The sequence below is a fragment of the Bos javanicus genome, chromosome 7 (assembly GCF_032452875.1).
Source record: "Bos javanicus breed banteng chromosome 7, ARS-OSU_banteng_1.0, whole genome shotgun sequence".
NCBI lineage: Eukaryota > Metazoa > Chordata > Mammalia > Artiodactyla > Bovidae > Bos > Bos javanicus.
Window position 1 is genome coordinate 13,735,365 of NC_083874.1, and position 60,948 is coordinate 13,796,312.

Consider the following 60,948-nt stretch of genomic DNA (forward strand, 5'->3'; position numbering starts at 1 on the left):
AATTTATACACCCTTTTTGTGTTTCCTGTCTAGAGAGTATCCTTTAGTATTTGTTGGAGAGCTGGTTTGGCGGTGCTGAATTCTCTCAGCTTTTGCTTGTCTGTAAAGCTTTTGATTTCTCCTTCATATTTGAATGAGATCCTTGCTGGGTACAATAATCTGGGCCGTAGGTCACGCCAGTCAGAATGGCTGTGATCCAAAAGTTTACAAGCAATAAATGCTGGAGAGGGTGTGGAGAAAAGGGAACCTTCTTACACTGTTGGTGGGAATGCAAACTAGTACAGCCACTATGGAGAACAGTGTGGAGATTCCTTAAAATACTGGAAATAGAACTGCCTTATGACCCAGCAATCCCACTGCTGGGCATACACACCAAGGAAACCAGAATTGAAAGAGACACGTGTACCCCAATGTTCATCGCAGCACTGTTTATAATAGCCAGGACAGGGAAGCAACCTAGATGTCCATCAGCAGATGAATGGATAAGAAAGTTGTGGTACGTATACACAATGGAGTATTACAGAGCCATTAAAAAGGATACATTTGACTCAGTTCTAATGAGATGGATGCAACTGGAGCCTATTATACAGAGTGAAGTAAGCCAGAAAGAAAAACACCAATACAGTATACCAACGCATATATATGGAATTTAGAAAGATGGTAACAATAACCCTGTATACGAGACAGCAGAAGAGACACTGATTTATAGAACAGTCTTTTGGACTCTGTGGGAGAGGGACAGGGTGGGATGATTTGGGAGAATGGCATTGAAATATGTATAATATCATATATGAAATGGTTACCAGTCCAGGTGAGTCTGAGTGAACTCCGGGAGTTGGTGATGAACAAGGAGGCCTGGCGTGCTGTGATTCATGGGGTCGCAAAGAGTCGGACACGGCTGAGCGAATGATCTGATCTGATCTGATCTGATTCTAATTTAACTAAGAAAAATTTCTAAATAGTATAATGTAAACACCTCTGGGCTATTTTCTGATCTCTAAAATTGTGATAATAATTGAATCTTCCTAATAGGATTATTGAAAGAAAGTCTTAAAAATCATTTCTACTTCTTAAACAAGTGGTTTTCAGTTCCAGTTCATCGATAATTTATGTGTTGTTTTTGTTATTGTTCAGTCACTAAGCCAGCCCCCACTCTTTGCAACCCCATGGTCTGTAGCCTGCAAGGCTCCTTAGTCCATGGGGTTTTCCAGGCAATAATACTGGAGTGGGTTAACTTTTCCTTCTCCAAATTTGTGTGCCTTTTTAAAAATACTCAGTTACCCCAGCCTCAGCCTAGAACCAATTTCAGGATCTACATGTGAGTTAACCGGTCACCCTAATGTGAAGCTGAGCTTGATAAACACTGTCAAAGATCATAGCCCAACACTTAGTAAAAGCTCCATCAGTATTATGAATTAATGCTATCATCAATAAGCCCTACCTATTTTTAAAATACAAACATTTAATAATATTTGATTCAGATTTCATATTTCATAGAGACTAGAAAATTTAACAATAAAATTTAACTTTTCTTGGAATCTCAGCTCCATCTCTTTCTTGAGCATACACGTCCCCAAAAGCAACCAGTGTCATGGAGTTGATGGGTATGTTTCCTTGTCAAAGTTTTCATATCAGTATTCATTTATGTATCCATAACTAGCTTTTGTAAAATTTTCTCTAAACAGAATATTGTCTATATTGCCCCTGAAATAGACTTGTTTACCACAATATTGTGGTCAAGTCTCTTGGCAAAGAACATTTAACTACTTCAAACGTTTTCCTGACACACTTTATTACATAAGAAAAGACAACATTTGCAGCAGTTCATAGATTTACTTTATAAAAATTACACCCTGTATACGAGACAGCAAAAGAGACACTGATGTATAGATCAGTCTTATGGACTCTGTGGGAGAGGGAGAGGGTGGGGAGATTTGGGAGAATGGCATTGAAACATGTATAATATCATGTATGAAACGAGTCACCAGTCCAGGTTCAATGCACGATACTGGATGCTTGGGGCTAGTGCACTGGGACGACCCAGAGGGAGGCTATGGGGAGGGAGGAGGGAGGAGGGTTCAGGATGGGGAACACAGGTATACCTGTGGCGGATTCATTTTGATATTTGGCAAAACTAATACAATATTGTAAAGTTTAAAAATAAAATAAAATTAAAAAAAACTGGTAGAAACATCATGAGAACAGAGGGAAGAAACTGCAATTGTTTGTGCAAATAAATCATAAAAATGGAAAAAATGTATCTTTCATATGTATTTTAAATGCAATAATATATACTTTCAGTTCAGTCCAGTTCAGTTGCTCAGTCTTGTCCGACTCTTTACCACCCCATGAATCACAGCGTGAGAGGCCTCTCTGTGCATCACCAACTCCCAGAATTCACTCAGACTCACGTCTAACGAGTCAGTGATGCTATCCAGCCATCTCATCCTCTGTCGTCCCCTTCTACTCTGGCCCCCAATCCCTCCCAGCATCAGAGTCTTTTCCAATGAGTCAACTCTTCGTATGAGGTGGCCAAAGTACTGGAGTTTCACCTTCAGCATCATTCCTTCCAAAGAACACCCAGGACTGATCTCCTTCAGAATGGACTGGTTGGATCTCCTTGCAGTCCAAGGGACTCTCAAGAGTCTTCTCCAACACCACAGTTCAGAAGCATCAGTTCTTTGGTGCTCAGCTTTCTTCACAGTCCAACTCCACATCCATACATGACCACTGGGAAAACCATAGCCTTGACTAGACAGACCTTTGTTGGCAAAGTAATGTCTCTGCTTTTCAATATGCTATGAAGTTTGGTCATAACTTTCTTTCCAAGGAGTAAGCATCTTTTAATTTCATGGTTGCAATCACCATCTGCAGTGATTTTGGAGTCCAAAAAATGAAGTCTGAAACTGTTTCCACTCTTTCCCCATCTATTTCCCATGAAGTGATGGGGCCAGATGCCATGATCTTAGTTTTCTGAATGTTGAGCTTTAAGCCAACTTTTTCACTCTCCTCTTTCACTTTCATCAAGAGGCTTTTGAGTTCCTCTTCACTTTCTGCCAACAAGGTGGTGTCATCTGCATATCTGAGGTTATTGATATTTCTCCTGGCAGTCTTGATTCCAGCTTGTGCTTCTTCCAGCCCAGAATTTCTCATGATGTACTCTGCATAGACGTTAAATAAGCAGGGTGACAATATACAGCCTTGACGTACTCCTTTTCCTATTTGGAACCAGTCTGTTGTTCCATGTCCAGTTCTAACTGTTGCTTCCTGACCTGCATACAAATTTCTCAAGAGGCAGGTCAGGTGGTCTGGTATTCCCATCTCTTGAAGAATTTTCCACAGTTTATTGTGATCCACACAGTCAAAAGCTTTGGCATAGTCAATAAAGCAGAAATAGATGTTTTTCTGGAACTCTCTTGCTTTTTCCATGATCCAGCAGATGTTGGCAATTTGATCTCTGGTTGCTCTGCCTTTTCTAAGTCCAGCTTGAACATCAGGAAGTTCACGGTTCACGTATTGCTGAATCCTGGCTTGGAGAATTTTGAGCATTACTTTACTAGCATGTGAGATGAGTGCAATTGTGCGGTAGTTTGAGCATTCTTTGGCATTGCCTTTCTTTGGGATTGGAATGAAAACTGACCTTTTCCAGGCCGGTGGCCACTGCTGAGTTTTCCAAATTTGCTGGCATAGTGAGTGCAGCACTTTCACAGCATCATCTTTCAGGATTTGGAATAGCTCAACTGGAATTCCATCACCTCCACTAGCTTTGTTTGTAGTGATGCTTTCTAAGGCCCACTTGACTTCACATTCCAGGATGTCTGGCTCTAGGTCAGTGATTACACCATCGTGATTATCTGGGTCGTAAAGATCTTTTTTGTACAGTTCTTCTTTGTATTCCTGCCACCTTTTCTTAATATCTTCTGCTTCTGTTAGGTCCATACCATTTCTGTCCTTTATCGAGCCCATCTTTGCATGAAATGTTCCCTTGGTATCTCTAATTTTCTTGAAGAGATCTCTAGTCTTTCCCATTCTGTTGTTTTCCTCTATTTCTTTGCATTGATCGCTGAAGAAGGCTTTCTTATCTCTCCTTGCTATTCTTTGGAACTCTGAATTCAGATGCTTATATCTTTCCTTTTCTCCTTTGCTTTTCGCTTCTCTTCTTTTCACAGCTATTTGTAAGACCTCCCCAGACAGCCATTTTGCTTTTTTGCATTTCTTTTCCATGGGGATGGTCTTGATCCCTGTCTCCTGTTCAATCTCACAAACCTCCGTCCATAGTTCATCAGCCACTCTATCTATCAGATCTAGTCCCTTAAATCTATTTCTCACTTCCACTGTATAATCATCAGGGATTTGATTTAGGTCATACCTGAATGGTCTAGTAGTTTTCCCTACTTTCTTCAGTTTAAGTCTGAATTTGGCAATAAGGAGTTCATGGTCTGAGCCACAGTCAGCTCCTGGTCTTGTTTCTGCTGACTGTATAGAGCTTCTCCATCTTTGGCTGCAAATAATATAAACAATCTGATTTCGGTGTTGCCCATCTGGTGTTGTCCATGTGTAGAGTCTTCTCTTGTGTTGTTGGAAGAGGGTGTTTGCTATGACCAGTGCGTTCTCTTGGCAAAACTCTATTAGACTAATAGACTTTGCCCTGCTTCATTCCATATTCAAAGGCCAAAATGCATGTTACAGTTTATATATTAAATAAATATTTAACTTACATTATATATATTATATTATTATTCAAATCAATTTCTGCTTACAACAATCCTATGAAAATTCTTGGACCTCTCTATTACACAAATGGGAATTTGCATATAATATGTAAGTGGGAATTGTTGTTCGAGTTCTAACAATTAGTTTCGCTAATTAATATTAGTGTTAGCTTATATTTGTATCAGGGCTTTCCTGGTGGCTCAGATGGTAAAAGAATCTGCCTGCAATGTGAGAGACCTGTGTTCGACCCCTGGGTTGGGAAGATACCCTGGAAAAGAGCATGGTAACCCACTCCAGTTTTCTTGCCTGGAGAATCCCATGGAATAGGAGCCTGGCAGGCTACAGTTCATGGAGTTCCAAAGGGTCGGACACAACTATGCAACTAAGTAAAGCAGCACAGCGTATTTGTTTTAATACAAAAATCATTTCTGTCAACTGCATCCTGTTTTATTAAGTACAATTTTAAAAAAATCCTTTATGTCTGTCTGATTTTAATTTCATAGTAGCTTCACATGGCATTTTTCTCTTGTATAGGAAATATTATCAAACTTAGATTCAAAACTGGACTAAAAAATGCATGACTATGCAATCAGTTCAGTTCAGTCACACAGTCTTTTCTGACACTTTGCAACCTCAAGGACTGCAGCACACCAGGCTTTCCTGTTCATTACCAACACCCGCAGCCTGCTCAAACTCATGTCCATTGAGTCAGTGATGCTATCCAACCATCTCAATCCTCCGTTGTCCCCTTCTCCTCCTGCCTTCAATCTTTCCTAGCATCAGGGTCTTTTCCAATGAGTCAGTTCTTCTTTACATCAGGTGGCCAAAGTATTGGAGTTTCAGCTTCAGCATCAGTTCTTCCATGGAATATTCAGGACTGATTTCCTTTAGGATTGACTAGTTGGATATCCTTGCAGTCCAAGGGACTCTCAAGAGTCCTCCCCAATACCGCAGTTCAAAAGCATCAATTCTTCAGTACACAGCTTTCTTTATGGCCCAACTCTCACATCCAACATGACTACTGGAAAAACCATAGCTTTGACTAGATGGACCTTTGTGACTAAATGGACTGAGTGACTAAGCACAGCACAGTACCCCTCCCAGCTTCTCAGCAATCACTGTGGGAGGTGGCGTATCACAGTTTTGGGAGCCCTCATTCACATTTGTGAGGTTCCCTGCTGGTCTAGTGCTAGGATTTGGCACTTTCACCACCACAGCCCGAGTTCAATTCCTGGTCCGGGAAGCCTTTTGGGGGCATCCCAGGTGGCTCAGTGGTAAAGAATTCACCTACCAGTGCAGGAACCACAGAAGACATAGGTTCAGTCCCTCAGTCAGGAAGATCCCCTGGAGAAGGAAATGGCAACCCAATCCAGTATTCTTGCCTGGGAAATCCCATGAACAGAGGGGCCTGGCAGGCTACACTCCATGAGGTTACAAAGAGTCAGACACAATTTAGAGACTAAACAACAACATTCACATTTGGGGTACTGAAATCACTGATGGCTGTGACATTTCTTATTTATTGATATGGCAGGAGATATTTTCATTACACATGGGGAAATCTATTTCTTATTCAATATATTTCATTGAATGTTTGTGTTTAGTCACTCAGTCACGTCCAACTCTTTGCAACCCCATGGACTACAGCCCACCAGGCTTCTTTGCCCTTGGGGATTCTCCAGGCAAGAATACTGGAGTAGGTTGCCATGCTCTTCTCCAGGGGATCTTCCTGACCCAGGGATCAAATCCACGTCTCCCACATTTCAGGTGGATTCTTTACCATCTGAGCCACCAGAGAAGCCCATTTTTCTGTGATCATAGATTGTCATCCCAAAAGTTCCTTGCTCTCCTAACATTCTTCAGACCAGTGTAATGAAAAAGGTAAGTAACATAGAAACCAGTGGGAAAAAAACAGTATAAAAACAAAGATGAACAAACAAAAAAACTGGATTTGAGACACTTAGAAATATTGCTGAAGGTACCAGGGCCTATGACCCCAATACTCAGCTATAAAATGGGACACATTGTTAGGGTGCACAAGGGGCTGATAGTGTATTGTTTAAAAATGGCCCATTGTGGTGACCTGGCAAGCAAAGGATGAAGTCACAGTGGCTACATTGCCCTGGTGACACCCTGTCTTTTCCTTAAGACAAGATCCTGTTTTTCCCTGCTGGTGCCAGTTTCTCAAGACTACATGACCACCCAACCATAAGACCCCTCTAACTATGTGAACACAAGACCCCAGCTGCATGCTAAAGATAAACTAAGGACCCCCTCCCTTCAGGGCACAATTTCCTATCGATAGGGTATAAGAAGTGTTGGCTGTAAAGGGAGAGCACTGGTTCTCTCTAAAGCCAGTCACTTTCTTTCTTCCTGTAATAAATCTCTTTCTGCCTAAATACCCAGCTAGCTCTCTTTTGATCTGACTCACCTTACACATCTGGGTCATTTCTAATGACGTTGATGAACCTGAAGTCTATCATACAGAGGTAAAGCAAGGGAAAGACAAATACTGTATATTAATGCATCTATATGAAATTTAGAAAGATGGTACTGATGATTCTACATGAAGGTCAGCAAAGGAGACACAAATGTAAAGAACAGACTTTTGGATCAAATGTGAATATTTTGTTTGTGAATTGCTAGAATCCAAAATATGGACACAGTGTTGCATGCCCATTTGTTTGTTTCCTTTCTTTCAATCTTCTCTTCTTTTTCAAAAGGTGTCAAAGCTATATGGACCCACAGAACCTAACAAATGACTCAGAATTCTTCCTCATGGGACTCTCAGATGAAAAGAACAGCAGCCTTTGTTCTTTATCCTCTTCCTATCAATGTACCTTGTGACCATGCTTGGGAACCTGCTCCTCTTCCTGGCTGTCATCTCTGAGCCCCACCTCCACAGTCCCATGACTTCTTCCTCTCCAACCTATCCTTGGCTGACATCAGTTTCACCTCCACCACAATCCCAAAAATGATTCCGGACATTCAGACTCACTGCAGGGTCATGTCCTATGCAGGATGCCTGACACAGATGTCCTTTTTTATGCTTTTAAAGGTGTTTCGATAGTCTCCCCCTGACTGTGATGGCCTATGACCAGTTTGTAGCCATCTGTCACCCTCTGCATTACTTGGTCATTATGAACACACGTCTCCGTGGCTCATTGGTTTGGTATCACTTTTCATTAGTCTCTTGGTTTCCCAGATGCACAATTCAATGGTGTTAAAACTCACCTACTTCAGATGTGGAAATTTCTCATTTCTTCTGTGACCCTTCTCAACTCTTCGACTTTGCATGTTCTGACACTCACCAATAACACAGTTGTGTATTTTGGTGCCATCTCTGGTTTTCTGCCTCTCAGGCATCTTTTTCTCTTATTATAAAACTGTTTCCTCTATTCTAAGGGTCCCTTCATCAGGTGGGGGGAATAAATCTTTCTCCACCTGTGGCTCTCACCTGGCAGTTGTTTGCTTATTTTATGAAACAGGTCTTGGTGTGTGCCTCAGCTTAGCTATCTCACAATCTTGCAGGAAGGATACAGCAGCCTCAGTGATGTACACTGTGGTCACCCCCATGCTGAACCCCTTCATCTACAACGTGAAGAACAGATATGTCAAAAGGGTCATGTGGAGGTTTGTCAGCAAAACAACCTGTTTCTAAAAACTGTTTTGTTTTGGGTTTTTTTAGTGGATGGGATATAGAATACAAATCTATATTTTTAAATTAATTTATTTATTTTAATTGGAGGCTAATTACTTTACAATATTGTAGTGCTTTCTTCCATACCTTGACATGAATCAGCCATGGGTGTACATGTGACCCCCATTCTGAGCCCCCCTCCCGCTTCTCTCCCCATCCCATCCCTCGGGGTCATCCCAGTGCACTGGCCGTGAGCACCCTTTCTCATGCATTGAACCTGGACTGGTGATCTATTTCACATATGATAATATACATGTTTCAATGTTATTCTCTCAAATCATCCCACCCTCGCCTCCTCCCACAGAGTTCAAAAGTCTGTTCTTTACATCTGTGTCTCTCTCACAGTCTCACATATAGGGTCATTGTTACCATCTTTCTAAATTCCATATATATGCGTTAATATACTGTCTTGGGTTTGGGGTTTTTTTTTTTTTTTTTCCTGAGTTACTTCTCTCTGTTTAATAGGCTCCAGTTTTATCCACCTCATTAGAATTGATTCAAATGCATTCTTTTTAATAGCTGAGTAATATTCCATTGTGTATATGTACCACAGCTTTCTTTATCCATTCATCTGCTGATGGACATCTAGGTTGCTTCCATGCCCTGGCTATTATAAACAGTGTTGCGATGAACATTGGGCACGTGTCTCTTTCAATTCTGGTTTCCTCAGTGAGTACACCCAGCAGTTGGATTGCTGGGTCGAATGGCAGTTCTATTTCCAGTATTTTAAGGAATCTCCACACTGTTCTCCATAGAGGCTGTACTAGTTTGCATTCCCACCAACAGTGTAAGAGGGTTCCCTTTTCTCCACACCCTCTCCAGCATTTATTGCTTGTAGACTTCTGGATAGCAGCCATTCTGACTGGCGTTAGATGGTACCACATTGTGGTTTTGATTTGCATTTCTCTGATAATGAGTGATGTTGAACATCTTTTCATGAGCTTGTTAGCCATCTGTATGTCTTCTGTGGAGAAATGTCTGTTTAGTTCTTTGGCCCATTTTTTTATTGTGTCATTTACTTTTCTGGAATTGAGCTGCAGGAGTTGCTTGTATACTTTTGAGATTAATTCTTTGTCAGTTGCTTCATTTGCTATTATTTTCACCCATTCTGAAGGCTGTCTTTTCACCTTGATTATAGTTTTCTTCATTGTAAAAAAGCTTTTAAATTGAATTAGGTCCCATTTGTTTATTTTTGCTTTTATTTCCAACATTCTTGGAGGTGGGTCATAGAGGATCCTGCTGTGATTTATGTTGGACGGTGCTTTGCCTATGTTTTCCTCTAGGAGTTTTATAGTTTCTAGTCTTATATTTAGATCTTTAATCCATTTTGAGTTTATCTTTGTGTATGGTGTTAGAAAGTGTTCTAGTTTCATTCTTTTACAAGTGATTGACCAGTTTTCCCAGTACCACTTGTGAAAGAGATTGTCCTTTCTCCATTATATATTCTTGCCTCTTTTGTCAAAGATAAGGTGTCCAAAGGTGCGTGGATTTATCTCTGGGCTTTCTATTTTGTTCCATTGATCTATGTCTTTGTGCCAATACCATACTGTCTTGATGACTGTTGCTTTCTGGTATAGACTGAAGATAGGCAGACTGATTCCTTCAGTTTCATTCTTCTTTCTCGAGATTGCTTTGGCTATTCAAGGTTATTTGTGTTTCCATACTAATTGTGAAATTATTGGTTCTAGTTCTTTGAGAAATACCATTGGTAACTTGATAGGGATTGCATTGAATCTATACATTGCTTTGGGTAATATACTCATTTGACCTCAAGAAACAAGAGAAAAATTAAATAAATAACCTAACTTTACACCTAAAGCAACTAGAAAAAGAAGAAATGAAGAACACCAAGGTTAGTGGAAGGAAAGAAATCATAAAAATTAGGGCAGAAATAAATGAAAAAGAAACAAGGAGACTATAGCAAAAATCAACAAAACTAAAAGCTGGTTCTTTGAGAAGACAAATAAAATAAACAAACCATTAGCCAGACTCATCAAGAAAAAAAGGGAGAAGAATCAAATCAACAAAATTAGAAATGAAAATGGAGAAATCACAACAGACAACACAGAAATACAAAGGATCATAAGAGACTACTATCAGAGCAACTATATGCCAATAAAATGGACAACTTGGAAGAAATGGACAAATTCTTAGAAAAGCACAACTTTCCAAAACTGAACCAGGAAGAAATAGAAAATCTTAACAGACCCATCACAAGCACAGAAATCAAAACTATAATCAAAAATTTTCCAACAAACAAAAGCCCAGGTCCAGACAGCTTCACAACTGAATTCTACCAAAAATTTAGAGAAGAGCTAACACCTGTCCTACTCAAACTCTTCCAGAAAATTGTAGAGGAAGGTAAACTTCCAAACTCATTCTATGAGGCCACCATCACCCTAATACCAAAACCAGACAAAGATGCCACAAAGAAAAACTATAGGCCAATATCAATGATGAACATAGATGAAAAAATCCTTTACAAAATTCTAGCAAACACAATCCAACAACATATTAAAAGGATCATATGTCATGACCAAGTGGGCTTTATCCCAGGGATGCAAGGATTCTTCAATATTTGCAAATCAATAAATGTGATACACCACATTAACAAACTGAAAGATAAAAATCATATGATTATCTCAATAGATGCAGAGAAAGCCTTTAACAAAATTCAACATCCATTTATGATAAAGAAAAATCCTCCAGAAAGCAGGCATAGAAGGCACATACCTCAACATAATAAAAGCTGTATATGATAAACCCACAGCAAACATTATCCTCAATGGTGAAAAATTAAAAGCGTTTCCCCTAAAGTCAGGAACAACACAAGGGTACCCACTCTGACTGCTACTATTCAACATAGTTTTGGAAGTTTTTACCACAGCAATCAGAGCAGAAAAAGAAATAAAAGGAATCCAGATTGGAAAAGAAGAAGTAAAACTCTCACTGTTTGCAGATGACATGATCTTCTACATAGAAAACCTGAAAGACTCCACTAGAAAATTACTAGAGCTAATCAATGAATATAGTAAAGTTGCAGGATATAAAATTAACACAGAGAAATCCCTTGCATTCCTATACACTAACAATGAGAAAACAGAAGGAGAAATTAAGGAAACAATTCCATTCACCATTGCGATGAAAAGAATAAAATACTTAGGAATAAATCTACCTAAAGAAGCAAAAGACCTATATATAGAAAACTATAAAACACTGATGAAAGAAATCAAAGATGACACAAATAGATGGAGAAATATATACCATGTTCATGGATCAGAAGAATCGATAGTGAAAATGAGTATACTACCTAAAAAAAATGTTTTAAAAAAATTTCTCATGCATTCTAATTTTCCTTTGTTAACCACACAGAGCTTAAAGCACTCTAAGATTTTTGTAAATTAATTTTTGTTGGAGTATATTTGCTTTACACTGTTGTGTTAGTTTCTGCTGTACAGCAAAGTGAATCAGTTTTATATATGCATATATCCATTCTTTTTCGGATATCCTCCCCATTCAGGTCACCACAGAACACTGAGTAGTGTTCCCTGTTCTATGGAGTAGTTTCTCATTAGTTATGTATTTTATACATAGTGTCTATAGTGTATATATGTCAATCCCAATCTACCAATTCATCCCACTTCCCTTCCCCCCTTGGTATCAATACGTTTGTTCTCTACCTCTAAAAGCACTCAAAGATTTAAAAGATACTGTGTACATATGGAAAGAAAACACTAAATGTAGTTATCATTCTTGTCAGCTCTTCTGAGGTTGATATATTTCTTTTTAAAAAAAAGAAATTATTTTATTTAAAAACAGGTTCCCTGTTGCTTTTATCTCCTTTTTTTAAATTTTATTTTATTTTTAAACTTTACATAATTGTATTAGTTTTGCCAAATAACAAAATGAATCCGCCACAGGTATACATGTGTTCCCCATCCTGAACGCTCCTCCCTCCCCCCTCCCCATACCATTCAAATAAATGAATTGAATACCATCAGTGTTTAATCCGGGATGCCTCAGACCATTACATTTTTCTGCTGACACAATGAAACCTTGACCAGGTTGAAGACAGAAACTGAAATTCATCTGTTTGTACTCTAATGTAGCACAGAGAGGGCAGAGATTAGGCACAGCTCTACTTTGTACAACATTGAATAAATTACCCCACTACCTCATAAGAAAGAGTAAAGACAATTTAATATTTATACATCCAGTATTTTTTTTCTGTCCTATAACTCTTCTATCAATGTCCCTAAGAACACTTGTGAAGGAGAGGGAAAAAATATGATTTGCTTTAAAATCATAAAAATATGGTAACTGCATATGATAATCTTGATACATGCAGAAAAAGCCTTTGACAAAATTCAGCACCCATTTATGATTAAAACTCTTCAAAAAAATGGACATAGAAAGAACATACCTCAACATAGTAAAGACCATATATAATGCACCTACAGCAAACATTATTCTCAATGGTGAAAACCTGAAAGCATTCCCCCTAAGATCAGGAACAAGACAAGGGTGTCCACTTTCACCACTATTATTCAACATAGTTCGGGAAGTCCTAGCTACAGCAAATAGAGAAGAAAAAGAAATAAAAGAAATTCAGATTGGAAAAGATGTAAAACTCTCACTGTTTGCAGGTGACATGATACTGTACACAAAAAATCCTAAAGATAGTATTAGAAAATTACTGGAACTAATCAGTGAATTTAGCAAAGTTGCAGGATACATAATCAATACACAGAAATCACTTGCATTTCTATATAGGAACAATGAAAAATCAGAAAGAGAAATTAAGGAATCGATCCCATTCAACACTGGAACAAAAAGAATTAAATATCTAGGAATAAGCTTACCTAAGACCATCGCCATGGAAAAGAAACAAAAAAGCAAAATGGCTGTCTGGGGAGGCCTTACAAATAGCTGTGAAAAGAAGAGAAGCAAAAGGCAAAGGAGAAAAGGAAAGATATAAGCATCTAAATGCAGAGTTCCAAAGAATAGCAAGGAGAGATAAGAAAGCCTTCCTCAGCAATCAATGCAAAGAAATAGAGGAAAACAACAGAATGGGAAAGACTAGAGATCTCTTCAAGAAAATTAGAGATACACAGGGCACATTTCATGCAAAGATGGGCTCAATAAAGGACAGAAATGATATGGACCTAACAGAAGCAGAAGATATTAAGAAAAGGTGGCAGAAATGCACAGAAAAACTGTACAAAAAAGATCTGCATGACCAAGATAATCACGATGGTGTGATCACTCACCTAGAGCCAGACATCCTGGAATGTGAAGTCAAGTGGACCTTAGAAAGCATCACTACAAACAAAGCTAGTGGAGATGATGGAATTCCAGTTGAGCTATTGCAAATCCTGAAATATGATGCTGTGAAAGTGCTGCACTCACTATGCCAGCAAACTTGGAAAACTCAGCAGTGGCCACAGGACTGGAAAAGGTCAGTTTTCATTCCAATCCCAAAGAAAGGCAATGCCAAAGAATGCTCAAACTACCGCACAGTTGCACTCATTTCACACGCTAGTAAAGTAATGCTCAAAATTCTCCAAGCCAGGCTTCAGCAATATGTGAACCATGAACTTCCAGATGTTCAAGCTGGTTTTAGAAAAGGCAGAGGAACCAGAGGTCAAATTGCTAACCTCCGCTGGATCATGGAAAAAGCAAGAGAGTTCCATAAAAACATCTATTTCTGCTTTATTGACTATGCCAAAGCCTTTGACTGTGTGGATCACAATAAACTGGAAAATTTTGAAAGAGATGGGAATACCAGACCACTTGACTTGCCTCTTGAGAAATCTGTATGCAGGTCAGGAAGCAACAGTTAGAACTGGACATGGAACGACAGACTGGTTCCAAATAGGAAAAGGAGTACGTCAAGGTTGTATATTGTCACCCTGCTTATTTAACTTATATGCAGAGTACATCATGAGAAACTCTGGGCTGGAGGAAAGTGAAAGTGGAGAGTGAAAAAGTTGGCTTAAAGCTCAACATTCAGAAAACTAAGATCATGGCATCTGGTCCTGTCACTTCATGAGAAATAGATGGGGAAAGAGTGGAAACAGTGTCAGACTTTATTCTTTGGGGCTCCAAAATCACTGCAGATGGTGACTGCATCCATGAAATTAAGACCCTTACTCCTTGGAAGGAAAGTTATGACCAACCTAGATAGCATATTGAAAAGCAGAGACATTACTTTGCCAACAAAGGTCCGTCTAGTCAAGGCTATGGTTTTTCCAGTAGTCATGTATGGATGTGAGAGTTGGACTGTGAAGAAAGCAGAGAGCTGAAGAATTGATGCTTTTGAACTGTGGTGTTGGAGAAGACTCTTGAGAGTCCCTTGGACTGCAAGGAGATCCAACCAGTCCATTCTGAAGGAGATCAGTCCTGGGATTTCTTTGGAGGGAATAATGCTAAAGCTGAAACTCCAGTACTTTGGCCATCTCATGCGAAGAGTTGACTCATTGGAAAAGACTCTGATGCTGGGAGGGATTGGGGGCAAGAGGAGAAGGGGATGACAGAGGATGAGATGGCTGGATGGCATCACTGACACGATGGACATGAGTCTGAGTGAACTCCGGGAGCTGGTGATGGACAGGGAGGCCTGGCATGCTGCGATTCATGGGGTCGCAAAGAGTCGGACACAACTGAGCGACTGAACTGAACTGAAAGGAAACAAAAGAACTGTACACAGAAAATTATAAGACACTGATGAAAGAAATCAAAGATGACAGAAACAGATGGAGATATTCCATGTTTCTGGATAGGAAGAATCAATATTGTGAAAATGACTATACTACCAAATGGAATCTACAGATTCAATGTGATCCCTATCAAACTACCAATGACATTTTCCACAGAACTAGGACCAAAGAAGTCACAATTCATATGGAAAAACAGGGACCCTGAATAGCAAAACAGTCTTGAGAAAGAAGAATGGAGCTGGAGAAATCAACCTTCCTGACTTCAGATTATACTACAAAGCTACAGTCATCAAGACAGTATGGTACTGGCACAAAAACAGAAGTATAGACCAATGGAACAAGATAGAAAGCCCAAAAATAAACCCATGCACCTATGGGTAACTTATTTTTGACAAAAGAGGCAAGAATATACAATAAGGCAAAGACAGCCTCTTCAATAAATGGTGCTGGGAAAACTGGACAGCTACATGTAAATGAATGAAATTAGAACACTTCCTAACACCATACACAAAGATAAACTCAAAATGGATTAAAGACCTCACTGTAAGATAAGAAATTATAAAACTCTTAGAGGCAAACATAGGCAGAACACTCGATGACATAAATCAAAGCAAGATCCTCTATGATCCACCTCCTAGAGTAATGGAAATAAAAACAAAAATAAACAAATGAGACCTGATTAAACTTAAAATCTTTTGCACAGCAAAGGCTTTAGCAAGGTGAAAAGACAACCCTCAGAATGGGAGAAAATAATAGCAAATGAAGCAACTGACAAAGGATTAATTTCCAAAATATACAAGCAGCTTATATGACTCAATGCCAGAAAAAAAAAAAAAAACCAATCAAAAGGTGGGAAAAACCTAAACAGGCATTTCTCCAAAGAAGAAATACAGATGGCTAACAAACACATAAAAAGATGCTCAAATCGCTCATTATTAAAGATGCAAATCAAAACTATAATGAGATATCACCTCACACCACTTAGAATGACCATCATTAAAAATGTCTACAAACAATAAATGCTGGAGAGGGTGTGGAGAAAAGGGAATGCTCTTGCATTGTTGGTGGGAATCTAAATTGATACAGCCACTATGGAAGATGGTATGGAGATTCCTTAAAAAACTAGGAATAAAGCTACCATATGACCCAGAAATCTCACTCCTAGCCACATACCCTGAGGAAATCAAAATTGAAAAAGACACATGTATCCCATTGTTCATTGCAGCACTATTTACAATAGCTACAACATGGAAACAATCTAGATGTTCATCAATGGATGAATGGATATATAAGTTGTTTTACGTATACACAATAGACTATTACTCAGCCATAGAAGGAGCACATTTGAGTCAGTTCTAATGAGGTGGATGAACCTAGAATCTATTATACAGAGTGAAGTGAGTCAGAAAGAGGAAGACAAATATCATATTCTAATGGATATATGTGGAATCTAGAATAATGGTATTGAAGAAGTTATTTGCAGGGCAGCAATAGAGAAGCAGACATAGAGAATAGATTTATGGACATGGGGAGAGGGGAGGAGAGGATGAGATGTATGGAGAGAGTAACATGAAAACTTACATTACCATATGTAAAATAGATAGCCAATAGGAATTTTTTGTGTGTCTCAGGAAATCCAAAGAGGGGCTTTGTATCAACGTAGAGGGGTGGGATGGGGAAGGAGATGGGAGGGAGGTTCAAAAGAGAGATGATATATGTATACCTATGGCTGACTTATGTTGAGGTTTGACAGAAAACAACAAAATTGTGTAAAGCAATTATCCTTCAATAAAAAATAATTTTAATTTTTAAAAATATGGTTTGGGTTTATTATCAGGACATTCAATAGGATCTATTTTTTCTCTAATGGTAACTGCAAGATTGGGACTCATAGACCAAAGTATGGGATTTGAATATTTCTGCACAGAATAACTGTGGTGTTGGAGAAGACTCTTGAGAGTCCCTTGGACTGCAAGGAGATCCAACCAGTCCATTCTGAAGGAGATCAGCCCTGGGATTTCTTTGGAAGGAATGATGCTAAAGCTGAAACTCCAGTACTTTGGCCACCTCATGGGAAGAGTTGACTCATTGGAAAAGACTCTGATGCTGGGAGGGATTGGGGGCAGAAGGAGAAGGGGATGACAGAGGATGAGATGGCTGGATGGCATCACTGACACGATGGACATGAGTCTGAGTGAACTCTGGGAGTTGGTGATGGATAGGGAGGCCTGGCATGCTGCGATTCATGGGGTCGCAAAGAGTCAGACACGACTGAGTGACTGATCTGATCTGATCTGATCTGCACAGAATAAAGGGATAAAAAGTGAGGACAGAAATTTCTCAGTGATGCATCAAATACTGAATGTGAGAAGATTCTTGTTTTCTTTACAGATACTCACCATGTAAAGAAAACTGAGTCAAGCACAAAGCAAATTGCTAATTTACTACATAAAAACCAATATCTATCTTTTATATACACCATGTCTTCTACATTCATCCTTAGCACTGACTCTAATGCCTGATCCCTTCTCCCCACAACGCTATGACTTCAGTTTAACACTTTTACCATTGCCCACATATTTTAAAGAGGCCCAATACTCTCCTTATCTCTCTATAATTAACCCTACTCAGTTGCCATCTGATCAAGGATACTCAAGGCTTCCTGGGTAGCTCAGCTGGTAAAGAATCTGCCTGCAATGCAGGAGACTCCAGTTCCATTCCTGGGTTGGGAAGATCCCCTGGAGAAAGGATAGGCTACCCACTCCAGTATTCTTGGGCTTCCCTAGTGGCTCAGACGGTAAAGAATCTGCCTGCAATGTGGGAGACCTGGTTTGATCCCTGGGTTGGGAAGATCCCCTGGAGAAGAGCGTGGCAACCCACTCCAGTGTTCTTGCTTGGAGAATCCATATGTACAGGAGAGCCTGGTGGGCTATGATTCATAGAGTCACAAAGAGTCTGACATGACTGAGTGACTAAGCACAGTTTAGCACCAGGATACTCATCATAAAAGGGGGAATTGGGAAAAGAAGCAGCACATGTCACATTTATGGTATAAGCATAATGAACCTTGGTTTTCATGTCCCATGTTCTATAGATTCATCTTTGTCATTTATCCTATAATCTTATCTCTTCTACTTACTATGAAATAACTCCAGTTTAGTAATACGTTTTTGGGCTTCCTGGGTGGTGCTAGTGGTAAAGAACCTGCCTGCTAATGCAGGAGACATAAGAGACTCGGGTTAAATCCCTGAGTCTGGAAGATCTCCTGAAGGAGGGCATGGAAACCCACTCCAGTACTCTTGCCTAGGGAATCCCATGGACAGAGGAGCCTGGCGGGCTACAGTCTAAATGGTTGATAAGAGTCGAACACGACTGAAGTGGCTTAGCACACATGCACAGTTATACATTTTGCTGTGGATGAATTATTTTTGATGACCCAAAATCCAGTGTCTTCCTCTCATAAAGGATGAGGTTTCTGTGTGGTGGGCAGTATCTGAGATTTTCTCACTCTCCCAAACTCCTGGTTTTCCTACCCCTGTGTATTTCCCTGCCATTGAGTGTAAGATGGACATAAAGACCCACTTCCAACAACAAGAATGTGGAAGAAATGTTGGGAAGTCACTTCTGGGAAGAGAACAAAATAATCTGGCTCTCTTCTTGGTGCTTCTCTCTGGCATTCTTGGTGGCTTGCATTGATAAAACCCAACTGCCTCACCAGGAGGCCACATGTCAAGGAACTGAAGGAATTCTCTGGACAATATTCCATGAACAAGTGAATCCTACTGACAACCTCATGAGTTAGCTTGAGAGTGGACATCTGTTGGTCTAACTTTGTGTTATCTGCAGCCTGACTGACATCTTGATTGCAACTTTCTGGGAGATCCACTGAAATATTTAAAGTATCAATGATTAAATTGTAAGTAAAGATAAATAGCTTTCTAATATGCCAATGTCAATAGAGAAAAAAACTTAAAACTGAAGACTCATTGGTTTAGTTGCTAAATCATGTCTGACTCTTGTGACCCCATGTGAAGATTCATTAAAATTAGCCAAAAAAAGAGAAGCTATCCTTAGAGACGAATATTAACTGTGCAAATGGAAAGTATATCACATTCTTGGTATAGACCTAATGCTACATAGATTTCATGATTGATACTATTGATTTGTAGATATCACACTGAATGGCTAAATTGAGGGAGAGGGAGTCTGAATTTAATTTAAGTACCTGCAAGTTAGAACCAATAAGTAAAAGTACAAGGTGAATTTCCTCCTGAGGAGAAGAGGGGCCCAGATCATTCCTAGGACATTCATTTTTCTCCTTTCCTGTTCTGTTAATATTATCAAGTCTCCAGAGATTGGGATAATGTGGACCAGCTTGCTAACAATGAGTTTTGAGCATTGAACCCTAAGGTCATACCATTGTAAATAATTGACCAGTGCCTCTAGCTAATTAATTTGCCTGTTCTAATACTGTGAGTCCACTCCTGTGTCTCCATCCTTCATAGGAATCTGCATCACAAGGTCCAGCCTGAGTCTGTCTTCCTGCTCAACCTGAGGAGAGACCCTGAGAGTTTATCACACACCAGGCAGGAGAAGGGCAGTGAGTCTGTGTTCCTTGGTCATGCTCCAGCAGAGATGCAGCCCAGCCCCGTAAGTACTCAGGGAGACAGTGATTGAAGGACGAACTATTCGGAGCATTATTCCCTCCACAAGAGGAACAAACATGATGTTTTATTTGGTAGAGAAATCTGGGGGGCACCTGATCTGCTCAGTTTGCAAATAGTGCACTTAAAATCTACATTCTAGGATCTGACTGGGCTGTGAGAACTCTCATTCAGAGTTCTGCTTCCACCACCACTGGTTCTGACTCTGGCTGGCATCCCTCCCACCAGAGCAGCTAATGGACTCAGTAACCTTCCCCTGAACACTTCAATTCATTATGAGAGTAGTGATGAGGATGAAGACGAGGACAAGGGTGAAGAATGTGATATCAACCATAACATCATAACATCATAGATATCTGGCTCTGAAGTGTTTACAATCAGGAGAACAAGACTAACAGGTACATAAAAAGGTACTCAACATCAGTTAATATAGGAAACACAGGTCCAAACCTAGATCAAAGATCACCTCATGACTGTCAGGATGGCTATTAAAAACAATAAAAAGAAAACAAATGCTTGTGAGGAAGTTGAGATAAGAACTGTTGTACATGGTTGGTGGAAATGAATATTGGTAACTTCGTTAAAGAAAACAGAATGGATGTTCTTTAAAAATTTTTAAACTGCAACAAATTGAAATAGAACTAGAAACCAGAAACCCCACTTCAGAGTATTGGCTAAAGAAATAAAATCAGAACCTCAAAAGTGGATATTTGCACTCCCTTGTCTTTGCAATATTATTTGAAATAGTGAAAATATGGATACGTATCTGTTGACAGATGAATAGGTAAAGAAAATGAGACGTGTATATATAAACAATGGGATATTATCTAGCCACAGAAAGGAGGAAATCCTGCCATTTTTGACAACATGGATGGACCTGAACAATACTATGCCTATTAGATTATATATACCAGTCACAGAAAGTCAAATCCACTATGATCTCAGTTCTGTGTGGAAGCTAAGAAAATCAAACTCTTGTTGTGAGGATTGGTGGTAGAAAAAGTGAGGAAATGGTGGTCAAAATGTACAAACTTTTGTTACAAAATGAATAAGTTTGGGGATCTAATATGCAGCCTGGTAACTATAGCTAATAATTCTGGTTGTGTTCTTGAAATCTGCTAAGAGAGATCTGCTTAACTGTTACTACACACACACACACACACACACACACACACACACACTCACACACACTCACAGAAGCTATGTGAGGTGCCACATACATTATTTAATTTGACTGTGGTAATCATTCCCAATGTGTATTGTATTAAATAATCATTTTGTACATCTTTTCATAATCTCCATGTGGCACAATCCAAATATATGAAATTTTGTTAATCACTTCAGTAAACTGAAGAAAATAAAATCAGTGAAGTATTATTTTTCTGCCAGTAGAGTCCCCAAAGGTAAAGGGTCTCATCCATTGAACATTTAAATGAGATGGTATTGAAACAAGTAACCCTATTTAAGATATTCAGAAAAAAATTTCAAGAGGATTTCTTAAATTTCATTATTGTGTAATCTTTAGCAGTGCTGTGTACATGAACACCATCTTTGTAGTCAACAACACATTAGATCATGTACACTTAAACAATATTGATTGAAATTTAAAGTCCACCAAAGTCAAAGATATGAAAAATATATATACTAAATGACTTCTTAAAAAAACTCTGATACTTGAATAATCCCCTATTTCATAAAGGAGAGAAGACAGAAAAACAAAGGATGATAAAACTCTGAGTATCATGTAAAATGAGTTCTGATTATGAACATTCACCTTTAATTTAGAACAAGTGGGCTGTCTTTGACTGAGACCATGGATGTATTACCTCTAATATCCTTCCTCCCTTTCACTTTTCATGAAGCTTTATAATGAATGTAGGAGACTATAGACAGAAGTGAATAATACAGAAACCAACAGGAAACAATTCTAAGAATATGTCACACTGAGAAATATTGCTGAAGGAACTGGGATGTATAATCTGAGAAATGAATTGCTTGAGTCCAAAATATGGACACAGTACTGCATGACCATTTATGTATTTATATTTTTCCAGTCCTCTTTCCTTCTTCCAAAGGTGTCCAAGCTACACAGAACTGGAAATCTAACAAGTGTCTCAGAATTCTTCCTCCAAGGCCTCTCAGATGATCCAGAACTGCAGCCTTTGCTCTTTACCCTCTTCCTGTGCATGTACCTGGTCACCATGCTGGGGAACCTGCTCATCATCCTGGCCGTCACCTCTGACCCCCACCTCCACACCCCCATGTACTTCTTCGTCTCCAACCTCTCCTTGGCTGACATTGGCTTCATCTCCACCACGGTCCCCAAGATGATTGTGAACATCCAAACTCACGGCAGAGTCATCTCCTATGCAGGCTGCCTGACACAGATGTCTATTTTTATCCTTTTTGGATGTATGGATGGTATGCTGCTGTCTGTGATGTCCTATGACAGGTTTGTGGCCATCTGTCACCCACTGCACTACACGGTCATCATGAACCCACACCTCTGTTGCTCCTTAGTTTTGGTGTCTTTTTTTGGTAGCCTTATGGACTCCCAGGTACACAATCTGATTATGCTGCAACTTACCTGCTTTAAAGATGTAGAAATTTCTAATTTCTTCTGTGACCCTTCTCTGCTCCTCAAGCTTGCCTGTTCTGACATTTTCACCAAAAATATTGTCATATATTTTATTGGTGCCATTTTTGCCTTTCTCCCTTTCTCAGGGATCTTTTACTCTTACTATAAAATTCTTTCCTCCATTTTGAGAGTCCCGTCACCAGGTGGGAGGTATAAAGCCTTCTCCACCTGTGGCTCTCACCTGGCAGTTGTTTGCTTATTTTATGGAACAGGCCTTGGTGTGTACCTCAGCTCAGCCATCTCACAATCTCCCAGGAAGGATGCAGTAGCCTCAGTGGTGTACACTGTGGTCACCCCCATGCTGAACCCCTTCATCTACAGCCTGAGGAACAGAGACTTCAAAAGGGCCTTTTGCAGGTTCCTCAACAAAACAATCTAACCTCCATTTGGAGTGTAGATTGGAAAATGTAGTAAAATTAACATCTAGATCTGAAAATTCTACCTCCCTCATGACATCAGTTGTAGCTCTTAGGGCCTTCTTGCCTCTCCTTGTTTTACACCTGAATATTGCTTCTTTGGATATGTTTTTGATGGGGCTGGGAGGGTCTTCTGGGATTCTGCAGATGTCAGAACTACTGTGACTAAATCTTATTATACCCAGGGAGGAGTCTCTAGTTTATTATTATTATTATTGTTATTCATTATTGTGGTGACCCACACACTAGAAAGATGAACAACTCCATTTTTTACAGATTTAAATAATATATTTTTTCTAAAGCTGTTGTCTATTTTCCAGCTAATTACTATGTTTTAAGTCTGTGTATGCAGTCTATGTGTGAGGATACATGTCATGGCTTCTCAGCCTTGGCTTTGAACAAAATAATCTTGAGGGGGGTGGCTTACAAATACTGACTATTTTGCAACATTGTAATTCAACTATCCTACAATAAAATAAATTTTAAGAAAGACTGTCAACTGAGACTCACTGCAAAAGAGTCTATTTATTCTATTCTTATTTATTTATTTTTAAATGTATTACTTATTTCAAAGGAGGATAAATACTTCACAATGTTAAACTTAGGTTGTCCTGAACTGAGGATTTTTAAAAATTACTTATTTTTGTTTATTTTTGGTCATAACTTGCAGCTTGTGGGGTCTTAATTCCAGGACCAGGGATTGAATTCATGCCTCCTGCTTTCAAAGGCAGAATCTAAGCCTCTGGAGCACCAGGGAAGTCCCAACATGAGGATTTTTAAACACACTGAGGCTGGTTCTACCATGTAGCCAAGGTTGAGAACTTCTGATCTAAGTCAGATCTTTCAGTCAAATGTGACCTTTATGTCATGAGTCCTAACTGCTCTTGGACAAATGTCCCAGATCCTAAAGAGATCTGAGCTCATGGGGGAAGATATAAAGAGCCTGCTGTAGTAACAGGCAATGTGCCTGTGTGCATACTCAGTCGGTAAGTTGCACCTGACTCTTTAGTGATCCCATGGACTGTAGCCTGCCAGGCTATTCTGTCCATGATATTTTTCAGGCAAGAATACTGGAGTTGCCCTTTCCTTCTCAAGGGGATCTTCCCGACCCAAGGATGGAACCCACATCTCCTGAATTGGAAGGCAGATTCTTTACCACTGCACAACTTGAGAAGCCAAACAGGCAACGTGGTTTCCCCATTATTGTTGATAATGATTCCTCACATATAGCCTCTCTACACCATAGAGTTTGGTCTCTATGGCTTATGTGCTGTTTATGAAGCTATTATCTCTGCTCCAAACTCATACTTGTATACGTTGCTTTGGAGTGTGACTCTGGAAATAACCACTCTATTTTCTATCTTGTGTTCATATTACATACATTCCATAGTGGTCAGTAAAATTCTCTTTGCCCTAAATGCTCAACTGTTCCTTTCATATTCCTCAAGCCCTTGGTGGAGAACAATCTTTCTTCACCCATGAATGCTATGTTATTGCTTTGTTCTTTTTTTGCCTCGGAGAAGGCAATGGCACCCCACTCCAGTACTCTTGCCTGGAAAATCCCATGGACGGAGGGCCTGGTGAGCTGTAGTCCATGGGGTCACTAAGAGTCAGACACGACTGAGTGACTTCACTTTCGCTTTTCACTTTCATGCAATGGAGAAGGAAATGGCAATCCACTCCAGTGGTCTTGCCTGGAGAATCCCAGGGACAGGGGAGCCTGGTGGGCTGCCCTCTATGGGGTCACACAGAGTCAGACATGACTGAAGCGACTTAGCAGCAGCAGTAGCAGTCTTTCAGTATCTTTTAAACCAACTACCAGCTTCAGTTCTGTTTAGTTCAGTTACTCAGTCATGTCTGACTCTTTGCAACCCCACGGACTGCAGCACGCCAGGATTCCCTGCCCATCACCAACATCCAGAGTTTGCTCAAACTCATGTCCATCAAGTCAGTGATGCCATCCAACCATCTCATCCTCTGCCATCCCCTTCTCCTCCTGCCTTCAATCTTTCCCAGCATCAGGGTCTTTTTCAATGAGTCAGTTCTTCACATCAGGTGGCCAAGTATTGGAGTTTCAGCTTCAGCATCAATCCTTCCAATGAATAGTTAAGACTGATTTCCTTTAGGATTGACTGGTTTGATATCCTTGCTGTCCAAGGGACTCTCAAGAATCTTCTCCAACACCACATTTGGCACTGAAACATGTATAATATCATATAAGGAACGAATCACCAGTCCAGGTTCGATGCATGATACAGGATGCTTGGGGCTGGTGCACTGGGATGACTCAGAGGGATGGTACAGGGAGGGGGGTAGGAGGGGGTTGAGGATTGGGAACACGTGTACACCCATGGTGGATTCATGTTGAGGTATGGCAAAACCAATACAATATTGTAAAGTAATTAGCCTCCAATTAAAATAAATAAATTTAAATTTAAAAAAATAAAATACACAGGGTTATTGTTACCATCTTTCTAAATTCCATATATATGCGTTAGTATACTGTATTGGTGTTTTTCTTTCTGGCTTACTTCACTCTGTATAATAGGCTCCAGTTTCATCCACCTCATTAAAACTGATTCAAATGTATTCTTTTTAATGGCTGAGTAATACTCCATTGTGTTTGATGCACGATACAGGATGCTTGGGGCTGGTGCACTGGGATGACCCAGAGGGATGGTATGCGGAGGGAGGAGGGAGAAGGGTTCAGGATGGGGAACACATGTATACCTGTGGCAGATTCATTTCGATATTTGGCAAAACTAATACAATATTGTAAAGTTTAAAAATAAAATAAAACTTAAAAAAATTTTAAAAATAAAATAAAAGGGCTATATTTGATGGGAAAAAAAAAGCATCAATTCTTTGGCACTCAGCTTTCTTTATGATCAAACTCTCACATCCATACATGGCTACTGGAAAAACCACAGCTTTTGGACTATATGGACCTTTGTCAGCAAAGTATGTCTCTACTTTTTAATATTCTGTCTAGGTTTGTCACAGCTTTTCTTCCAAAGAGCAAGCATCTTTTAATTTCATGGCTGCAGTCACCATCTGCAGTGATTTTGGAGTCCAATAAAATAAAGCCCATCACTGTTTCCATTGTTTCCCCATCTATTTGCCATGGTGGAACGAGATGCCATGATCTTCGTTTTTTGAATGTTGAGTTTTAAGCCAGCCTCTTCACTCTCCTTTGTCATTTTCATCAACAGGCTCTTTAGTTCCTCTTCACTTTCTGCTCTAAGAGCAGTGTCATTTGTATATCTGAGGTTATTGATACTCCTCTCAGCAATCTTGATTCCAGCTTGTGCTTCATCCAGCCCGGCATTTCACATGGTATACTCTGCATAGAAGTTAAATGAGCAGGATGGCAATATACAGCCTTAACATACTCTTTTCCCAATTTGAAACCAGTCCGTTGTTCCATGTCCAGTTCTAACTCTTGCTTCTTGATCTGCATACAGATTTCTCAGGAGGCAGGTCAGGTGTTCTAATATTCCCATCTCTCTAAGAATTTTCCACAGTTTGTTGTCATCCACACAGTCAAAGGCTTTGGCATAGTCAATAAAGGAGTAGTAGATGTTTTTCTGGAACGCTCTTGCTTTTACGATGGTCCAACAGATGTTGGCAATTTGATCTCTGGTTCCTCTGCCTTTTCTAAAACCAGCTTGAACATCTGGAAGTTCACAGTTCACGTACTGCTGAAGCCTGGCTTGCAGAATTTTGAGCATTCCTTTACTAGCATGTGAGATGAGTGCAATTGTGCTGTAGTTTGAGCATTCTTTGGCATTGCCTTTCTTTGGGATTGAAATGAAAAGTGACTTTTTCCAGTCCTGTGGCCACTGCTGAGTTTTCCAAATTTGCCAGCATATTGAGTGCAGCACTTTCATGGCATCATCTTTTAGGATTTGAAATAGCTCAACTGGAATTTCATCACCTCCACTAGCTTTGTTCATAGTGAACTCCCAGTTTAAGTTGTCTTAATTAAAATGGCTAGTTTCTCCTTTCTTGGCTGAATCTCAGCTAATACTGTAGCAAGAGACATAAAAGTACGCTGTGCTGCTGCTGCTGCTAAGTCACTTCAGCCGTGTCCGACTCTGTGTGACCCCATAGATGGCAGCCCACCAGGCTCCCCCATCCCTGGGATTCTCCAGGCAAGAACACTGGAGTGGGTTGCCATTTCCTTCCCCAATGCACAAAAGTGAAAAGTGAAAGTGAAGTCGTTCAGTCGTGTCCAACCCTCAGCGACCCCATGGACTGCAGCCTACCAGGCTCCTCCGTCCATGGGATTTTCCAGGCAAGAGTACTGGAGTGGGGTGCCATTGCCTTCTCCGAAGTATGCTGTGAGGTACCTCCAATTGGAAGATTACAAAATGTGCCCAGGGAATAAAGCGTATGTCAAGGGTATGTCTTAGTTTGGAATATGCACCTGAAAAATAGGCAGTTATGTCCTAGTCCAGTTGCTGTGTGTCTCTAATGATGTCTGAGGTACATTGTCACCCAAGTTTTCACACTTAATTTATTTCTTTTCACATAATTTTAGGATTGCAAAGAACTGTACTGTCAACAAAGAGGAGATTTTCCCCTTTACTAGAAATAGCCTGATTAGGACTTCATTACTATGCTTTCCTGTCTTCTGTCACAGTAACTACATCTTAGGGTTCCTATTATGTTCTACAAGATTAGTATCCATCGCTTCTCAGATGTGTCACACCTGGTTTTTGTGGTAGTAATCTTGGCCATCTGAAAGCTATGCAAAACTAGTTTAATTTACTTTGCATTTTGCCACTTAGGAAAATCACTGACTCTATTGTTGAGAAACTTTCATATTAAAGAAAAGAAAACACTTGACACAGACTAAATTTTAATTAGTTTGGAGAAAGAGATATCACCCAGTAAAATTCATGAAAATTACTTGAATGCTATATCTGCATATCCATTTAGGCAAACCTAAGTGATAGTGAAAGAATATTGGAAAAAGGCAAAGGATTGTTGCTTTTGTGTGTGTGTGTGGTTGGGTGGTTTGATTTCCAGTTCATGTTCTGTTAAATTTACACTGCCTATTTTTTTAAAGCATGCATGCATGCTAAGTCTCCTCAGTTGTATCTGGATCTTTGCAACCCAATGGACTGTAGCCCACCAGGCTCCTCTGTCCATGGGATTTTCCAGGCAAGAATACTGAAGTGGGTTGTCATGCCCTTCTCCAGGGGATCTTCCTCACCCAGAAATCGAACCCACATCTCTTATGTCTCCTATTTTGGCAGACAGGTTATTTACCACCAGAGCCTCAGAAGCCCCATTTTCTTATTAAATCGTATTAAATTCTCACAGCAAAAGGAAATTTTAAGCCCAGAGTTATTATAATAGAAAGCACACACCTGGACACTAAACCTAGATGTTCTGCAACATTCATGAAATATTTTTTCACAATATACACAATTGGTCAAAGGCGAGAAAATACATTCTGTTTCTATGAGACCAATAATTTATATTCCATATATAACAGAAATAATACATTATATGTCTTTCACAGTATGACTTATTTGTTACCATGATGCCCTCAAATTCCACCCATATTGTACCAAATGACAGGCTTTGCTTCTTTCTCATAACTGAATAATACTCCGTTGTATGTACTGAATGTATATCACATTTTCTTTATCCCTTATTCATCCATGGACACTAGGCTGGTTTCATCTTTTGCTCTTGTGACTGATGCTGGAATGAACATGGCCATGCAGTCATCTCTTTGAGAGAGTTATGTCATGTCCTATGGACACACCCAGAAGTGGGATCATTGTAGCATATGGCAATTCTACTTAACATTTTTGAGGAACCTCCACACTATTATCCATAGTGCTTATACAGTCCCATCAGCAGTGCATGAGTATTCTGTTTTCTACACATTTTTGCCAGCATTAGTTACTTTTTGTCTTTTTAATAATAAGCAGTCTAACAGGTGTGAGGTGGAGATTTGTCTTCCTGGTGTTGGATGTCAGGCTGGGGTATCCAATATATGGTGTAAATCTCTCATCCCTACTTCTCATAGAGGTTAACCTAGCCCATTGTACTCCCTCCTCTTCTGTGTCCCCTCCTGAGGGCATCAAGTCACTCTCCTTTCCTACCCAATTTCATGTGGATCATTCTGTTTTCTTTTAATTTTTTTTAAATTATTGAAGTATAGTTGATTTATAATGTTGTGCAAATCTCTGCTGTACAGCAAAGTGACTCAGTTATACACACATACACATTCCTTTCTAAATTTTTTAACATGTGGTTCACTCTTTACAGTCTTGGTAAAAGAGTCTTTCTGACAGCTTCCAGTTGTTTTCAGTGAGAATGACTCCCCATGTAGATGAATTTGTGTTGTTTTCCTGCAGGGAGCTGATCTCAGCGTCCTCTTATTCCCCCATCTTCACCTCCTCCTAGCAATGTATTTAAATTCATGCATGTGCACGTGTGCTCAGTCATCCGACTATTTGCTACCCCTTGGACTGTAGCCCACCATGCTCCCTTATCCATGGGATTCTCCAGGCAAGAATACTGGAGTGGGTTGCCATTTCCTACTCCAAAATTCATGTGAGCATCTTGCAACTCACCTGTTGCCTCATATTACAAACTGTGACTGTGCATGTGATACAAAACATCTTTTCAACTTCCTCATCTGCCGGAGAGTTTCAACAAAATTTCTTAACTGAGAGAGTGGTTGAGATGAGGCAATCACAAGTACTTATCAGAACAGTGTTTGGACACAGTAGTGGATCAAGAAGTGTACACTATTATATTCACCTTGTTAATAGGCCAGTATTGTGTTTCAGCTAAAAGGTTTTCCAGGTAGTATATTTCATCTGAAGCATCAGCTCCTGGAAGTCATTAGCTTGTGAACCAGCAAAAAACAAACAAACTCTTTTGCTTTCCAAATATCTTTAACCACATGGAGGTTAAAGTACTCTAGTTTAAAAGATGGCCTTGAGAATGGAACTGGAGGAATCAACCTACCTGACTTCAGGCTCTACTACAAAGCCACAGTTATCAAGACAGTATGGTACTGGCACAAAGACAGAAATATAGATCAATGGAACAAAATAGAAAGCCCAGAGATAAATCCACGCACATATGGACACCTTATCTTTGACAAAGGAGGCAAGAATATACAATGGAGAAAAGACAATCTCTTTAACAAGTGGTGCTGGGGAAACTGGTCAACCACTTGTAAAAGAATGAAACTAGAACACTTTCTAACACCATATACAAAAATAAACTCAAAATGGATTAAAGATCTAAACATAAGACCAGAAACTATGAAACTCCTAGAGGAGAACATAGGCAAAACACTCTCCGACATACATCACAGCAGGATCCTCTATGACCCATCTCCCAGAATATCGGAAATAAAAGCAAAAATAAACAAATGGGACCTAATTAACCTTAAAAGCTTCTGAACATCAAAGGAAACTATCAGCAAGGTGAAAAGACAGCCTTCAGAATGGGAGAAAATAATAGCAAATGAAGCAACTGACAAACAACCAATCTCAAAAATATACAAGCAACTCCTCCAGCTCAACTCCAGAAAAATAAATGACCCAATCAAAAAATGGGCCAAAGAACTAAACAGACATTTCTCCAAAGAAGACATACAGATGGCTAACAAACACATGAAAAGATGCTCAACATCACTCATTATCAGAGAAATGCAAATCAAGACCACTATGAGGTACCATTTCACACCAGTCAGAATGGCTGCGATCCAAAAGTCTACAAATAATAAATGTTGGAGAGGGTGTGGAGGAAAGGGAACCCTCTTACACTGTTGGTGGGAATGCAAACTAGTACAGCCACTATGGAGAACAGTGTGGAGATTCCTTAAAAAACTGGAAATAGAACTGCCTTATGATCCAGCAGTCCCACTGCTGGGCATACACACTGAGGAAACCAGAAGGGAAAGAGACACGTGTACCCCAATGTTCATCGCACCACTGTTTATAATAGCCAGGACATGGAAACAACCTAGATGTCCATCAGCAGATGAATGGATAAGAAAGCAGTGGTACATATACACAATGGAGTATTACTCAGCCATTAAAAAGAATACATTTGAATCAGTTCTAATGAGGTGGATGAAACTGGAGCCTATTATACAGAGTGAAGTAAGCCAGAAGGAAAAACATAAATACAGTATACTAATGCATATATATGGAATTTAGAAAGATGATAACAATAACCCTGTGTACGAGACAGCAAAAGTGACGCTGATGTATGGAACAGTCTTATGGACTCTGTGGGAGAGGGAGAGGGTGGGGAGATTTGGGAGAATGGCATTGAAACATGTAAAATATCATGTATGAAACGAGATGCCAGTCCAGGTTCAATGCACGATACTGGATGCTTGAGGCTAGTGCACTGGGACGACCCAGAGGGATGGTATGGGGAGGGAGGAGGGAGGAGGGTTCAGGATGGGGAGCACATGTATACCTGTGATGGATTCATTTTGATATTTGGCAAAACTAATACAATTATGTAAAGTTTAAAAATAAAATAAAATTTAAAAAAAATAAAATAAAATAAAAGATGGCCTTGAAAAAAAAAAAAGATGGCCTTGGAGAGAGTAGCATGGAAGCAGATACACTACCATATGCAATATAGATTCCCTAATGGAAATGTGCTGTATGACTCAGGGAACTCAGACTGGGGCTCTATAACAACCTAGAGGGGTGGAAAAGGATGGGAGGTGGGAGGGAGATTCACAATGGAGGGGATATATGTACACCTATGGCTAATTCATGTAGATATATGGCAGAAATCAAAACAATATTGTAAAGCAATCATCAAGCAATTAAAAATAAATAAATATAATTAATTTTTAAAAGATGGGCTTCCCTAATGGTTCAGTGATAAGAAATTCGCCTGCCAGTGCAGGAGACAAAGGTTTGATTTCTGGGTTGAGAAGATCCCCTGGAGAAGGGAATGGCAACCCACTCCAGTATTCTTGCCTGGGAAATCCTATGGAAAGCCCATGGTGTTGCAGAGTTGGACATGACTTAGTGATTAAACAACAATAACCACAAATTGTTTAAATGCCCCAACACCCAGTCTCTTCCTCTCATATCCGCCTGTGCATATCTGCTACGTGCTGTCTCTTAAAAATACCCTGTCACTTATTCACATACAGTTAAATAACATTCTTCTCTCCATATCCAATTTGACTTGGTTTAAAGTTTTTTCATATCACTTAATGACAAATCAACCTCTGCATTCATCAGGAAAGCACTCTCTGTCAGGAAGATTGCATGGACAGGACTGAGAAGGTTACATCCCACCACTCTCCACACACATCCCACTTTATCCACTAGCAAAAGTGGGTAAGCCAAATCCACATTTTATTAAAGTCTTCAAGAGCTGAGACCACAAGGAAACCAAGGGAAAACATACCCAGGTTTGAGTGGATATCATTTGAATTAGCAGAAATCAGAAACATGTGGAACATGTCATGTGGAAACTTGTTACATCTGTTCATGGAGCAGCTACAGGTTGTCCTGATGCTGATGGAGGGGCTCTCCTAGTATATCATAAACCAGCAGTCTACTTGAAACTGCATGACCTGAAACTGTAGAGTGGGGTCTGCAGAAGTACCCAGTGGAGAGGAAGGTCAACCCCTTTCTAGTTTGTTTCCAGGGAATTTTTGCTGAGATCATGTTGGTGCAGTGAATCTAGGAATATGCTGCAAAGCAGATGGGCAAGACATGACTATTGAAGGGTTTGGAGCACAAAGTCCTTATAGAGGATGAGGCCTGTGTGGTGAGCAGGACCTGAGATGCTTTCACTGATCTCAACTCCTGGTTTTCATTCCATTGTGTATTTCCTCCCATCAACTGTGAGCTATAGTAAGGAGATGAAAGTACATTATCTGTAGAGGCAATTATTAACTCTGAAAATGGAAAGTGTATCACATCATTGGTTTAGATCTCTTGCCACATAGATTTCATGATTGATACAATGGATTTGCAGCTATCAAAACCACACTTTGAGTGGCAAAATTGAGGGAAAAAATGTATAATTTTATGTTATGATCCTGCAACTTTGAAGTAAGGAACAAGAGTACATGGAATTACCTCCTGAGAAGAGGGAACCAGACCTTTCCAAGGACATTCACTCTTCTCCTTTTCCTGTTCTGTTAATATTAACAAGTCCCCAGAGATGAGGACAACATGGACCTAATGATGAGCTAATGATGAGCTTTGGGCATTGAGCTCTAAGGTCATACTATTGTAAATAATTGGCCAGTGCCTAGAGCTCTTTAGTTTGCCAGTTTTGATACCGTGAATCCACACCTATGTGTCCATCCTTTATAGAAATATGCATCAGAAGGTCCAGTCTGAGTCTGTCTTCCTGCTCAACCTGAGGAGTGACTCTGAAACTTCATCACACATGAGGCAGGAGAGGGGCAGTGAGTCTGTGCTCCTTGGTCATGCTCCAGCAGAGATGCAGCCCAGCCCAGTAAGTGCTAGGGAGAAAAGGATGGTGAAGGGAATGTTGGGAGCAATCTATGCAGGTTTGGAATAAAGCACTTTGAAGTTCATATTCTTAGTTCTGGTTGAGATGTGAGAACTCTTATTCAGAGATCTGCTTTCACCCTCAATGGCCTGGCTCTGGCTGGCATTCCTCCCACTAGAGAAGCAAGTGCACCTCTGTAAACTTTCCCTTTTTTCATTTGTGGTTCAGCCACTCAGTTGTGTCCGACTCTTTGCAACCCTGTGGACTGCAGCATACCAGGCTTCCCTGTCCTTCACCATCTCCCAGACTTTGCTCAAACTCATGTCCATTAAGTCGATGATGCCATCCAACCAACTCATCCTCTGTCCCCCTTCCCACTAACACTTCAGTTCATTACAGGATCAGTGATGAGGATGAGGACGAGCATGATGAGGATGACATGAACCATACCGTCCTGTCCTGTTATTGAAGGCTTCCTAGGTGTCGGGCTCTGAAGTATAAGTTTTATATTTCCTTCTTGAGTATATCTGCATAATTTCTCTCCAATTATATGTACACACATTACTATTATTTGAATAAGAGGAAAGAAGCGAAATATTTTATGTAACATGTACCAGTTCATGGGGCTTTCCCGGTGGCTCAGTGGTAAAAGGATCTGCCTGCCAATGCAGGAAGCTCAGGTTCAAGTCCTGGGTCATGAAGATCCCCTGGAGAAGGAAATGGCAAGCGACTCCAGTGTTCTTGCCTGGGAAATCACATGGACAGAGGAGGCTGGCGGGCTACAGTCCTTGGTGTCGCAGAGAGTTGGACACAACTTAGGGACTAAACAACAGCAACCAGATCATGTGTTTAAAAATGATAAAATCATGTTTGAAGTCAGTCATTTTGGACAGACTGATTCCAGATGTAAGGTATGTGGGCAATACCTCTGCCACCCCAAACCATCATGTCATTCACTTCCTGGTCAGTCCTGGCAGAACTCCCTGCTCCCTGCTCACTGTTACAAGAACACTTGTACTTGGTTGGTGGGAATGAATAATGATACAGCCATTACAGAAAACAGAATGGAGGTTCCTTAAAAAAATTAAAAGCTGCAACTAATTGAAATAGAACTACCATAGGATCTAGCAACCCATTTCAGGGTAGGTGCAAAAGAAATGAAATCAGAACCTCTAAGAGATATTTGCATTCCCTTGTAATCATCATATTACTTGAATAGTGAAAATGTGTCTATTGAAGATGAATAGGTAAAAGATGTTGGGTGTATATATAAAAAATGGGATATTACTCATCCATAAAAAGAAGGACATCCTGCGATTTCTGACAACATGGAATGACCTGGAGAATATTATGCCTATTTTTTTAATTCATTTACTATAACTGGAGGATAATTACTTTACAATGTTGTGATGATTTTTGCCAAACATCACCATGAATCAAAATTTCAAGAGAATTCTTAAATTTTATTATCATTGACAGATAATTAATAAAGGACAAAAATGGTATGGACCTAACAGAAGCAGAAAATATAAGACGAGGTGGCAAGAATACACAGAACTATACAAAAAAGATCTTCATGACCCAGATAATCAGATAATCACCCAAGTAATCATGACCCAGATAATCTTCATGACCCATATGATATAATCACTCATCTAGAGCCAGACATCCTGAAATGTGAAGTCAAATGGGCCTTAGGAAGCATCACTACAAACAAAGCTAGTAGAAGTGATGGAATTCCAATTGAGCTATTTCAAATCCTAAAAGATGATGCTGTGAAAGCACTGTACTCAATATGCCAGCAAATTTGGAAAACTCAGCAGTGGCCACAGGACTGGAAAAGGTCAGTTTTCATTCCAATCCCAAAGAAAGGCAATGCCAAAGAAAACTCAAACTACTGCACAGTTGCACTCATCTCACGCTGGCAAAATAATGCTCAAAATTCTCCAAACCAGGCTTCAACAGTACATGAACCGTGAACTTCCAGATGTTCAAGCTGGACTTAGAAAAGGCAGAGGAACCAGAGATCAAATTGCCAACATCTGTTGGATCATAGAAAAAGCAAGAGAGTTCCAGAAAAATATCTACTTCTGCTTTGTTGACTACACCAAAGCCTTTGACTGTGTGGATGACAACAAACTGTGGGAAATTCTTCAAGAGATGGGAATACCAGACCACCTGACCTTCCTCTTGAGAAACCTGTATGCAGGTCAGGAAGAAACAGTTAGAACTGGACTCGGAACAACAGACTGGTTACAAATAGGAAAAGGAGTACGTTAAGGCTGTATATTATCACCCTACTTATTTAACTTCCATGCAGAGTACATCATGAGAAATGCTGGGCTGGATGAAGCACAAACTGGAATCAAGATTGCTGGGAGAAATATCAATAAGCTCAGATATGCAGATGACACCACCCTTATGGCAGAAAGTGAAGAAGAACTAAAGAGCCTCTTGATGAAAGTGAAAGAGGAGAGTGAAAAAGTGGGCTTAAAACTCAACATTCAGAAAACGAAGATCATGGCATCCAGTCCCATCACTTCATGGCAAATAGATGGGGAAACAATGGAAACTGTGACAGACTTTATTTGGGGGGGCTCCAAAATCACTGCAGACAGTGACTGCAGCCATGAAATTAAAAGATGCTTGCTCCTTGGAAGAAAAGCTAAGACCAACCTAGACAGCATATTCAAAAGCAGAGACATTACTTTGCCAACAAAGGTCCGTCTAGTCAAGGCTATGGTTTTTCCAGTAGTCATGTATGGATGTGAGAGTTGGACTATCAAGCAAGCTAATTGCCAAAGAATTGATGCTTTTGAACTGTGGTGTTGAAGAAGACTCTTGAGAGTCCCCTGGACTCCAAGGAGATCCAACCAGTCCATCCTAAAGGAGATCAGTCCTGAGTATTCATTGGAAGAACTGATGCTGAAGCTGAAACTCCAAAACTTTGACCATCTGATGCAAAGAGATGACTCATTAGAAAAGACCCTGATGCTAGGAAAGACTGAAGGTGGAAGAAGAAGGAGATGACAGAGGATGAGATGGTTGGATGGAATCACCAACTGAATGGACATGGGTTTGAGTAAACTCCAGGAGTTGGTGATGGACAGGGAGGCCTGGCACGCTGCAGTCCATGGGGTTGCAAAGAGTTGGACATGACTGAACTGAACTGAACTGTATAGCATAGGGAACTCATTCTGTGAGACTAATTTGGGAAAAACCTAAAAAACAGTGGATATGTATGATGTATAACTGATTCACTTTCTTGTACATCTGAAACTAACATACCAGTAAATCAACTGTATTCCAATAAATTTTTAAATAAGGTTTTCTAATATGGCAATGTAATTCCATTAGAGAAAAACTCAGAAACAAAGACTCATTCAAGTTAGAGATAAAAATGTAAATCTTCATGATATAAAATGCCATTCTAAGCAAGGAGTAAGGCAATGAAAACAAGAATTTATACCTAGAGGCAACTAACTGAGAAAATGGAAAGTATATCACATCCTGGTAAAAAGTCCTAATATGCCTAGATTTCATGATAAATAAAGAGACTTACAAATATCAAAATCACACGTTGTGTGATTAAATTGAGAAAAAAGTCTGAATTTTATGTTATCCTCCTGCAACTTGGAAGTAAGACATAAAGAGGAGAGGTGAACAACCACCTGAGGAGAGGCGGGACATTCCCAGGACATTCACTTTTCTCCTTTTCCTTTCTGTTAGGATTAACAAGTCTCTAGAGATTGGGATACCATGGACCAACTGACTAATGATGAGCTTTGGGCATTGAGCCCTAAGGTCATACCATTAAAAATAATTGGCTAGTGCTTCCAGCTGTTTAGTTTGCCTGTTCTAATATTGGGAATCCACACCTATGTCTCCATCCTTTGTAGGAACCTGCATCAGAAGGTTCAGTCTGAGTGTGTCTTCCTGCCCATCCTGAGGAAGGACCCTGAGACTTCATCACACACCAGGCAGGGAGGGGCAGTAAGTCTTTTCTCCCTGGTCATGCTCCAGCAGAAATGCAGCCTAGCCCAGTAAGTGCAGAGGGAGACAGTGGTTGACACCAGGACTATTCAGCATTATTTCCTCCTCAAGAGCAACAAACATGATAGTTTTCATAGAAAGGTAGAAAAGCACCCATCTACGTGGTTTTGGAATAATGACTTTTGAAATTTATGTATTTGGTTCTGGTTGGCATATGAGAACTCTCATTCAGAGTTCTGCATACGCCTTACTGGTTCTGGTTCTGGCTGGCATCCTTCCCATCAGAGCACCAAATGGGTCTCTGTAAACTTTCTTTCACACATTTAAAGAAAATGAAATGGTGATGAATAGATGATGAAAATGAGGAGGATAAAACTAATCATAACATCATGTACTGTTTTTCAAGGCTTCCTAAGTATCAGGCTCTGAGGTACGTTTTATGGCTCTTGCTTGATTCTGTCTGCATAATCTCCCCCAAATTCTTAGTGCACATATTATTATTATTTTAATAAGAGGAAAGAAGCAGGGCATTTTACGTCATATCTACCAGTTCATGTTAAAGTGTTAAAGCCAAGTCTGAATCCTGTCAGTCTGAGCAGACTGACTCCAGACACAGAGCATCAGGGCAGTCTTCCCCTTTTCACCCAAACAGTCCTGTCACTTCCTGGCGGAGACTCCCTGCTTACTGTGCCCTTCCCCTTGGAGTTGTCTGGAGGGCACAGTGTTGGGCAGGTATCACTTGCCACATATACTATAGGAAGAACGTCTGAGATCACAGATGAAGCCATAGAAATAACTGGCACCTGATACTTCAGGGTAGATCTCTGTTTATGCTGTTCTTTGACTTCACTTCACCTGTCCACTTTCTCCTCTATAGTTAGAATGAGCTAAGTCAATCATGAAGGAGACACAAAATCAGTCTTGGGGTCCAGTCCTATTAAGGAAAATGAAAACATTTAAAATAATATACTCGAGATGTACCCATAGTTATACCTCTCTACCTCTGCTGAAAACTTTCAGAAAGTCTATAAACAATGAAATTTAGGGCATGGGACTCAGAGAAGAAAAACATTTAGTTTTGAATCCTGTTTGCTTCACTCATTCTTAAGTGTATTGTGGGGTAGTTTCTTAGAATCTTTGAGATTTAGGATTATCCACTGACGGATTCCTCACTAATACAGAACCTCTGGATTGGGACTAAGCAAATAGGCTCACCCTCGATGCAATAACTATGTGATGGATGCACAAAGAAAGGGAAAAATACATATGTGATTTTGTTACTAATAATGATAAGGTTATTTGTCATATCATCAGGTTAAATATTTCTAGATCTGATGTTGTGGTTTCCTTACATCCCTGACAGTACATTTTTTTTTTTTCTACAAGTACATTCTTCCTAGACTAAAAGAAGTGAGTGAGGCTCATTTATTTCTGATTCCCCAAAATCTATATCTTGGCGCAGGGGAGACACCAAGAATAAAAATACTCAGTTAAGTGTTGAATAAACTCTTCTTTTTTTCATAGAAACAACATGTGAGCAATATGGTCCACACGGTGGACCATTTATGTCAGTGTTTTCATCCTTTTCAGAAAGTCCCACAGGACCAGAGAAAAGTTAAAACACTGGTTATTTCTGTCTATTTCATGGACTTTCTTTGAGACTTGTTATTTTCCATTTAATAGCATCTGCAGCATTCAACGGAGAAGGCAATGGCACCCCACTCCAGTACTCTTGCCTAGAAAATCCCATGGACGGAGGAGCCTGGTAGGCTGCAGTCCATGGGGTCACTAAGAGTCGGACACGACTGAGCGACTTCACTTTCACTTTTCACTTTCATGCATTGGAGAAGGAAATGGCAACCCACTCCAGTGTTCTTGCCCGGAGAACCCCAGGGACAGGGGAGCCTGATTGGCTGCCGTCTGTGGGGTTGCACAAAGTCAGACATGACTGAAGCAACTTAGCAGCAGCAGCAGCAGCAGCATTCAATCATTGAGAAGTCATTGAAGAAATTTTGATGAATATGGGGAGAAAAGAGTTTAAAAAGAAGAGAACATGCACATTTTAATTCATGTGCCTAGCCATATTTTAGGATTTGATGTTATCTGTGCTCCATCTCTGAGATAAGAAAGCCTTTGATCTCTCTGCCATATATGCCATGATAGATCATTACATTTGGGGCACTGTACTTAATAAACACGCATGTGTACTAAGTCACTTCAGTTGTGTCCAGCTATTTGCAACTCCATGGACTGTCGCCCACCAGGCCCCTCTGTCAATGGAGTTTTCCAGGCAAGTATACTGGAGTGGGTTGTCAAGCCCTCATCCAGGGAATCTTTCTGACCCAGGAATCAAACCTGCATCTCTTATGTCTCTTGCATTGGCAGGCAGGATTTTTACCACTAGCGCCTCCTGGGAAGCCCTATTAATAAACACATTATCCCAATAATGATTAAAATTCCTTATACAAATGACCAAATATTTATTAAGTTTCCAATTTCCCTCTGGTGCCACATGTATTCTAGAGTGGGTGTTAGATCTTCATGTCCAAGAAGAGAAGCACAGAGACCTTGAGATAATTGCACATATTTCACTTACAAGAATGAAAGACCCAGGACTCAATCACTGATTTGCTTTTTCCTGCACCAGCTCTCAGTCATCTCCACTGTAGCTAATGTGTTTCTTTTCAAACCTACTTGGCTCCCATAGGTGAAAGGAAGGTAGATAATTACTTCATCCTCTTTTGGTTCAGTGAGAATCTTTGAATCATGGGACTGAGGTTGCAGTTTACAGAGGTCATAATGGCACTAACATGGATGACTAAAGTTTTCAATGAATAGTCATGCAAATTGCAGTCTAGCTTTGAAATTTAAGGTTGAGAAGATTTCCTATACAAGGTGAAAATGGCATGGATGCAGTTGACAGAATATTATTTTTGCACTAAAATGAGTACAGGGAATTATCTTCCCTGGTGGCTCAGACAACAAAGAATATACCTGTGATGCAGGAAGCCCAAGTTTGATCCCTGGGTTGGGAAGATCCCCTGCAGAAGGAAGTGGCAACCCACTCCAGTATTCTTACCCAGAGAATCCCATGGACAGAGGAGCCTGGTGGGCTCCAGTCCATGGGGTCACATAGAGTCGGACACAACTGAGCACGCACATACCAAACTGGTTATGCACCCACTGTGAGAACTTAACTAATTACCACTCACATGTTATGAACTAATTTCCATTTGTCTGAAACAGAGAAAGGTACAAGAGTTTTCATTGGATTGTTGTAAGCAGAAACTGATATAAATAAAAATAATATATGTAATGTAAACTAAATATTTAATATATAAAATATATCAAATTATATATTACTGCACTTAAATGTGTTAAATTTGTTAAAGTGAGATTAATTTATATAAATATAAATTTACCAACTGAAGAAAATGGTGTCTTTCCTTATGTAATATTGTGTCAGGAAATTGTTTGATGTAGTTGTATGTAGAGACTTAACCAAATTGGTGTGGTAACAAAGTGCATTCAGAGGCAATATGGATATTATTTTATTTAGGGAAGATTTTTTAAAAGCTGGTTGTATGTGTGTTAGTCGCTCCATCTTGTCCAACTCTTTGCAACCCCATGGACTGTAGTCCATAAGGCTCCTCTATCCATGGGATTCTCCAGGCAAGAATACTGGAGTGGGTTGCCATCTCCTTCTCCAGGGGATCTTCTGACCCAGAGATTGAACCCAGGTCTCCTGCATTGCAGGCAGATGCTTTACTGTCTGAGCTACTACAGAAACCCTAAAAGCTGATTATGGATATGTAAATGAATATTTACAGTATGAAAACATTTACAAGAAAACATATATGCCAAGTTCATCACGCTGGTTGTTTTGGGGATGTGTATGCAGGGAAGTGAGATTGAACTGAGGTTCCAAGAGAAGTTAAATTTATCATAAATCTTATCATTAATGTATCAAATTTCTATGATATGTGGGATCTGAAGAAATATTATTAAATGTTTATGTTTTAAGAATAAGTGTGGTATTCATGACAGTATTAATCAATAATATTCATGGAGATTTTTCTATGTGTTGGGCAATATTCATTCTAAGGTGGTGTTGATCAAGCCCTGGTTCATAGAAGGGAGACCAAGACACTCACCCATAGAGACCCTGAAATTGGTTCTAGGCTGAGGTCAGGGTAACTAAGCATTTTCAAATACGCACATATAAGTAATTGATGAAATGGAACTGAAAATCACTGGTCTAATCAATATAAATAATTTTTAAAAACTGTCTTGCAATGGTCCTGTTGTAGGTTCAATTACCATCACAATTTCATTGATAAGGAAACTGCTCAGATGTGTTTGCATTATTCTATTTAAATCTTTTTCACAACACATTCCCTTGTCATTGCAATATTTTTTGAAATAGAATATGGATATATGTCTATTGACAGATGAAATGTAAAGAAAATGTGAAGTGTATATAAACGATGGGATATTACTCAGCCATGAGGGGAGGTATAGTTAGAGAGGAATCAACATGAACCCTCTGTTATATTTTTTTTGTTCTGTGTTACATTTATGTTTTTAATTAATTTATTTATTTTAATGGAAGATAATTAAAATATTGTGATAGTTTTTGCCATACATCGACATGAATCGGCCAAAGGTACACATGTACAACCAACAAGGACTTTTTATATAGCACAGAGAACTCTGCTCAATGTTATGTGGTAGTGTGAAGGCAAGGGGATTTTGAGGGAGAATGGGTACATTTATATGTATGGCTGAGTTCCTTTGCTGTCTGCCTGAAACTATCACAACATTGTTAACTGACTACACCCCAATATAAAATAAGAAAATTTTTTAAAGAGCTGTAGTTGTGAAGACTAGTGTTGGAGAAGGTAGAGAAATGTTGGTCAAAGCATATAAACTTTTGCTATAAAATGAATACATTCTGGGGACCTAATATGCAGTCTGATGACTATAGCTAATAATTTTGTACTGTGTTCCTGAAATCTGCTATGAGAGGTTTTACTTATACCACATATACGCAAGCACAAATATAAGCTATGTAAGGTGACATATACATTAATTAATTTGATTGTGGTAATCACAATTTGTATTGTAGTACATCATCATTTTGTACATTTTTTCAAAACCTTCATGTGGCAAAACCTAAATATAAGCAATTTTGTCAATCACTTCAATAAGCTGGAAAAAAAGAAAAACAATAAAGGAATATTAGTTCACCAGCAAAGAATGGACTCCAAAAAATGTAAAGTGGTCTCACACATTAGACATTTAACTGAGTTGGTATGGAAACAAATAACACTGTATACGATTAAAAAAATTTCAAGAACGTTTCTAAAATTTCATTATTATTTAATCATTGACAATGTTCTGTATGCTAATGCCATAATTATAGTCACTAATGCTGTATGATCACATGCACTGAATTAAACCATACAGATCAAATTTTTAAGTCCACGAAAGTCAAACGAAGTATATACTAAATGATTTTTAAAATGCAACCCTGATAATTGAGTAATCACTTATTTCATGAAGGAGGGAAGACAGGAACACCAACAATAAAAGTCTGAATATCACCTAAATATGTTTTCTGATTGTGAACATTCATTTTTAGTTTAGAATCCAGATGAACAATTCCTTCATTTCATAGAGATGTAAAAATATTCCAAATAAAGGAAATAACTAGAATTTAATTTAAATAAAATAAGATTTATACAAATATGTTTAATTTCTTTGAATTATATTTTTTTCTTAAAGGGGGAAGGGAATTTCTCTTTCTGTATTACTTCTAAAGAAGTAGGCTGTATTTAACTGAGATCATAGATATATTACCTCTAATGTTCTTGTTCCCTTTCAATTTTCTGTGAAGTTTTATAATCTAAGAGTTTATAGAGAGATGTGTATAACAGAAACCAAGAAGGAAAATTTCTAAGCAAATGGAATTTGTCACAGTGAGAAATATTGCTGGAGGAACAGGAGAGTATAATCTTAGAAATAAGTTGCTTGAATCCAAAATATGGGCACAGTGCTCAATGCCCATTTACTTATTTCCTTTGTTTCCAGACCTCTCTTCTTTTTCCAGAGGTGTCCAAGATACACAGAACTGGAAATCTAACAAGTGTCTCAGAATTCTTCCTCCTGGGCCTCTCAGATGATGCAGAACTGCAGCCTTTGCTCTGTGTCCTCTTCCTGTCCATGTACCTGGTCACCATGCTAGGGAACCTGCTCATCATATTAACTGTCACCTCTGACCCCCACCTCCACACCCCCATGTACTTCTTCCTCTCCAACCTGTCCTCGGTTGACATAGGTTTCATCTCCACCACAGTTCCCAAGATGATTGTGGACATCCAATCTCATGGCAGAGCCATCTCCTACAGAGGCTGCCTGACTCAGATGTCTATTTTTATCCTTTTTGCATGTATGGATTGTATGCTTCTTACCGTGATGGCCTATGACAGGTTTGTGGCCATCTGTCACCCACTGCACTACACGGTCATCATGAACCCGCGCCTCTGTTGCTCCTTAGTTTTGCTGTCCTTTTGCGTTAGCCTTTTGGACTCCCAGGTGCACAATGTGATTGTGTTACAAGTTACCTGTTTCAAGGATGTAGAAATTTCTAGTTTCTTCTGTGACCCTTCTCAACTGCTCGACCTTGCTTGTTCTGATACTTTCACCAATAACATAGTCAGCTATACTATCGGTGCCTTGACTGGTTTTCTCTCTATCTCAGGAATCATTTTCTCTTACTATAAAATTCTTGTCTCCATTCTGAGAGTCCCCTCATCAGGTGGGATGTACAAAGCCTTTGCCACCTGTGGTTCTCACCTGGCAGTTGTTTGCTTATTTTATGGAACAGGCCTTGGTGAGTACCTCAGCTCAGCCATCTCACAGTCTCCCAGGAAGGATGCAGCAGCCTCTGTAGTGTACACTGTGGTCACCCCCATGCTGAACCCCTTCATCTACAGCCTGAGGAACAAAGACGTCAAAAGGGCCTTGTGGAGGTTCCTGGCAGCACGAACTCAACTTAGGACTTGGCAACCCATTTGAGTGTATACTAGAAAATGTAACAAAACTAAATCTGGAGATCTAAAAATTCTACCTCTCTCATGACACCATTTTTATAGCTCTTATGGCCTTCATGTCTCTCCTCACTTTCTACCTGAATATTACTTCTCCTTATGGTTTATCCCCCTGTGCAAGTGCAGGAGACACAAGAGACACAGGTCCAATCCCTGAGTCTGGAAAATCCCTGGAGGAGGAAATGGCAACCCACTCTAGTATTCTTGACTTTGAAATCCCATGGACAGAGGAGCCTGGTGATTTACAGTCTGTGGAGTTGCAAAGAGTCAAACAAGACTGAGCACGTGCAAACAAACACATGGTTTAACATGATAGTGGGGAGTTCTAAGAGCCTTTTTGTATCAAAATCACTCCTTGAATGAATCTCATTATATCTATGGAGATTCTATATTTTATCTTTGGTAGCCCAAGCATCCTCAAAAGATGAATGACTCCCCTTTAATATATCAAAAATTTACAAATTTTCCAAGCTCTTATATACTTTCAATAGTAAATTTTACTATTCAAATCTGTACATGCTGTTATGTGAGCTGCATGTCACTGCTTCTCAGCCTTGGCTTTTATTGCAATCTTCCAGGAAGTTTAAAATACTGACCACTGGGTTTCACCACCAGAATTTCTGATTAACTGAATTTGGGTGTGATCCAAGCATGAGAATTTTAAAAAGCACTCAGGTGGTTCTAGTGTGTGCCCAAGGTTGACAACTACTGATCCAAGTCAAGCCTCTCTTTCAAAGGTGATGTTTACACCGAGTCCTAACGTTGTTCATGGACAAATGCTGAAGATCAAAAAGAGATCACAGTTCAAAGAGGGGAGATATGAGGACCCTGATGTGGTAATAAGCAATTCATTTTCCCCATTATTTCCAACAAATTTCTTCACATAGCTTCTCTATGTTATACACCTGACCTTTGCTTTAGGGTGGGGCATTTGAAATCATTTTCCATCTTGTAGTCTATGTTCCATCAATGTCCATCTTTGTTCATCTTATGTACATTGAACAGTGGTCTGTAAATGTCTCTTTGCTCTAAAAGTTCAATGGGTCCCTTTATACCCCTCCAGCCCTTGGTGAAGTAGCTTCCTCCTTCAGTTATGATCACTATGGCACCACTTTTCTCTTCCTTGTCTTTCAGTCTTTCAATAACTTTTTAACCAACTCTCTATATTAAATGTTCCTCTGTAAACAACTAATTGGTTCTATTGCTTTTTTGACTGAAGTTTTACTGATATTGTAGCATGGTCTACAAAAATACATTGCATGGTGCTTTCAGTTACATAATTACAAAACATGCACAGATTAAAAGGGTGATTATCCAGAATATGTCTTAGTCATGGGTAACCACCTGGAAAATAGGTGATGATATTATTTTTCCAATTACACATGGCTCTAATGATGCCTAAAGGTTATTAAATCACCAAAGTCATTACAACAAATGTATCTTCTTTTATGTAACTGTAGGATTGCAAAGGACCATATTGTCAGAAAGGGGAGTGTTTCCTTTGAGCAGTGGTATTCTGGTTAGGACCTCACCATGCTTCCCTGTCTTCAGTCAGGATAACTCAGTCTTTGGGCTCCTTTTGTTTTCTACAAGATGGGTTTCCAATACTTCTTAGAGATGTCACACATCATTTTTGCGGTAGTTATCTTGGTGTTCTGAAAGCTTTCCATAACTAGATTAATTTGCTTTGCATTTTCCAACAAAGGCTAAACTGTTATCGACTGAATTGATAAGAAACATGAATAGTAAAGAAGGGAATCCATGTAACAGAAGATGAATTCATATTATTCAGTGGGAAAAGATACAGCCCATTAAAATTACTAGTACTTTTAAAATATCATATTAAATATATGTCCCAAAATATTATATTTATTCTCCATTCATCCCAGCCAAATGATAGGCAAGGAACCTTGGAAAAGGACAAAGAAAAGTTGCTTTTCTGTGTACACAGTTTAATTTCAAGTGCATTCTGTAAATTTTTCTCGCTGTTGCTTTCAGACTGCACCATCTTAAAATTTCTAAAGATAAGTGAACATATGAATTTTTCAATTTGAGTATATTATAATAGAATATACACATTTGAGTATTACTCTTAAACTTTCTACAACATTCATGAAATGCCTTTCCATGATGTACACCATTGGTAAGATGAGAGTAAATACACTTGCAAGACAAAATTGGGTGAAATTACTGCTATATTTAAAAAGGATAACCAACTAGGACCTACATAAAACTATGCTCAATGTAATGTTGCAACCTGGATGAGAAGGGAGTTTGGGGGAGAATAGTACATGTATTTGCATGGCTGAGTCCCTTCACTATTTACCTGAAACTGAAAGGTTGTTGCTGAACCACAAAAGACACTGGGATTCTTGGCCTCCACAGAAGAAGAATTCAATCCAGGGCCAGAGACGAGGAAAGATCGCTCAGAGCTTTTGTGTAATAGAGTTTTATTAAAGTATAAAAGGGATAGAGAAAGCTTCTGACATAGACATCAAAGGGGGGCAGAAAGGGCACCCCCTCACTAGTGTTAGCAATGGAGTTATATACTTTTAATTAGTTATTCAGTTCACTTCAGTTCAGTTGCTCAGTCGTGTCCAACTCTTCGCAACCCCATGAATCACAGCACGCCAGGCCTCCCTGTACATCACCAACTCCTGGAGTTCACTCAAACTCATGTCCATCAAGTCGGTGATACCATCCAGCCATCTCATCCTCTGTTGCCCCCTTCTCCTCCTGCCTCCAATCCCTCCCTGCATCAGGGTCTTTTCCAGTGAGCCAACTCTTCGCATGAGGTGGCCAAAGTATTGGAGTTTCAGCTTCAACATCAGTCCTTCCAATGAACACCCATGACTGATCTCCTTTAGGATGGACTGGTTGGATCTCCTTGCAGTCCAAGGGACTGTCAAAAGTCTTCTCCAGCACCACAGTTCAAAAGCATCAATTCTTCAGTGCTCAGCTTTCTTCACAGTCCAACTCTCACATCCATACATGACCACTGGAAAAACCATAGCCTTGACTAGACGGACCTTTGTTGGCAAAGTAATATCTCTGCTTCTCAATATGCTATCCAGGTTGGTCATAACTTTACTTCCAAGGAGTAACTGTCTTTTAATTTAATGGCTGAAATCACCATCTGCAGTGATTCTGGAGCCCAAAAAAATAGTCTGACACTGTTTCCACTGTTTCCCCATCTATCTGCCATGAACTGATGGAACCTGATGCCATGATCTTAGTTTTCTGAACATTGAGATTTAAGCCAACTTTTCACTCTCCTCTTTCACTTTCATCAAGAGGCTTTTTAGTTCCTCTTCACTTTCTGCCATAAGGGTGATGTCATCTGCATATCTGAGCTTATTGATATTTCTCCCAACAATCTTGATTCCAGCTTGTGCTTCTTCCAGCCCAGCGTTTCTCATGATGTACTCTCAGTTCAGTTCAGTTCAGTTCAGTTGCTCAGTCGTGTCCGACTCTTTGCAACCCCATGAATCGCACCACGCCAGGCCTCCCTGTCCATCACCATCTCACGGAGTTCACTCAGACTCACATCCATCGAGTCAGTGATGCCATCCAGCCATCTCATCCTCTGTCATCCCCTTCTCCTCCTGCCACCAATCCCTCCCAGCATCAGAGTCTTTTCCAATGAGTCAACTCTTCGCATGAGATGGCCAAAGTTGGAGTTTCAGCTTTAGCATCATTCCTTCCAAAGAAATCCCAGGGCTGATCTCCTTCAGAATGGACTGGTTGGATCTCCTTGCAGTCCAAGGGACTCTCAAGAGTCTTCTCCAACACCACAGTTCAAAAGCATCAATTCTTCAATGCTCAGCTTTCTTCACAGTCCAACTCGCACATCCATACATGACCACTGGAAAAACCATAGCCTTGACTAGACAGACCTTTGTTGGCAAAGTAATATCTCTGCTTTTCAATATGCTATCTAGGTTGGTCATAACTTTTCTTCCAAGGAGTAAGCATCTTTTAATTTCATGGCTGCAGTCACCATTTGCAGTGATTTTGGAGCCCCCAAAAATAAAGTCTGACACTGTTTCCACTGTTTCCCCATCTATTTCCCATGAAGTGATGGGACCAGATGTACTCTGCATATAAGTTAAATAAGTAGGGACAATATACAGCCTTGACGTACTCCTTTTACTATTTGAAACCATTCTGTAGTTCCAATTCTGTTGCTTCCTGACCTACATATAGGTTTCTCAAGAGGCAGGTTAGGTGGTCTGGTATTCCCATCTCTTTCAGAATTTTCCACAGTTTATTGTGGTCCATACAGTCGAAGGCTTTGGCATAGTCAATCAAGCAGAAATAGATGTTTTTCTGGAACTCTCTTGCTTTTTCAATGATCCAGTGGATGTTGGCAATTTGATCTCTGGTTCCTCTGCCTTTTCTAAAACCAACTTGAACATCTGGAAGTTCACAGTTCACGTATTGCTGAAGCCTGGCTTGGAGAATTTTGAGCATTACTTTACTAGCATGTGAGATAAGTACAATTGTGCAGTAGTTTGAGCATTCTTTGGCATTGCCTTTCTTTGGGATTGGAATGAAAACTGACCTTTACCTGTCCTGTGGCCACTGCTGAGTTTTCCATATTTACTGGCATATTGAGTGCAGCACTTTCACAGCACCATCTTTCAGGATTTGAAATAGCTCAACTGGAATTCCACCACCTCCACTAACTTTGTTCATAGTGATGCTTTCTAAGGCCCACTTGACTTCACATTCCAAGATCTCTGGCTCTAGGTGAGTGATCACACCATCGTGATTATCTTGGTCATGCAGATCTTTTTTGTACAGTTCTTCTGTGTATTCTTGCCACCTCTTCTTAATATCTTCTGCTTCTGTTAGGCCCATACCATTTCTGCCCTTTATTGAGACCATATTTGCATGAAATGTTCCCTTGGTATCTCTAATTTTCTTGAAGAGATCTCTAGTCTTTCCCATTCTGTTGTTTTCCTCTATTTCTTTGCATTGATCACTGAGGAAGGCTTTCTTATCTCTCCTTGCTATTCTTTGAAACACTGCATTCAAATGGGTATATCTTTCCTTTTCTCTTTGTCTTTTCACTTCTCTTCTTTTCACAGCTATTTGTAAGGCCTCCTCAGAGAGCCATGTTGCTTTTTTGCATTTCTTTTCCATGGGGATGGTCTTGATCCCCGTCTCCTGTACAATGTCACAAACCTCCATCCATAGTTCATCAGGCACTCTGTCTATCAGATCTAGTCCCTTAAATCTATTTCTCACTTCCACTGTATAATCATAAGGAATTTGATTTAAGTCATACCTGAATGGTCTAGTGGTTTTCCCCATTTTCTTCAACTGAATTTGGCAATAAGGAGTTCATGATCTGAGCCACAGTCAGCTCCTGGTCTTGTTTTTGCTGACTGTATAGAGCTTCTCCACCTTTGGCTGCAAAGGATATAATCAAGAACACCGGCTGAGATGGACCACGCAGAATCATGGCTGAGAGGAGCTACCCCTGACCCAAGGTCAGAGGCGGCGACCGAGAGTGTCAGGCTCTGTCAGCACAAGAGCGGCTCAGAGGAGCTACCCCACGTCCGAGTTCAGGGGCGGCAGCTGAGAGGAGCTACCCCATATCCGAGGTCAGGGGTGGCGGCTGAGAGGAGCAACCCCACGTCCAAAGAGCAGTGGCTGCACGGGCAAAGGAGGGCCGAGAGGAGCTACTCCACCTTCAAGGTCAGGAGGGGTGGCCATGAGGAGATAACCCTCGTCCAAGGTAAGGAGCAGCAGAGGCACTTTGCTGGAGCAGCCATGAAGAGATACTCCACGTCCAAGGTAAGAGAAACCCAAGTAAGACAGTAGGTATTGCGAGAGGGGATCAGAGGGCAGACACACTGAAATCATAATCACAGAAAACTAGCCAATCTGATCACATGGACCACAGCCTTGTCTAACTCATTGAAAGTAAGCTATGCCGTGTGGGGCCACCCAAGACAGGAAGGTCATGGGGGAGAGGTCGGACAGAATGTGGTCCACTGGAGAAAGGAATGGCAAACCACTTCAGTTTTCTTGCCTTGGGTACCCCATGAACAGTATGAAAAGGCAAAATGATAGGGTACTGAAAGAGAAACTCCCCAGGTCAGTAGGTGCCCAATATGCTACTGGAGATCAGTGGAGAAATAACTCCAGAAAGAATCAAGGGATGGAGCCAAAGCAAAAAGAATACCCAGCTGAGAATGTGACTGGTGATAGAAGCAAGGTCTGATGCTGTATAGAGCAGTATTGCATAGGAACCTGGAATGTCAGGTCCATGAATCAAGGCAAATTGGAAGTGGTCAAACAGGAGATGGCAAGAGTGAACATCAACATTCTAGGAATCAGTGAACTAAAATGGACTGGAATGGGTGAATTTAACTCAGATAACCATTATATCTACTACTGTGGGCAGGAATCCCTTAGAAGAAATGGAGTAGCCATCATAGTCAACAAAAGAGTCCGAAATGCAGTATATGGATGCAATCGCAAAAAGGACAGAATTATCTCTGTTTGTTTCCAAGGCAAACCATTCAATATCACGGTAATCCAAGCCAATACCCCAACCAGTAACACTGAAGAAGCTGAAGTTGAACAGTTCTGTGAAGACCTACAAGAACTTTTAAAACTAACACCCAGTCCAGGTTTGATGCACCATACTGGATGCTTGAGGCTAGTGCACTGGGACGACCCAGAAGGATGGTATGGGGAGGGAAGAGGGAGGAGGGTTCAGGATGGGGAACACATGTATACCTGTGGTGGATTCATTTTGATAGTTGGCAAAACTAATACAATTATGTAAAGTTTAAAAATAAAAATTAAAAAAAAAAAACTAACACCCAAAAAAGATGTCCTTTTCATTATAGAGGACTGGAATGCAAAAGTAGGAAGTCAAGAAACACCTGGGGTAACAGGCAAATTTGGCCTTGGAGTACAGAATGAAGCAGGGCAAAGGCTAATAGAGTTTTGCCAAGAGAATGCACTGGTCATAGCACACACCCTCTTCCAACAACACAAAAGAAGACTCTACACATGGGCATCACCAGATGGGCAAAACCAAAATCAGATTGGTTATATTCTTTGCAGCCAAAGATGGAGAAGCTCTATACAGTCAGCAAAAACAAGAGCTGACTGTGGCTCAGATCATGAACTCCTTATTGCCAAATTCAGACTTAAGTTGAAGAAAGAATTAGTTATTACAGTGAATCAAAAGAATGTCTGGAGATTGTAAAGACCTTACTAGACCCACTCCCATAATTTACATTTTAGATAACAGGATTAGCCATAAATTTTTTTCCAGAGACTGTTCTCAAGAAGGATACATTATTGTTATATAATCCTAAGGAATGTAGAGGGGGGAAAAAAAACTTTGTCCTTTCCTCCTCCTTGAGAATTAATCCAGATCCCTCTCTCCTTGGGGACCCCCGGACTTCTTATCAACCTGCCTAGAAATTGACTCTCTCATTCCCCTCTTTTCTTTTAGGAGAATTACGTTGCCAAGGCAAAGGAATGTCATTTTGGTTCTATAACTACTTCCTGCTGTTTAGGGGCATGGTCCCTAAATTGCTGAGGCAAACTATTCTCCTAACCCTCATATTGAAGGTCTCTGATCCAGGAGCCCCAAGTAATAGTTGGAGGAGGCTGTGGCACTTATAGGAGTTTGGACAACAATTTGTAACTTAAAAGCTTTCAGACAGTTAGAAACAAATCCCATTATACAGTTACAGATGTAAGGCAAAATAGTCATTAAACCAAGTTAAAATCAAAATTAAAAATCACATTATGTCCATAGTTAAATCAGTCCATCTTAGGATTATTAGATGTGATCACAGAGTTGAAAGTCCTTTCCTTGAAGTGGAGAAACCCCCCATGGGAAGTCTTCCACTTAATGAGGAGGGGAGTGCTCTGCAGACCCAGCAGTTAGACCGATTGTGGAATGCAGTGTAGGAGTGAGCCCAGGACAGGAAGGCATTGTCTTGAGGGTCAAATGGCAGACTCAGGACCTCTGGAGTCAGCAGAAGTAAGCACACATAGATTATCAGGCCCACCTGAAAAGTACAAAGTCAGAGCAGAGAAAGTAAAGACATAAAATAATGTCACTTAGTTCTGGTCAGAGTGCCACCTCTTAACAAGAATGTGATGCACCCATGAATCAATTCCTGGCACTTTGACAGCTGTAGGAGAAGAAAGAATAACCTGGTAAGGGCCTTCCCAGAGGGGCTCAAAAGATTGGCCCCCAGATCCCAATGTTTTTATCAGGACCTCTGTTCCTGGTTCAAATAGAGGCTTGCTTGACTCAGAGGCTGGGTCAGGAGTCACCTTCTGAAGTTCCATTAATGCCTGTTGAAAAGCTGAGAGCTGGAGGAGGAGCCAAGATGGCGGAGGAGTAGGACAGGGAGAACACTTTCTCCCCCACAAATTCATCAAAAGAGCATTTAAACGTCGAGTAAATTCCACAAAACAACTTCTGAATGCCGGCAGAGGACATCAGGCACCCAGAAAAGCAATCCAACTCTTTGAAAGGAGGTAGGAAAAAATATAAAAGACAAAAAAAGAGACAAAGAGGGAGGGACGGAGTTCCGTCCCGGGAAGGGAGTCTTAAAAAGAGAGAAGTTTCCAAACACCAGGAAACCTTCTCACTGCCGAATCTGTGCCGAGCTTTGGAAGCACAGAGGGCAACATAACAGGAAGAAAAAATAAATAAACAATTAAAACTCGAAGATTGCGAGTCCTACGGTAACTCCCCCAGCGGAGAAGCAGCGCAGACGCCTGCACGCGCCATTAACAAGCAGGGGCTGGGCAGGGAGGCGCAGCGCAGGCTGCATCGCTTAGAGTAAGAATCTGGCCTGAATACCCTGAGCACTATCTGAGCGAAATAATTTGGGCTAGCAAACCAGACTGTGGGATATCTACCACGCGAAAAGCCAGCCCCAACCTAAGACACCGCCAGGCCCGCGCGCGGAACAAAGAATAGAACAGAGATAGCCGGCTGCAGACCTTCCCCCTCCAGCGACAGGCAGCCAGAGCCGGAAGGGGGCAATCGCAGCCCCAGAGAGACATTATCTATAAAACTGTAAGCAGGCTTCTTTGCTAACTAAAACTTCTTGGGGGTCTGGACGGTTAACATCTGCCTAAGAAGGTGCGCCGGTTTTACTCCCAGATAACCGAGTGGCGGGGAGGCGATAAGTCGCAGCATTGGTGCTCGCCAAACACCTCATCACTTGAGCTGCTCGGACCTGGGAAGAGCACAATACTCAGGCCCAACTGAGTCTGCGCCTCTGAGGACTACCCGAGTGCCTGAACCTGAGCGGCTTGGACCTGGGAGGTACATGCAACCCAGGGCCAGCCTCGGATTGTTCCCGGCGGAACAACCTAGAGCCCGAGCAGTGTGGGCAGGGAGGCTACACGCGCCGTGAGCGGGGGCAGACCTAGTGTGGCTGAGGCACTGCGAGCGCACGCCAGTGTTATTTGTTTGCAGCATCCCTCCCTCCCTCCCCACAGCGCGGCTGAACAAAGAGAAGAAATACAGTTCCACCCATCAGAACACTGACACAAGCTTCCCTAACCAGGAAACCTTGACAAGCCACCTGTACAAACCCACACACAGCGAGGAAAAGCCACAATAAAGAGAACTCCACAAACTGCCAGAATACAGAAAGGACACCCCAAACTCAGCAATTTAAACAAGATGAAGAGACAGAGGAATACCCAGCAGATAAAGGAACAGGATAAATGCCCACCAAACCAAACAAAAGAGGAAGAGATAGGGAATCTATCTGATAAAGAATTCCGAATAATGATAGTGAAATTGATCCAAAATCTTGAAATTAAAATGGAATCACAGATAAATAGCTTGGAGACAAGGATTGAGAAGATGCAAGAAAGGTTTAACAAGGACCTAGAAGAAATAAAAAAGAGTCAATATATAATGAATAATGCAATAAATTAAATTAAAAACACTCTGGAGGCAACAAATAGTAGAATAACAGAGGCAGAAGATAGGATTAGTGAATTAGAAGATAGAATGGTAGAAATAAATGAATCAGAGAGAATAAAAGAAAAACAAATTAAAAGAAATGAGGACAATCTCAGAGACCTCCAGGACAATATTAAACGCTACAACATTCGAATCATAGGGGTTCCAGAAGAAGAAGACAAAAAGAAAGACCATGAGAAAATACTTGAGGAGATAATAGTTGAAAACTTCCCTAAACTGGGGAAGGAAATAATCACCCAAGTCCAAGAAACCCAGAGAATCCCAAACAGGATAAACCCAAGGTGAAACACCTCAAGACACATATTAATCAAATTAACAAAGATCAAACACAAAGAACAAATATTAAAAGCAGCAAGGGAAAAACAACAAATAACACACAAGGGAATTCCCATAAGGATAACAGCTGATCTTTCAATAGAAACTCTTCAAGCCAGGAGGGAATGGCAAGACATACTTAAAATGATGAAAGAAAATAACCTACAGCCCAGATTATTGTACCCAGCAAGGATTTCATTCAAGTATGAAGGAGAAATCAAAAGCTTCTCAGACAAGCAAAAGCTGAGAGAATTCTGCACCACCAAACCAGCTCTCCAACAAATACTAAAGGATATTCTCTAGACAGGAAACACAAAAATGGTGTATAAATTCGAACCCCAAACAATAAAGTAAATGGCAACGGGATCATACTTATCAGTAATTACCTTAAACGTAAATGGGTTGAATGCCCTAACCAAAAGACAAAGACTGGCTGAATGGATACAAAAACAAGACCCCTACATATGTTGTCTACAGGAGACCCACCTCAAAACAGGGGACACATACAGACTGAAAGTGAAGGGCTGGAAAAAGATTTTCCATGCAAATAGGGACCAAAAGAAAGCAGGAGTAGCAATACTCATATCAGATAAAATAGACTTTAAAACAAAGGCTGTGAAAAGAGACAAAGAAGGTCACTACATAATGATCAAAGGATCAATCCAAGAAGAAGATATAACAATTATAAATATATATGCACCCAACACGGGAGCACCGCAGTATGTAAGACAAATGCTAACAAGTATGAAAGGAGAAATTAACAATAACACAATAATAGTGGGAGACTTTAATACCCCACTCACACCTATGGATAGATCAACTAAACAGAAAATTAACAAGGAAACACAAACTTTAAATGATACAATAGACCAGTTAGACCTAATTGATATCTATAGGACATTTCATCCCAAAACAATGAATTTCACCTTTTTCTCAAGCGCACATGGAACCTTCTCCAGGATAGATCACATCCTGGGCCATAAAGCTAGCCTTGGTAAATTCAAAAAAATAGAAATCATTCCAAGCATCTTTTCTGACCACAATGCAGTAAGATTAGATCTCAATTACAGGAGAAAAACTATTAAAAATTCCAACATATGGAGGCTGAACAACACGCTGTTGAATAACCAACAAATCACAGAAGAAATCAAAAAAGAAATCTAAATTTGCATAGAAACGAATGAAAATGAAAACACAACAACCCAAAACCTGTGGGACACAGTAAAAGCAGTCCTAAGGGGAAAGTTCATAGCAATACAGGCACACCTCAAGAAACAAGAAAAAAGTCAAATAAATAACTTAACTCTACACCTAAAGCAACTAGAAAAGGAAGAAATGAAGAACCCCAGGGTTAGTAGAAGGAAAGAAATCTTTAAAATTAGAGCAGAAATAAATGCAAAAGAAACAAAAGAGACCATAGCAAAAATCAACAAAGCCAAAAGCTGGTTCTTTGAAAGGATAAATAAAATTGATAAACCATTAGCCAGACTCATCAAGAAACAAAGGGAGAAAAATCAAATCAATAAAATTAGAAACGAAAATGGAGAGATCACAACAGAAAACACAGAAATACAAAGGATCATAAGAGACTATTATCAACAATTATATGCCAATAAAATGGACAACGAGGAAGAAATGGACAAATTCTTAGAAAAGTACAACTTTCCAAAACTCGACCAGGAAGAAATAGAAAACCTTAACAGACCCATCACAAGCACGGAAATTGAAACTGTAATCAAAAATCTTCCAGCAAACAAAAGCCCAGGTCCAGACGGCTTCACAGCTGAATTCTACCAAAAATTTAGAGAAGAGCTAACACCTATCCTGCTCAAACTCTTCCAGAAAATTGCAGAGGAAGGTAAACTTCCAAACTCATTCTATGAGGCCACCATCACCCTAATACCAAAACCTGACAAAGATCCCACAAAAAAAGAAAACTACAGGCCAATATCACTGATGAACATAGATGCAAAAATCCTAAACAAAATTCTAGCAATCAGAATCCAACAACACATTAAAAAGATCATACACCATGACCAAGTGGGCTTTATCCCAGGGATGCAAGGATTCTTCAATATCCGCAAATCAATCAATGTAATACACCACATTAACAAATTGAAAAACAAAAACCATATGATTATCTCAATAGATGAAGAGAAAGCCTTTGACAAAATTCAACACCCATTTATGATAAAAAAACTCTCCAGAAAGCAGGAATAGAAGGAACATACCTCAACATAATAAAAGCTATATATGACAAACCCACAGCAAACATTATCCTCAATGGTGAAAAATTGAAAGCATTTCCTCTAAAGTCAGGAACAAGACAAGGGTGCCCACTTTCACCATTACTATTCAACATAGTTTTGGAAGTTTTGGCTACAGCAATCAGAGCAGAAAAAGAAATAAAAGGAATCCAAATTGGAAAAGAAGAAGTAAAACTCTCACTATTTGCAGATGACATGATCCTCTACATAGAAAACCCTAAAGACTCCACCAGAAAATTACTAGAACTGATCAATGATTATAGTAAAGTTGCAGGATATAAAATCAACACACAGAAATGCCTTGCATTCCTATACACTAATAATGAGAAAACAGAAAGAGAAATTAAGGAAACAATTCCATTCACCATTGCAACGAAAAGAATAAAATACTTAGGAATATATCTACCTAAAGAAACTAAAGACCTATATATAGAAAACTATAAAACACTGGTGAAAGAAATCAAAGAGGACACTAATAGATGGAGAAATATACCATGTTCATGGATTGGAAGAATCAATATAGTGAAAATGAGTATACTACCCAAAGCAATTTATAGATTCAATGCAATCCCTATCAAGCTACCAACAGTATTCTTCACAGAGCTAGAACAAATAATTTCACAATTTGTATGGAAATACAAAAAACCTCGAATAGCCAAAGCGATCTTGAGAAAGAAAAATGGAACTGGAGGAATCAACCTACCTGACTTCAGGCTCTACTACAAAGCCACAGTTATCAAGACAGTATGGTACTGGCACAAAGACAGAAATATAGATCAATGGAACAAAATAGAAAGCCCAGAGATAAATCCACGCACATATGGACACCTTATCTTTGACAAAGGAGGCAAGAATATACAGTGGATTAAAGACAATATCTTTAACAAGTGGTGCTGGGAAATCTGGTCAACCACTTGTAAAAGAATGAAACTAGAACACTTTCTAACACCATACACAAAAATAAACTCAAAATGGATTAAAGATCTCAACGTAAGACCAGAAACTATAAAACTCCTAGAGGAGAACATAGGCAAAACTCTCTCTGACATACATCACAGCAGGATCCTCTATGACCCACCTCCCAGAATATTGGAAATAAAAGCAAAAATAAACAAATGGGACCTAATTAAACTTAAAAGCTTCTGCACATCAAAGGAAACTATTAGCAAGGTGAAAAGACAGCCTTCAGAATGGGAGAAAATAATAGCAAATGAAGCAACCGACAAACAACTAATCTCAAAAATATACAAGCAACTCCTACAGCTCAACTCCAGAAAAATAAATGACCCAATCAAAAAATGGGCCAAAGATCTAAATAGACATTTCTCCAAAGAAGACATACAGATGGCTAACAAACACATGAAAAGATGCTCACCATCACTCATTATCAGAGAAATGCAAATCAAAACCACTATGAGGTACCATTTCACACCAGTCAGAATGGCTGCGATCCAAAAGTCTACAAATAATAAATGCTGGAGAGGGTGTGGAGAAAAGGGAACCCTCTTACACTGTTGGTGGGAATGCAAACTAGTACAGCCACTATGGAGAACAGTGTGGAGATTCCTTAAAAAACTGGAAATAGAACTGCCTTATGATCCAGCAATCCCACTGCTGGGCATACACACTGAGGAAACCAGAAGGGAAAGAGACACGTGTACCCCAATGTTCATCACAGCACTGTTTATAATAGCCAGGACATGGAAGCAACCTAGATGTCCATCAGCAGATGAATGGATAAGAAAGCAGTGGTACATATACACAATGGAGTATTACTCAGCCATTAAAAAGAATACATTTGAATCAGTTCTAATGAGGTGGATGAAACTGGAGCCTATTATACAGAGTGAAGTAAGCCAGAAGGAAAAACATAAATACAGTATACTAATGCATATATGGAATTTAGAAAGATGGTAACCATAACCCTGTGTACGAGACAGCAAAAGAGACACTGATGTATAGAACAGTCTTATGGACTCTGTGGGAGAGGGAGAGGGTGGGAAGATTTGGGAGAATGGCATTGAAACATGTGAAATCTCATGTATGAAACGAGATGGCAGTCCAGGTTCAGTGCACGATGCTGGATGCTTGGGGCTGGTGCGCTGGGACGGCCCAGGGGGATGGTATGGGGAGGGGGGAGGGAGGAGGGCTCAGGATGGGGAGCACGTGTATACCTGAAATGATTATAAAATTAAAAAGAAAAAAATACCTTAAATGAAAAAAAAAAGAAAAAAAAAGATATACATGAATACACACATATATATGTGTGTATTAAATATACACATATATATAAATAAAATTGAACTTATTTACTGAAAAAAAAATTAAAAAAAAAAAAAGAAAAGCTGAGAGCTGAGTTACATAATTAGCTAATTCACACAAGCTGGAATCAAGATTGCCGGCAGAAATATCAATAACCTCAAATATGCAGATGACACCACCCTTATGGCAGAAAGTGAAGAGGAACTAAAAAGCCTCTTGATGAAAGTGAAAGTGGAGAGTGAAAAAGTTGGCTTAAAGCTCAACATTCAGAAAACGAAGATCATGGCATCCAGTCCCATCACCTCATGGGAAATAGATGGGGAAACAGGGGAAACAGTGTCAGACTTTATTTTTGGGGGCTCCAAAATCATTGCAGATGGTGACTGCAGCCATGAAATTAAAAGACGCCTACTCCTTGGAAGGAAAGTTATGACCAACTTAGCATATTCAAAAGCAGAGACATTACTTTGCCAGCAAAGGTCCATCTAGTCAAGGCTATGGTTTTTCCTGTGGTCATGTATGGATGTGAGAGGTGGACTGTGAAGAAGGCTGAGCGCCGAAGAATTTATGCTTTTGAACTGTGGTGTTGGAGAAGACTCTTGAGAGTCCCTTGGACTGCAAGGAGATCCAACCAGTCCATTCTGAAGGAGATCAGCCCTGGGATTTCTTTGGAGGAAATGATGCTGAAGCTGAAACACCAGTACTATGGCCACCTCATGCGAAGAGCTGACTCATTGGAAAAGATTCTGATGCTGGGAGGGATTGGAGGCAGGAGGAGAATGGGACGACAAAGGATGAGATGGCTGGATGGCATCACTGACTGGATGGACGTGAGTCTGAGTGAACTCCGGGAGTTGATGATGGACGGGGAGGCCTGGCATGCCGCGATTCATGGGGTCACAAAGAGTCGGACATGACTGAGCTACTGAACTGAACTGAACTGAAGGCTTTGGAAAACTTTTCCATTGAGCATTTTCAGAAATTAGTAATCGTCCATTTGTGGACTGTAACCATCCTTTATCAGTAATCTTTCCTCCTCCTTGAGAATTCAAGATCCCTCTCTCTTTGGGGACCCCCAGACTTCTTATCAACCTGCCTAGGAATTGACTCTCTCAAAACTGTCACATTGGCTATACCACAGCACAAAATTGAAAGTCAAAAAAAAAAAAAATCGGGTTAAATAAAATGATTAAAAAACAATGTGAAAATTATTTCATTTAAAGTAAAAGTGAAATGGCTCAGTCGTGTCCGACTCTTTGCGACCCCATGGACTGTAGCCTACCAGGCTCCTCGTTCCATGGGATTCTCCAGGCAAGAATACTAGAGTGGGTTGCCATTTCCTTCTCCAGGGGATCTTCCCAACCCAGGGATCGAACCCAGGTCTCCTGCATTCTAGGCAGACGCTTTAACCGCTGAGCCACCAGGGAAGCCCATTTCATTTAAAGATGTTCCCAAATGACTAGAAAATGGAATAACTTAGACTTCATCTTGTCATATAGGACAGCTTTTTGTGACTGATCCATTTCATTGTCCTCATTCTGGAGATTATCCCATTCCATTAAATCTTCTGCAACAGTGTGAACACAACAATAGACATTCTTCTGGAGGCAGATGCACGTGTTTTCCAACAAAAATAGAGAATAAGTTTTTTTCTAGCT

General features: G+C 40.0%; 1 non-coding gene and 3 pseudogenes across 1 annotated transcript; 3 read left to right on the top strand and 1 right to left on the bottom strand.

The window, feature by feature from the left end:
* Nucleotides 1-7,449: 7,449 nt before the first annotated feature.
* On the top strand, nt 7,450-8,374 carry LOC133251897 (olfactory receptor 7E178-like; annotated as a pseudogene).
* A 13,456-nt stretch (nt 8,375-21,830) lies between these two features.
* Nucleotides 21,831-22,813, top strand: LOC133251980 (olfactory receptor 7E24-like; annotated as a pseudogene).
* Nucleotides 22,814-37,355: 14,542 nt separating this feature from the next.
* Nucleotides 37,356-44,414, top strand: LOC133251898 (putative gustatory receptor clone PTE01; annotated as a pseudogene).
* Nucleotides 44,415-60,645: 16,231 nt separating this feature from the next.
* Nucleotides 60,646-60,717, bottom strand: TRNAS-AGA (transfer RNA serine (anticodon AGA)). Its single transcript has one exon. It is a non-coding gene; the product is annotated as a tRNA-Ser (tRNA).
* Between the last annotated feature and the right edge of the window lie 231 nt (nt 60,718-60,948).